General features: G+C 31.8%; 1 protein-coding gene and 3 long non-coding RNA genes across 9 annotated transcripts in view; 1 reads left to right on the top strand and 3 right to left on the bottom strand.

Annotated features, from left to right (window-relative positions):
- Positions 1–9,504: 9,504 nt before the first annotated feature.
- On the bottom strand, positions 9,505–13,214 carry LOC134686539 (uncharacterized). Its single transcript, XR_010101621.1, has 3 exons — positions 13,083–13,214; positions 11,948–12,030; positions 9,505–9,563 (listed from the first exon to the last, which is right to left on the bottom strand). It is a non-coding gene; the product is annotated as an uncharacterized LOC134686539 (long non-coding RNA).
- A 3,796-nt stretch (positions 13,215–17,010) lies between these two features.
- On the bottom strand, positions 17,011–41,883 carry LOC134686538 (baculoviral IAP repeat-containing protein 7-A-like). Its single transcript, XM_063546205.1, has 9 exons — positions 40,985–41,883; positions 40,243–40,409; positions 39,585–39,711; positions 37,784–37,947; positions 29,186–29,243; positions 28,582–28,680; positions 22,793–22,876; positions 19,287–19,325; positions 17,011–18,164 (listed from the first exon to the last, which is right to left on the bottom strand). The coding sequence occupies exons 1-9, from the start codon at positions 41,877–41,879 to the stop codon at positions 17,968–17,970; spliced, it is 1,830 nt and encodes a 609-aa protein (XP_063402275.1). The 5' UTR covers positions 41,880–41,883; the 3' UTR covers positions 17,011–17,967.
- A 1,744-nt stretch (positions 41,884–43,627) lies between these two features.
- On the top strand, positions 43,628–55,589 carry LOC134688414 (uncharacterized). 4 transcript variants are annotated; one of them, XR_010101809.1, is made up of 7 exons: positions 43,628–43,792; positions 47,139–47,333; positions 48,515–48,589; positions 50,015–50,105; positions 52,842–52,876; positions 53,738–53,810; positions 55,570–55,589. It is a non-coding gene; the product is annotated as an uncharacterized LOC134688414 (long non-coding RNA). The 4 variants fall into 4 exon arrangements; XR_010101812.1 differs by lacking the exon at positions 43,628–43,792 and adding an exon at positions 43,805–44,082; XR_010101811.1 differs by lacking the exon at positions 43,628–43,792 and adding an exon at positions 44,071–44,139.
- A 12,894-nt stretch (positions 55,590–68,483) lies between these two features.
- Positions 68,484–72,089, bottom strand: part of LOC134688413 (uncharacterized) — an 11,700-nt gene continuing 8,094 nt past the window's right edge. Inside the window, exon 5 of one of the 3 annotated variants that reach the window (XR_010101807.1) lies at positions 68,484–68,519. This is a non-coding gene — a long non-coding RNA (uncharacterized LOC134688413). Of the gene's footprint in view, positions 68,520–68,540; positions 69,686–72,089 lie in introns of those variants that run through there. The other 2 variants (XR_010101806.1, XR_010101808.1) reach the window with 2 other exon arrangements.

Here is a 72,089-nt window from a genome sequence, read left to right as displayed (position 1 = left end):
TAGTTTGAGAATATACAATAAAATGAAATTCTTTTACGGGTAAAACACATCTGTTATATTTCTTTTGTTGTTTGAATGAGGTTTCGTGCATTATAAATTATAAAAAAAATCGCAGATAGACAATACCGTATTTTTGAATATAAGGTCCTGAAATGTTATGTATAGAAATGTGACATTTTTGTTTAGGATATCGACTTTATTAGCAAGAATAGATAGCAATACTGGTAGGGTGAGCTGGTATTAGAGCCGACGAAGTCAGTTTCGAAAAATAAAATGACATTATTCTCTTTATCGGCAATTTGTCTTAACTGAATGTTTTTTAGTTTATAATATGGAACAAAATAATTAGTTTAAATCGTTCTGATAGCTGTTCGGTTGTATCAATGAAATCGCGTGCATTTCATTGATAAAGTTGCGCGGATGGACACACAAAAAACACTATCGCTGTATCTTAGTTAAAAAAGGGGGGGACGAAAATAAAATAGAAGATACCAAAGGAACAGCCAAACTCATAAATCTAAAACAAACTGACAACGCCATGGCTAAAAATGAAAAAGACAAACAGAAAAACAATAGTACACATGACACAACATAGAAAACTAAAGAATAAACAACACGAACTCCACCAAAAACTAGGGGTGATCTCAGGTGCTCCGGAAGGATACGCAGATCCTGCTCCACATGCGGCACCCGTAATATACTACTTTATTGAAGAATATTGCAAAGTATAACGCAAGTCCTCTTCGTTATTTTAAGGCAAATGCATATACCAGGCACTGGACATGACAGCTATTGTCCATTTTGATTGAAATTATTTGGCTTTTGATGAATGACTTTGCATTTTGAATTTTCGTCTGGAGTTCAGTATTTTGTGATTATTTTTTTTTTTAGAAAATAAGTTCAAAGAAAAAATGTACAAATTACCGATAAATGAAAATATAAGTCTTTACGATGAAAGGGTGTATTTATAAAATGACTCTTTAATATTTAAAAGTGGTACAACCACTAATATATTACCATAATTTGATAACTATTAGCCTTTTTTTGTTTTTTTAAAGTATGATACCAAGCAATCCGGTAAATGACTTAATTATAATGTAACACGAACTCAATTATGCGAAATGGGGAACAAATTCCTTGATAATTTTTCTGAATACAATTTTCTGGTTTACCTTTATTCTGCAGAGCTTTTATTGCGTTAAAAAATTCGCTATTTAAAAAATGTCAGAAAAAGAATGGAACCTATTTTTCTGCAATATAATGTATATGATTAACAACAGAATATTTTTGCTCCAACACCAACCTGATAAAAACATAAGTTCAGATATACGTCAAAATATTTACATATATAATCATCCGTAAACATCATTTAAAAACACGGTTCAATCCACGTTTAGAACAAATAAAAAGTAATATTTTACAAACAAGATATAGTTATTTTATCCTAACTGATCTAAAAATCAGTTATATTGTAATCAAATCATGACTGCTTACTAAAGATTAGGAATGTATTTGTACATCTTGCAAGTATTAGTTTTATTAGACAACTAGCACTGTTCTGCGAAAAAAATTATATGTCCTGTACTAACTACAATTTAAAATATAGACTGAAGATAGCAAAGAGGTATAGTTTAACTGACATCGCCTAAAATAACAACCAACGAAAATTCACAAATCACCTCGCAAAAAAACTTAATTCTAACTAACACAAACAACACAATAATCGGGTTGAACTAAGTTGGCTCTTAAGGGTAATAAGTATTGACGTTGAAGCGTGTATAAAACCTGAACAAGTTTTAAATGGGATTGCTCTCCATTCATTTGACAACACTCCCCGAACGTTATCATTTATTAAGATATAATTACACGTATGTAATGACCCGACTGAAAATTGAAATAACCCAACTGAAAATTGATTAAGTGTTTATTTCACTTACTGTTACTATTCATTGTAGTTATAGTTACGATACTGTTGCAAAGTCATTAACAATAGCATATTTCATTTTTAATACTGATCCAATTAAATGGTATTTGCATCAGAAATAAACATATTAAATAGTCCTTAATTTCTGTGTCATGTTAGACTCATGTCGAGAGTTGTCTCATTGCCAATCATTCCACATCTTCTTTTTTTTTAAATATGTATTCTAAAACCAGTTGTTGGTATTATACGGGTTATGTTCTTCTCGTATATTTTATGATGGTTTGATACTAAACCCTTAATGGAGGAATTGTGCTTGATTTTCATATGATAAAGACATGATCTTTATATCAGTTTAATTGAGATCTGGAGCTGGCTTGTCAGTTATTGCTAGTAATACTTTGTTATTTATGTTTCATTAACATTTTCCTTAGTTTCTTTTGTTAGCTATTAGGACATCGGACTTAAACTTCTTTTAAACTGAGTTTTACTGTACGTAATATTGTTTTCTTTTTTATTCTATATTGTCTAAAGGTATAAGGGTGGTTTAAGATTCCACAAACAAGCCACATGTTTAGCCTGTTCTAAATCTGGCCTTTGTATATCTTGTATATTTTTTAATTTACGTTCATTTATATGTTTTGGAGTTAAGTATGGCGTACACTAGCATTGAGATAGTACATATTTTTATTAAGGGGCCAGGTGATGACAACATCCGGGTGCAATATTTTCTCGCTGTATTGAAGAACCATTGGTGGATATCGGATGTTCTCTGCTCATTGGTCGGGTTATAGTCTCTTTGACATATTCCCTTTTTCCATTTTCAATTCTATTTTTTTATTAAATATTGGTCGTTTATAATAAGTTTGACAATATAAATGTTTGCTATGTAAATATCGTCAGTAATGCATATCTTTTAAACAATTACTTACGTGATTTGATATATTGATTTCTTGTTAGATAGTATTTTCTTCTGATCCATGTTTTGCCTTGAGCTACTTTTATCCACACACGTTTTAATTCTGCGTACCATGTGTCTATTTTAATGAATTAACAAACGATATGTTTAACATAGCAAGCAATCTTGGCTAAACAAAAGAAGTAAAGTTCCTTATTCTTAGAAACACTTTTTGAAATAAAGAGGAGTTTAATCTAAAAATTAAAGGAAACTTATCCCACCAACAATAATTCAAATGAATAACAAATAGTTTGTTTTTAAACTCAAAACATCAGAAACGTTGAAACGATTGCTACTCGATTAATTCAAAAACACAGCTATTAAATTGTTTTTAACATATTTAATATGTTTGTGACCTTTTGTCGTTTCTTGTTTGTTTGGGTTCTTTTGCTCTCTGCTCCGATTGTTGTCTCTTTGACACATTACTTATTTCCACTCTTTGTATCGGTCAAAAACCATTTACCCCGTGCACTCTTATGCAATAACGACAATATATCGCACATAGTAACTTACTTTCAAGTTAACCAAAATGTGTCTGGATGATCAGATTAAAATACGAAAAAGCTGATAAATTGTATTTTTTTTTAATTTAAGTGAAGGTGTTTTTAAACATAAATCGAGAATCCAGCCTTTCAAATATTTCAAAGTATTTTAGAATAGATGCCAAATAAAAAATTATAATGACCATTTTGAACAGAATGATAAAACAAATTTCACAGTCACTACAAGTGTCTTAAACTTCCCACAACAATTGTACACTAAGCGCTAACGAAGCAATTTTCTATATAATTAATGATTCTAAGCTAGGGTGAAAATTCATATCCAAAAATATTCGACTTCGATTTTCAATCTCGTTCGAGACATTGCTAATATAAGTATTATATCATACAAACTTTATTAAATTTTGACAAGAATTATTAACCATGTTATCATGAGTTTTCAGTTTTCCAATTTATCAATGTTTTAAGTGGCACAATTTAAAAAAACAATCGATCGTACCTGATTTTTGAACTCGTGTAAGTGGCACAAATATCTTGCAAGAACTGTTTATGTTAGAGGGCTAACCAGGCAAAACAATATATTTTTCGCCACTTTTATTAATTTTTTTGCCAAGTGATATAAATATATTTTTCGTTTAAAATTTACCTTTTTTTAGAGTCTACATTTTAATGAATAAACACTAAGCATCTACTTTAAAACAATAGAATTTTTAACCTTAAAAGGGGAAAATATTCATTGTATTTTAAACAACTTTTCTAAATGAGGGGCCACTATACTTTTATTAATAAAGAAGATATAAGTCCTGGAATATAAAACAATAACGGATATGTTTTGATCATATAATACCAGTATAGTTCGTAGGAAAAGTTTCTTTAAAAGAAAAATACTGATGTGCCCTTTTGTACTAATAAATGTTTTAACAACAAATGAAAGGTTTTGTCACATGAAATTTATCCCTCATTTCATGTGTAGTCATTGCGTTGAAGGGTTACTCTCATTCGAAGGAGTGTTCCCAACCTTTTTGATAGATTTCTGCATAACGACAGTTTTCCTTTCTTGACCATCGTAAATGAAAAAGTTGATTCGTAAAACTATGCTTGAAACACGTGTTTCAATCAAACGACTTTAAAAAAGTCTCCCTAATCAATTACCTATATTAAAGTCGAAGGATAATTAAAGTTTTAAATCGGAGATTTTTCTTGCTTTTGAACCTCTTTCGTCACAACAAACCATATACATTTTGTAAAACAATTCAATCAACACCTTTATAAATAGTCCTTTTGTAGTCGATAGCTATAAAATGCAATCAGCTAATTATTGTTTTTTGCCCAAATCTTTATGAGGTCAAGGTGAATTCCGAGTATTGTCTAATTGGGTAAAGTCTGAGAAACTCGAAACAAACTAAATCGACAAGATGGAGGAAAATAAATCGTTATATTTATTTTTTTCGCCAGATTCTTTCGCAAATGACGAATTTTTATCGCCCCAATTATTATTTTTTAGCAAATTGCGAAATTGTCGTCCTCCAGCGGAAACCCTAGGGCTAATAATACAGACAGACAGACGGACGGGCAGACACTCTGTTTTTCTGAGAATTTCATAAAATAAATTGTTTAGTCGTTAAGAATACAACGCAACATAATCTGTTTGAAAGTCTGATGTATATCATTATATCCCACTGAACTATCCTTTCGGATACTACATCACAGATACTTTTAAACTGTATATCCGTAAAGCTTGTACAATCTGTACAGCTGTAAAATGTACATTTGATATGCATCTTTATAACTGTACATCAAAATTACTTGTACTAATGTAGCTGTGTAAACAATATAAGATAAAACTAGGTAAGCAAAACAAATCATTTTCAAGTTTACCGAATTTATCCATCATCTCTTGAACTATCCGGTTAGCGTTTAGGCCTATTGAAAAGTTCTGTAGGTTCCTTCTTTGAGTAGCAAATCCTGGAAATTGAACACATGATGTATTATAAAATCAGAAGCCTGGATAGAAAAAATATCAAAACTGGTAGAAACCTAGTGTGCAATTTATAAATACTGTATGTCTCAGTTTTAATCCAGTCATGCATTTGGTAGTTATTATCTTTATTCCGTATCTATGTATGTTGGCGTTTGCTTTTATTGCATTTCCTCTCAAGCAGTATACTAATGTCGTCTTTATTTATTCAAAACTATGACTGCACGATTGTAATAAACGCACAAGCAAGAACAAGTCTAGCGGTTAATAAAAATGTTATTCTTTTATAACAAAGGTTATATATTTTTTGAAAACACGTCTTAAAAAATTTCTGATTAAATATACAAAATCAATGTTTAAAGCCTTGATTGTAAAAAGACGTTTTAAATGCTGATATGTATCTTATAGACACATATTTCTGTAAATTAGGACTTTTTATGTTTCTTCTGATGTTTTATTGTATATGCTTGATTGATATCTCATTTTTGTGTTCCCTATATATGCATTATAATACTAACACAACACAATATGTAATTAAAGAAATACTCCAAACGCTTTACAACAAAATATTTTCATACATTTAACCAAACTAAAAATTATCTTAAAGTTAAAAGACAAAAACGGGAAACGATTTTGTTTATCAGATAATTGACGTACACTATTATTGATAATTCTATGTTCCTTAAATAAAATATTGATGGGATAACCGGATCGATTACATATGAAATTGTGTAGCATTATTTTAGCAGTAAAATCAATTTCATTAATTTGGGTTTTCTTACAAGTAAAAATTATAAAGGGAACGAACTTTTAAGTTCATCAATTCAGGACAAATTAAATAATTGATGTTGGAAGCATATTTAATTGCCGTGATTTTTTGTTGTAAAAAATGTAAATTCCAACTGCTTTTAGATGTTCTTATTATAGTTTCCTTCTTTATATTGATCAGCATTGTCCCCAAAAGCAATTAAAAGTTATAGATCATGAAATAAGAATTATAGACAGGGCATTTTTTTAAAAGTAAACTGTTAAATTATGTTTTATCAATTTCGCTTACAGTTTTAGAGAAGAGAGAAACTTCTTCAGATGTAAATTGGATCAATGTTACACTACTATTGTTAGCACAATTATAGTTGAAGTAGTATTTAACATTCATGATAAAGTATCACTTTGGATATATATATATATATATATATATATATATATACAACTCGTCTAAACATCATTGACTAACAGGTCGAACAACTGATGTTCTTTAACCCTGCTGACTGCCATTGACGATTGCCAAATAAAATTGATCACAAGATGTAACAAACTGGATCTGAATATAAATTTAATACGTCACAGAAAAAAAAAAATTGTTAACTTGTGGCTAGGATGTATTGCCACAAACATTCGGTGTCAATATTTCTTTAGTACACCAGATCTAGATTTCGACAATATATGTCTTTTCAGTGATGTTAGGGATCGAAAGGGTATTTGGAAGGCCATATAATTTACTCTCAATTTAAGTATGACTCTTGAATTTTAAGAGACAATATATAGGATGAACGGATCATATAAACCGGAGGGAAAACATGATACGTGCCCAAACAAAAATATAAACGAGTCTAAATTGAAAACTACGTTCAAACCTATGATTGCGTTGGATAAAAATCGCAATTTTTATACGTGTGCATGTCAAACAAATTCCGTTGTAGAAGGGTCTAAAAACAGCACAAACAACATTTTCCAAAAGACCAAAAAAGTGAAAAAGTATATTTAAACAAAACGCATTTGACTAACAGGTCGAACAACTGATGTTCTTTAATCCTGCTGACTGCCATTGACGATTGCCAAATAAAATTGATCACAAGATGTAACAAACTGGATCTGAATATAAATTTAATACGTCACAGAAAAAAAAAATTGTTAACTTGTGGCTACGATGTATTGCCACAAACATTCGGTGTCAATATTTCTTTAGTACACCAGATCTAGATTTCGACAATATATGTCTCTTCAGTGATGTTAGGGATCGAAAGGGTATTTGGAAGGCCATATAATTTACTCTCAATTTAAGTATGACTCTTGAATTTTAAGAGACAATATATAGGATGAACGGATCATATAAACCGGAGGGAAAACATGATACGTGCCCAAACAAAAATATAAACGAGTCTAAATTGAAAACTACGTTCAAACCTATGATTGCGTTGGATAAAAATCGCAATTTTTATACGTGTGCATGTCAAACAAATTTCGTTGTAGAAGGGTCTAAAAACAGCACAAACAACATTTTCCAAAAGACCAAAAAAGTGAAAAAGTATATTTAAACAAAACGCATTTGACTAACAGGTCGAACAACTGATGTTCTTTAACCCTGCTGACTGCCATTGACGATTGCCAAATAAAATTGATCACAAGATGTAACAAACTGGATCTGAATATAAATTTAATACGTCACAGAAAAAAAAAATTGTTAACTTGTGGCTACGATGTATTGCCACAAACATTCGGTGTCAATATTTCTTTAGTACACCAGATCTAGATTTCGACAATATATGTCTCTTCAGTGATGTTAGGGATCGAAAGGGTATTTGGAAGGCCATATAATTTACTCTCAATTTAAGTATGACTCTTGAATTTTAAGAGACAATATATAGGATGAACGGATCATATAAACCGGAGGGAAAACATGATACGTGCCCAAACAAAAATATAAACGAGTCTAAATTGAAAACTACGTTCAAACCTATGATTGCGTTGGATAAAAATCGCAATTTTTATACGTGTGCATGTCAAACAAATTTCGTTGTAGAAGGGTCTAAAAACAGCACAAACAACATTTTCCAAAAGACCAAAAAAGTGAAAAAGTATATTTAAACAAAACGCATTTGACTAACAGGTCGAACAACTGATGTTCTTTAACCCTGCTGACTGCCATTGACGATTGCCAAATAAAATTGATCACAAGATGTAACAAACTGGATCTGAATATAAATTTAATACGTCACAGAAAAAAAAAATTGTTAACTTGTGGCTACGATGTATTGCCACAAACATTCGGTGTCAATATTTCTTTAGTACACCAGATCTAGATTTCGACAATATATGTCTCTTCAGTGATGTTAGGGATCGAAAGGGTATTTGGAAGGCCATATAATTTACTCTCAATTTAAGTATGACTCTTGAATTTTAAGAGACAATATATAGGATGAACGGATCATATAAACCGGAGGGAAAACATGATACGTGCCCAAACAAAAATATAAACGAGTCTAAATTGAAAACTACGTTCAAACCTATGATTGCGTTGGATAAAAATCGCAATTTTTATACGTGTGCATGTCAAACAAATTTCGTTGTAGAAGGGTCTAAAAACAGCACAAACAACATTTTCCAAAAGACCAAAAAAGTGAAAAAGTATATTTAAACAAAACGCATTTGACTAACAGGTCGAACAACTGATGTTCTTTAACCCTGCTGACTGCCATTGACGATTGCCAAATAAAATTGATCACAAGATGTAACAAACTGGATCTGAATATAAATTTAATACGTCACAGAAAAAAAAAATTGTTAACTTGTGGCTACGATGTATTGCCACAAACATTCGGTGTCAATATTTCTTTAGTACACCAGATCTAGATTTCGACAATATATGTCTCTTCAGTGATGTTAGGGATCGAAAGGGTATTTGGAAGGCCATATAATTTACTCTCAATTTAAGTATGACTCTTGAATTTTAAGAGACAATATATAGGATGAACGGATCATATAAACCGGAGGGAAAACATGATACGTGCCCAAACAAAAATATAAACGAGTCTAAATTGAAAACTACGTTCAAACCTATGATTGCGTTGGATAAAAATCGCAATTTTTATACGTGTGCATGTCAAACAAATTTCGTTGTAGAAGGGTCTAAAAACAGCACAAACAACATTTTCCAAAAGACCAAAAAAGTGAAAAAGTATATTTAAACAAAACGCATATATATATTCAACAAACATGATAAAGTTCGTAGACAGTGTCAATAGTTTGGAAAATACATCCCGACAATATTATGCAGCGTTAGACAGTTAGACAGTTACGTATGCAATCACTGATCGTCTAAGATACACAGCCGTTGTACTAGAGTATAAAACATTAATAATGATACATACCAACCAACTCTTGTAAGGAACTACTTGCTGTGTTAAAGGACAACTTTGTCTTGCTTTTCTTAAAAATCAATATAAAAAAGACTGTATTTTTCAAAGGAGTTCATAAAGGTTCATGCACATAAAAATAACATTTAGTACTGATAATGTACATGTAGCCATTCTGCGATGTTTTGATGTTGTCGTAAAAATTTAAAGCGCGCATTTTATCATTTGCTACCATGCAGTTTTTACGGAAAATGTAGTAATTGATCTTGAAGTATTTAATATTTAGATTACTGCATAGATCAAAGCATGCATTACGTTTTACAAAAGCTATGTTCGTATGTTACGGTTTATTCACCTTGTGTTGTTGGAACATTGCCAAACATTTATGTGATGCAAACTGACATGCGTGTATACAATGTTTTATTATGTGTTTTTTTTCATGCGAGGTCCATTTAAATCTTTCTTGATCATTGATGAAGGCCATAGGGCTAGGATATTTTACCTTTGACATTACTTCTAACTATACATATGACTTAAATCATGATCAGGACGGTCATATTATTAATAACTTATTTATCATTGTGATTTTATGAAGTACATGTACTGTGGATTAATTTATTTCCGTGGGTATCAATTTTCGTAGATTACGGAAAACGTACCTTTTCGTGGATATGTAATTTCGTTGTTTTGTCATAGTCTGAATACAACCTCATTGAACATTTTTATTTCGTTAAGCATTTAAATTTGTGGATCACCTGTACCCACGAAAACCACGAAAATTGGTATACAACGAATAATGAATCCACATTATAGTTCGAGTATAGTTAATGTCTTAATCGTATTTTTAATTCTCAATTAAAATCAGTCAACCATCTTTATATGGATTAATTGAAATTGTATAACGTTATGTCACATTGATGAAAATTTGTAAAAATAAAATTTCGAGTTAATTTGACGTAAGACGTTTAAACAATATCATAGTTAAGAGACAATTATAACGAAAAAATAAAATCTATTAAGATTCAAATAAACCCTTAAGGATGACTAGGTATGAAGATGTGAATATCCCTGGATTTTTTTATTTTGCTGTGCTGGATGTATACATTCGCAGCCACATTCAGTCGGAATAGGGACATCACGTCCTATGTCTAGGGTTTACAACACGACATGCTCACTTTACGTATAAACCGTTACAACAACTTTCTGAGGGTCAGCGAAATATAGTTTAAAAGAAACAGTTCACGTCTAGCCAATAATCGTATTTCCGTAAGCTCTCAAGATTTGCTTTCCTCTTCTATGGCGGCTTATTTACCTAGCAGAACCTACTATTTTCATTAACTGTTTAAAGGATACCTGGATATGCATGAAAGAATTGCTATTGGAAGTTAAGCAATAAACAATAAACTATTTCGTTTAAATAGAAGTTATACTGATCATTAGAAACCAAGAATAACTTCTATTCAATTAAAAACATGTCAATGTTATAGGGGTAGGATAAGGGTAGGATTATATGGCTTTGAGTATCTGTCAAACATTATTTTTGTGATTGCACTTCATGTATTTGTTTATAAGTTATCAGCTACTTATAGCTACTTATAGCACCACACACTAGAGTGGATAACTAATTTTTTTACATAAATGAGGCCATTAGTTTTCTTGAATTGTTTAACATTGTCTTATCGGCGCCTTTTATAGCGGACTATGCGGTATGGGCTTTGCTCATTGTTGAAGGCCGTACGGTGACCTATAGTTGTTAGTGTTTGTGTCATTTTGGTCTTTTGTGGATAGTTGTCTCATTGGCAATCATACTACATTTTCTTTTTTATATTGTCTCTTTTTAACCTATGGATCCTTTTTATTTAACGTTCATTTTCGGTCATGTTTTTCTGATTCCAAATAGATAAATATCGTACCCAAACAATATCTTGAATTGATATTTGTCTAATTATGATCTAAATTAGAGTTTTTACCCCAATTTCATGGTCCACTGAACATAGAAAATGATAGTGCAAGTTTCAGGTTAAAGTTTTTGTTCAAGGGAGTTTTTGATGAAGTTGAAGTCTAATCAACTTGAAATTTAGTACACATTTTCCTATGATATTATTTTTCTAATCTAAATGCCAAATTATAGTTTTTACCCCAATTTCACGGTTCATTAAACATAGAAAATGATAGTGCGAGTGGGGCATCCATATCCTACTGACACTTTCTTGTTAATTTCTTTTTTAGATTTTGACTTGTATATCTGTGCCTGCTAAACTTATTGTAAGTGTATTCTGGTGTTTACAAATATCTTCCGCAAATATTCAGTTAAAAATGCATTAAACATATAAAAGAGGGACGAAAGATACCAAAGGGACAGTCAAACTCATAAAGATATACTGTATCAACGAGTGCACTTTTGCTGTGATATAAGCGTTACCGTTCTACATGCTTAAACTTTTAAAATAAACTTACACGTTTTCCTTTTGTTGAAACTTTGGTTTCATCGACGAGTTTATCTCTTTTCCGAGGTTTATTCTCTCGTGCCATATTTTAGTCTGTATTGAAAAGAAAAGCATTGAGGAAAAACAGTATTTTTTTCTTTCATAGGCGAAAATACAAACATTTTCTAAATGTACCACTTATTATATTAAAAACCTGGTCAAACCTGTTATACGTTATATAGGTTATTTATATTACTTTTAAGAAATAAAATTCGAATAATGACCATCTTCGAACGAAGCTTGTGTATTGTTTACATGTCCACCGTCATTGTACTTCAAAATGAGAGAGCTTTTACAAGCAAATATTTCCAGTTTTATTTAAAGGTGAGATTATTAATAATTTGTGTGTTACAAGTCTAAACAATCCTAGTACTCATTCGTTGCATACCTTTGTTTTTATAAAACATCGTATTATGATTCAGTGTGGTTTATACATCATGTACATGCCTGTGTTGTAAAGTTTGTTTTACTTTGATATTTGCTCGGTATTCGTCGAATAATTAGTTAAATTATTCAATTGTATCGTTATTGCTGGTATGTTTTGTCATCGAGGAGAGTCCTAGCCTTAAACTGTTAAAAAGTCAATATATTTTTTTTAAATTTTTAAATCAAATCTGAATTATTGAGTTAAAGATATTGATGCAAAGTGGTTGTAAGAACATAACAATATCATAGAGCCTACTATTTTACTTGATCATCAATAAGTGAACTTTGTTTTCCGCAATGATATGATATAATAAAGAACGAAACTGAAAGAAGCTTTACACAACCATGCTTTTACCATGTTTTATGATCTTTCAAAATGGTATTATTTTCAAAATATTATGTCCTTATTGAAGATTGTGGCTATACTATTAGTGGAAGTACTAAACATTATAAATAATGTCTTTTTTACATAAAACATCCATCGAAATAACTCAGTGCAATAATATTGGGACGAACTGTCATAATTTATATTTGTTTGCACATTCATATGTAGGATAGGCTTTATATCTTTGATTTGAAATTTTAAAGTGCTTGATGTTATCACCTTGCAATATAGGTCACGTTTGATAAAATTGTAATGATGTTAGTGTTAGAAATTAATAATATGCTAATTTACTTACTTCTTTCTTTATCTTAGATAATTCAACTTTCAGTTTCGTAAACATATGATAAAGTCATATGAAACTGAAAGTAAAATCACAAATATTTGACATTTACTTTTCCAGTTTTTATAGTTTTCAAAATGGCGTTTGTTGATAGATATTCAATGTGGTTTATTTTTAGAAACATGATTAGTTTAAATACTCAACGTAATACTGAGAAGGAAGTTTCGTCATTGTATTGTCATACAAATGTAATTTATGTTTTTTGCAACTTGATTTGGAATTCAGTGTTTGATATGACATTATATAACTTTATAAGATATAAGTTGTTGTTTCAATAGAATAAACATGATCAAGAATGACAATAATTGACAAAGTTTATGTTGTTATGTTCCTGTAACAAGTAACATTTCGTACTTGTTACAGGAAGTAATGTACATGATATATTGTCTATCTGTTTTTCAAATATATGAGATGCTTAAATATTTAAAGATATATGTACCAAAAATAAGGAGTACGATTACGTACGTTAATCGAATTTCTAATGTGCGATATTACAAAATTATTCTCTATTGTACATAAATAACATGTCGAGTCACAATCATATAAAATCTGATCATGTCCTGTACGTCTTTTTGCGTAATTTACCGTCTTTTAAAGGCAGCTGCATTGTATAACGTCTGTCTTTAGTATATTGATCATCATAGCAGTATGTCTCATAATTTAACTGATTATCATGATTATGTCCTACTGCCGATTGTCACATTTTCACCGTTTAAGCTGCATTCATATAGAATAGCAACAGATGCTTTTGCTCGCGACAAACTAAGTCGAACTCCGAAAGTGCTTTTTTTACCATAATTGTTGTCTTCTGAATGGATTGAAGAGATTTTAAAATTGATTAACTGTTGTTTCTTACTTTTCCGATCATTTTAATCGTTATCTTCAATATTCTAGATTTATGAGAATTGACATTATAATTTGTAAAATTATGTTATGTTCAATTTCATATACATTATGTCTGTTCAATATATTTGTTTGAACTTTGTATAATTTCATTTACAAGACTGGAAAGTTTAATGAAGTATGAAGCGACTTTTAACAGAAACAGTCTGTAATAAAGGATTCAGAAGATTCTGATAGAATCCGTGTTATACCTCCCTAATAAGGTGATAACATTTTCGACATGGGTTTGTAGACTTTTTGTCGAGGACAAAAGTCCGGTGTGGTTCCATAAATGAAACAAAGGTTGAGCATGATGATATAAAACCAACAGCTTTGACGCAAGATGAAGAAAACATTGAAGACCATGCTTTAAAAAAAATGACCGACGATAAATTTCTACCCACCATCACAGATAAAAATGTGTACCGGAAAATAACATCCAAGAAGTACATACCTCTTTGGCGTATCAAAATTTATACCTGGTACCTTTTGTTCGTTTTTGCTATTATTCGTGTGTTTCTCTGTTATATATGTTCTCCCATTTTTTTGTATTGGAGTCATTTCATATAGGTTGCATTTCTGTGAATATTGATAATGAAATTTCTCATAGGAACTCCTTTTACGGCTAAATCTGTACCACTTTTACTATGAAGTTTTGAAAAAAATCTTATCCTAGAATTGAAAGTTCATATGCACCACAATTTTTTTCAAAGTTCAAAACATAGGGCTGTGCGGTATATTTCCAACGTTTATATGCCCTGAACTTCTCGGAGTTTAAAATTACACTAATTTTCTTCACTACCCCTACCTCGAATGAAAGGTTACCACAGATTTCAATGTTAACAAAATGCACGTGTTTATTTACTGGTAACATTCACAAGTTCTGTCTCTACAATATGGAACACAGAGAGCATAACTGGAAACCAGTATGTGAACAAAGTTAATTTTCTATGAATATTCAATTTCTCCCCATTCGAGGTTATTTCTTTAAAATCTGTGAAATAAAGCAAATTTGGTTAAATTCTGAATGTTCCCCTCCTTCTTCACCCTATATAGGTTGCATTTCTGTAAATATTTGCAATGCAATATCCCATAGGAACTCCTTTTACGGCTAAAACTGTACCACTTTTACTATGAAGTTTTGAAAAAAATCTTTTTCTTCACTATACCTACCTCGAATGAAAGGTTACCACAGATTTCAATGTAAACAATATGCACGTGTTTATTTACTGGTAACATTCACAAGTTCTGTCTCTGCAATATGGAACACAGAGAGCATACTGGTAACATTCCCAAGTTCTGTCTCAGCGATATGGAACACAGAGAGCATAACTGGGAACCAGTATGTGAACAAAGTTAATTTTCTATGAATATTCAATTTCTCCCCAAAAGAGGCGAGTTTTTTTTCGAAACAGCTGTATTTACAAAGTGCAACCTATAAGGTTGTCATTTAATATTATTTTTAACCTTGCCATAAAAGCGGGAGGTTTGACATGCCACAAGACCAGGTTCAACTCACCATTGTTTTCTTAAAATGTCCCGTACCAAGTCAGAAAAATGGCCATTGCTATATTTTAGTTTGTTTTTGTTTGTGTTACACTTTGCGTGTCTGTTGTGTCATAGTTCCCATCCTATATTTGATGGGGTTCCCTTAGTTTTGGTTTTAACCCGGATTTGTTATAATTTATTCTCAATCGATTTATGAATCTCGAACAGCGGTATACTACTGTTACATTTATTTGAGGTGTCTCTGTTGATCATTCACTCTGGCAAGAGCATTTACTAGTATCTACGGGGAACTTGTGAAATCTCAGGTAACATATAGATTGCACGTGGTAGTCAATTGTGGTGCAATCCGCTTATACAGATGTTCTAGTTCTTTATGTCAAATAAAAGCACAACAAATCTTTGATTTTAAATTGGAACGGTAACCACCAGCACCAATGATTCAACACATTTCGTGTCTACGCATGAACTATTTCGAACGTCATTCAATGCTTGTTTCTCGTGCAAGCAATTTTAGGAGGTGACTCCGCATCGGTAATGTTTAGTATAGTTTAAAAAAAGTTTTAAAAGTCCTGAAAAAAATTGTTTAGATGTGTCCGATTTAGTTTATTTGGCAAAAAAAGGCAAACGCAGTATACCGCTGTTAAAACCTCACTTATAAATTGAGAGATAATTAATCCGGCCTACAATCTAAAACAGAGCGAACCACGTCAAATATATAAGAGAAACACAACGGGATAACAAAATCACTGAAGAGCACCAAAAACATCCGCAATTATATATATTATAACAACTGCCTTATTCCTGATTTGGTAAAGGTCATTTTTGGAAACAAAGTTGGTTGAACACTGTTTGGTGGCTTGCTTAACCTCTCGCTTATATGGCAATGTAAAAAGGTTTCACTAATTAAAAACTCTGCATGGCAGGAATACTGTACAAAACAACACATAAAAAAACCACTCAACACGGAGAAATGCATAAATAAATGATATGATAGTACATTTAATTTCAACACGTAAACCACAGAATACATGTACATGCAACACATTTATTCAAAAACCAGTTGTTGGCATAACACTGGTAATGTTCTTCTCATATATGTTATGATGGTATGATACTAAACCCCTTATGGGAAGGATTGTGCCTGATATTCATACGATGAAATCATAATCTTTCAATCAGTTTAATTGAGATCTGGAGCTGGCATGTCAGTTAACTGCTAGTAGTCTGTTGTTATTTATGTATTATTGTCATTTTGGTTTTTTTTCTTTATTAAAAGAAAATATGCACGATTATGGTAACAAACATTTAAGCCAAATCAGCATCGTTTGGATATAGACAAAATTAAAACCATTCAATTAATTCCCAAATTTTTAAAGATGTTTTTTGACCTCAACTGAAATAAAGTTACCATTTCCGTTTTTAACAACAGACATATTGTTAAAGTTCAATATTTAGTTTTTCGAATAGTATATTATATAGGTGTGTACTCAGTTCTATCAAAACTTTAGATTTTTCAACCCTGCATATCACCATTCCCCATGCGAATTTTAAAAATCGGCTAAAAGATATGATCCATAATGTCTTTCAACATAAAAATTGTAGGATACGCTCTAAATTAATTACTTTGGGTACGATAAGGCATATTTCGTTAATAGTGACAAACAAAAAGGTAAAACATGCTACACAGCAGAACCTTGCTGACCTTTTTCATATGAATCAGAATTCCTTCAGACACTTGTCAAAAACAAGAGGATCAAAGAACACATTGTTTTATTTCACTTTCAGATATATATTGATGATGTTTTTTCCATAAAGGATCCGAACTTTTCTGATTGGGTTCCATTAATATATCCCCCTAGATTTTAATTAAAGAAACAACAGACACTGCTTCCTCCGCCTCATTTTTAGACTTATATCTCGAATTTGACTTACACAGTCATCTCAGTACCGGAATATATGACAAACGAGACGATTTTAATTTTGAAATTATAAATTTCCCCCACCTTTGTAGCAATATAGTTACTTGATTATTTTTCTTAACAACTTACTTTAAATTGAGATTTTGAGATTTTTTATTCTATTTAGTAATCTGCTATGATTTATTTCTTAGCAATTTTAATGACATATTAAACATTGAAAAATACAATAATGAACTTTGGGTTTATCTTCCGTTTATAAGGTCAAAACATCAAAGAAATGCTTGAAAATATATGTTCGATGTGTGTATTGTCCATGCTTCTTTCGATATTTACAGGCTTCCGAATGTTTCAAAGCTGCGTCAGAATGTTTGCAATTGATGTCGAGTATAAAGTGCTTCGAATTAGTTTCGAGTTGAACAAAGCTGTTCCCGATTTCAGAGGAATTGCTGTAGACTGCTTCCTATAATTTTCCACTTGATATAGATTAGGATTGTTCTGTCAAAAAATAGTTTTCCTTTAAGTTTGAACTGCTATGACAAAAACGTCTTTAACCTTTTCTTAATTTTTGTATCGCAATATGGACAGAAGTCCATTGCATATGCACATTTTTCACATGTCAGCCGATGTCCACAGTTCACAAAAAGCATGCATGTATCGTTTACTCTGCAGCGTATACATTTCATTTTTTCTTTCAACTTCCTATTCATCTCAAGGATCTTCTTAGGATCTGTTAAAAAAAAGTAGCCGGTACATTTGTTATTGTTAATAATAAAACTGTTAAACTTAAACGACAAGTCAATTATAACCAAAACGCAGAAACAGTTTAAGTTACACCACCACAATTCAAACTTGATCTGTATTTGTAGTAAGAGGCATTGTGTAAAAGTTTTATAACATTTGACTGAAACGAACTTAAGTTGGAGAATTGAAAAAGAAATTCAGCAATTATTTCATTTGTAAAGAAGTACAACTCTAGAACGGTGAAAGAAACGCCACCAACATTCAAACTTTATCTGAATTTTGTGGTAAATACGCATTTTGTATAAGTTTTTATAACATTTGTTGAGACCAAATAAGTCAGAGAACGGAAATGAAAAAAACAGAAGTGCGCAGCTTTATACAACACAGAGATCGAATCATGGACAGCTCTGAATTTGGATTGTGATTTATTCCCAAATTTAGCAATTTACGCAATATTTGACACAGAATGCAGGTGGTCTAAGAAATGAAAACAATTGGACCATTACCCTTCGTAGTGCAATGTCCAATACCTAACTACATGGTTATACTGAAAAATAATGTATTTAGAGTATCAAACAATGTTTTCACGATGTTAAATAAAAATTATCAACACATTATTTTTAAATCTAAAACATTATAAAATATATATCGTTGAGCTTTGGCAGCTACCAATGCTATCAAAAAAACTTTGACGCGCAGATACATGTGTGAAACATCAAGACAGTTACTTGACGGGCAGATACGTACGTGTTTAAAAAAAAACCAAGACTACAATCTGTAAAACTAAAAGAGACCATGAGCTCTACTTTTTGATTAAGTGCAAAGGTTTAAGTGTAGAGCGTAAATTTTACCAAAGACCATTACATGTTTAAAACATATACTGTCGTGATATTTAGATTCATGTATAACCTGGAAAACGAGCCGAAACGTTAATATATAATATTTATCATTATTATAGTTAGAATTATTTTCATTCTTTTTATTTATTTTACTTTCTCATTTATTTTTTAATAGAGGTCGAATTTATCTTTTGAAAAAAGAAAATGACAGAGTGATTTTTTTCTAATTATTTCTATCGGTACATTATATATCAAAACGTGAAAAATACCATTTTCCTCCGGCTTCTCTGTGATGATGATATTGCTAACTGCAAAAAAAAAAGGAGTAAAATTGATAACCTTGCAATTTGATTAAATGATAATATTTTCATCTCTTTTTTTTATATAAAGTACAATAACGTAACAATTACAAAGAACATGACAAAATACGACAACATTTTGAAACTGAGGTACTGACTACGTGATACAGTGTGTATCATATACGACTGTTGACGCTGTAAGTTTATTACATGACGTAATAATATATGAGACAATTTGTATTTGGTTGTGGTTGATTGTTTTATTCCTTGTTCCTTTTAGTTTTCTATGAATGATAAAAAAAAAGAGATGTGGCATGATTTCCAATGATTCAACTTTCAACCAAAGATACACTAAAGTGGATGTAGGCAATTGTACGGTCTTCAGTTGGGCTGACTATGTTTCCGCAAATTTAAAGTATACGTTTCCGCAATTTGTATTTATTATTTTCGGACATTTAACTAGTAAATTATAAATATTTGAATACATATGAGATAAATTATTTATTTTATCTTTTAAATAAGGTAAATGTTCTGATCTTATATCTACAATTTACTAGATGTAACTAGTTGACTCGGGTAAATATAAGTTAAGGGAACTCGCGAGTCTAAATCAACTTTTTTTTTATTTAGAATTTTGCTATTTTTTTTTTTATATTATTAAACTTTATCTTAAACCTGATAGAAATATAAAATGAAGATATGGGGTCGTCGTTCATTAAAGCTCACAATCAGCCTCCGAAAGAAGCATCCATTTTTGTTAATGTCCTTTTTCTCCTGTTGAACTTATAGGAGAAATATTGGTAATATCGAAATAAAAAAAAGTACAAAATTACAGAAATCGCTTGAATTTTACAATTATTTAAGTTTATGTACAGCTTGTTTGAAAACAATAATAAAACATGTAGGTCACCGATGAGTTAAACAAGATATTTCAATGTCAACGTCCAAAAATGATATGTTTGCACCAAAGGGAGATAATTTAGAGCCTTTTCAATGATATAAACATTTTTAAAGTCATCTGTGGCCAATCAAATCGATTTGTCTGGGTGATTTTTGTACCATATTATAAAGTTATAACTAAAAGTGTAATAAATAAAATTTGTAATAAAAAAATAAATGTTTAATTTTTTGCTGATTTTTTTTATACCCGCGAGCCTCCTTAAACTTCATTGAGAAATCTATGATGTGTTATTGAAACTGCAGACAACATTTTACATAAAGATTCCCGTTCGGAAATATGAAAAGGAGAAGATCGACTTCCTTCTTGAACAAAATACAAAACTTTTAAACAGTGAATGTGCTTCTGTGGACTTTGTACGAAGTGTTGGCTACAAATATTCTGCCAGAACTGACTTATGAACTCATATCAAGACTTATCGGACCACCGATTAATTATAACGGTGTGATTGGTTAAGCGCCGTCACGCGGTGACCCCTTATGAGACCGGATGGGGTTAGTAAGTTTCATATGGGGTTCATGGCGCGTTAATTGCGATGTCATCTTTTAATGTTGTTGTGTTTCATTGTTTATTTTTCAACAAAACGCCGCAGAAAAAGTCCAGCGTCCGATAAATTCGTTATACGGTTAACTACTGACCCCCTACGGATCCATAGAGGGTGAATAAAATGCATAGGGGACTCGGCCTCCGGCCTCACTCCCTATGGATTTTACTAACCCTCTATGGATCCGTATGGGGTCAGTAGCGAACCATAAAACTTATAATATCAGATTAGTGCTGACTTTTGAACATACGTTTCTATACATTTTAATGATGCATTTTACTAACATGTTATGATGACCTTCAACTTAATACATATTAATTTTTTAATTAAAGCTTTGCTTTCGATCAATAATTATTTCTTAATAATTTGCGGAAAAGTAATATTTTTCCCGGAAAAGTAAGATATTTATTTGCGGAAACGTAAACTTTTTTTTCCGGAAACGTCATCTGCTTTCCCGGAAAAGTAACGCCAATTTGCGGAAACTTAAAACGCCGCTTCAGTTTTGAGAAAAACCAATCCCGTATAGTCGGCTTGGTATTTGCACTCAATCATTACGTCATTTGTTTGTTTAACATCTTTCCTAGAGGTAAACAGTTCATCCACGACAGTGACCTGTCCTGCACTTTTGTGTTGACAAGATAGACAAATTATTTAAATATGCATTTTCTTGTATTTCAACTTCCAGCAATATATTGCCTGAATCTTTGAGGAGATAATTTTCATAATTTTCAGTTTCTGATACTTTTCAACTTCGTATTTGTTTTGACCATCACATTGTTTTGATTCGACAAACAATGATGAATCTCGTAGACGAATCACGCATTTGGTGTACCAAATTATAAGCCTGGTATCTCTAATGAGTGTTTACAAAAGTTTCCTCATTCTAATCTTAAACGCGGTCCAATTTTGTCCCATTTAAAGGTTTAGCAAATGTACAATGTAAATACGAATAAAGCGATAAATCATGATAAATCATTCTTTGTATAAACAAATATGATTTACACAACACATATTCTTAAACGGACATTATCAAGATGCCTATTTTGTTATTAACAATGTATTAGTTCATACGGAAGACTTCTTTCTTACAGAAAGATGGCATTCCTATTTGTGACGTACCAAGTGTTCCTCTCTTTAATATTCTTATTTCTTTATGTATATGAGGTGGAATTTTTAGAGAGAAGGTTCATAAGAAGAATTAAAAGAAACTAGAATTATTTTTTTAAATTAGGTTAACTTTCCGATATAAAGATGTAGTCCGCACACTTAAAAATTCAATTTTTATGGCAGTGTTGAATGAACCTACCCTATATTGATTTACATATCGAATCTAAAAATGAAAAAATAAAATGTAAATGGGGAATATGTCAAAGAGATAACAACCCGATCAAAGAGAACTATAGAGCCGAAGGCCATAAATTGGTCTTCAAACCAACGAGAAAATCATGGACCCGGAGGCGTGCTTCAGCTGTTAGTTAAAAACTAAACTTTACAAATAAAGAAGAGGTAATCGTATGAATTTACCATGAATATGTAGCAACATTTTTAGCATACAAGTTAAACATATATTTCCTAGTAAATACGGTATTCTAGATCTTGCAATTTTACACGTAATTTGTTGAAGAAGTGATGCTGCTATTTTTAAAAAAAAAAGGCAACAGTAGTATACCGCTAATCAAAAGTCCTTAATCGATTGTGAGAAAACAAAACTGGATTACCAATTAAAACCAAGGGAAACACATCAAGTTAAAGTGATAGCATATCACACTATTGATATTAGCTAAAGAGCACAGAGTCAAACTGATCAATTCAATTTGGTATTTGGGGAAACCTTATATTAAACCAGGTATTCTCATTTTTCTTTATGTCAAATTATTCCATAACAAACTCAGTACTTGAGAAATAAATAGCGACGAATCTAAGAAATACAAAAAAAAACTCTAGATATTTTTAAGGATTTGTGATAAACCTTACCTGCAAATGGACTTTGTTTAGTCTCTTCGTTTGGCCTTTGAAAGATTAAATCTATAAGATCTTCCACACAGAAATTATTGTCTCCTGAATGTATATATTAAAACAGATATAATTGGGTAAAGAGAAACATAATATTAGCAATTTTGCGCCTGTCCCAAGTCAGGAGCATCTGGCCTTTGTTAATCTTGTATGATTTTTAATTTTAGTTTCTTGTGGATAATTCGGAGTTTAGTATAACGTCCATTATTATTGTTCTAGTATACATAATTTTTAAAATCCATTGGGTGGCCTTCGGCTGTTGTCTGCTCTATGGTCGAGTTGTTGTCGCTTTGACACATTTCCCATTTCCTTTCTCAATTTTATTAGCATGTATTAAATTGATAGATAAGGCAAGACAACTTTTTGATTTCCTTTTATATTTGTATCAAATAATGTTCACCTATAATATTTCGGGTTAAACAAGAGTAAACACGTAAAAATGTAGCAAAGCATATCTGCATAGAGATATACAATATTCCGGTCTTGTTAAACACTAATTGGAAATTTAGATAATCTATTATACTTTAAATATAAACCAGTATAAATTTTGATGTTCAAAAAGAGTAATTCGGCAAGATGATCCAAATAAAGGTAACATACAAAAAATTAATGAATCATATAAAGTCTAAAAGTATAAAACACTGGTTAAACGAAACAATACACTTTCATTACCATATATAACCCGGGCTTTCAAATAAATATAGGAAAATGTGGTGTGAGTGCCAATGCAAAAACTCTCCATCCAAATAACAATTTAAAAAAAGTAAACCATTATATTCAAATGCATTTATTAATAACAACGGTGAACACTGTCAAATCATGTATAGTCTTCCATTAAGTATATCAATATTTTCAATCGTGTAAATCAAACGTGTCAAGTATTCACATGGTAATGAAAATGTCACTCTTTGACAATCCTACGGCCAAAGCGCTTTTCTTAATTTGCCTTTCAAAACGCTCAAATCTTAAAACTTGATATTAGAAGATGTGGTATGAGTGCCAATTGTTAATTCCCCATCCAAGCCACACGCCTTTTAAAACGGAGTCTTGTCTCACACCTAACAGCAAGTTATTAAGGTCCCCAAAATGACTTGTGTAAAAACAATCAGACAAACCAAAGGTCTTATCTATAAACTAGAGGCTCTAAAGAGCCTGTGTCGCTCACCTTGGTCTATATGAATATTAAAGAAAGGACGCAGATCAATTCATGACAAAATTGTGTTTTGGTGATGTTGATATACTTGTACATCTTACTTTACTGATCATTCTTGCTGCTTACAACTATTTCTATCTAAAATGAACTTGAAGTATTTTCAGTGGAAAATGATGGTAAAAATTTACAAATTTTATGAAAATTGTTAAAAATTTACTATAAAGAACAATAACTCCTTAGGCGGTCAATTGACCATTTTGGTCATGTGACTAATTTTTAGGTCTTACTTTGCTGTATATTATTTTAAAAAGTTAACAATTTATCTCTATCTATAATAATATTTAAGATAATAACAAAAAACGTCAAAATTTCCTTAAAGTAACCAATTTAGGGGCAGCAACCTAACAACAGGTTGTCAGATTTATCTGAATATTTAAGGGAAAATAGATCTCGACCTAATAAACAGTTTAACCCTGACAGATTTGCTTTAACTGCTTTGGTTTTTGAGTTATAAGCCAAAAACTGCATTTTACCCCTATGTTCTATTTTTAGTCATGGCGGCCATCTTCGTTGGTTGCCCGGGTCAAGCCACACATTTTTCAAACTAGATACCCAAAAGATGATTGTGGGCAAGTTTGGATTAATTTGGCCCAGTAGTTTCAGAGGAGATTTACGAAAAATGGTTGAAAATTGACTATAAAGGGCAATATCTCCTAAAGGGGTCAACTGACCATTTGGTCATGTTGACTTATTTGTAAATCTGACTTTGCTGAACATTATTGCTGTTTACAGTTTACCTTTATCTATAATAATATTCAAGATAATAACCAAAAACAGCAAAATTTCCCTAAAATTACCAATTCAGGGCAGCAACCCAACAACAGGTTGTCGGAATTAAATCTGAAAATTTCAGGGCAGATTGATCTTGACCTGATCAATAATTTTATCCCATGTCAGATTTGCTCTTAATGCTTTGGTTTTTGAGTTATAAGCCAAAAACTGCATTTTCCCCTATGTTCTATTTTTAGCAATGGCGGTCATCTTGGTTGGATGGTCGGGTCACGCCACACATTTTTTAAACTAGATACCCCAATGATGATTGTGGCCAAGTTTGATTTAATTTGGCCCAGCAGTTTCAGAGGAGAAGATTTTTGTTTAAGTTAACGACGACGGACGACGGACGGACGCCAGGTGATGAGAAAAGCTCACTTGGCCCTTTGGGCTAGGTGAGCTAAAAAAAGATTTAGAGGCTCTCAAGAACCTGTGTCGCTCACCTTGATCTATGTGCATATTAAACAATGGACACAGATAAATTCATAACAAAATTGTGTTTTGATGATGGTGATGTGTTTGTACATCTTACTTTACTGAAAATTCTTGTTGCTACAATTATCTCTATCTATAATGAACTTGGCCCAATAATTACAGTGTAAAATATTTTTTTCAAAATCTACAAAAATTTATGAAAAATGTTAAAAATTGACTATAAAGGACAATAACTCCTTAGGGGGTCAATTGACCATTTCGGTCATGTTGACTTATTTGTAAATCTTACTTTGCTGAACATTATTGCTGTTTACAGTTTATCTTTATCTATAATAGTATTCAAGATAATAACCAAAAACAGCAAAATTTCCTTAAAATTACCGATTCACGGGCAGCAACCCAACAACGGGTTGTCAGATTCATCTGAAAATTTCAGGGCAGATAGATATGGATCTGAAAAGCAATTTTACCCCACGTCAAATTTGCTCTAAATGCTTTGGTTTTTGAGTTATAAGCCAAAAACTGCAGTTTCCCCCTATGTTCTATTTTTAGCCATGGTGGCCATCTTGGTTGGTTGGCTGGGTCACGCCACACATTTTTCAAACTAGATACCCCAAAGATGATTGTTGCCAAGTTTGGATTAATTTGGCCCACTAGTTTCAGAGGAGAAGATTTTTGTAAAGATAATTAAGATTAACGAAAAATGGTTAAAAATTGACTATAAAGGGCAATTACTCCTTAAGGGGTCAACTGACCATGGGTCATGTTATCTTATTTGTTAATCTTACTTTGCTGAACATTAATGCTGTTTACAGTTTATCTCTATCTATAATAATAGTCAAGATAATAACCAAAAACAGCAAAATTTCCTTAAAGTTACCAATCCAGGGGCAGCAACCCAACAACGGGTTGTCCGATTCATCTGAAAATTTCAGGGCAGATAAATCTTGACCTAATAAACAATTATACCCTCATGTCAGATTTGCTCTAAATGCTTTGGTTTTTGAGTTATAAGCCAAAAACTGCATTTTACCCCTATGTTCTATTTTTAGCCGTGGCGGCCATCTTGGTTGGTTGACCGGGTCACGCCACACATTTCTTAAACAAGATACCCCAATGATGATTGTGGCCAAGTTTGGTTAAATTTGGTCCAGTAGTTTCAGAGGAGAAGATTTTTGTAAAAGCTAACGACGACGGACAACGACGACGGACGACGGACGCCAAGTGATGGGAAAAGCTCACTTGGCCCTTTAGGTCAGGTGAGCTAAAAAATGAGAAACACTTATGAAACACATTTACAAGCAACAACCACTGATCAAAAGGCTCCTGACTAAATATATGTGCAAAAATGCAGGGAATTCAAACGTTTAAGTAGGAACCAACTATCAACCTCACCAAAAACAATAGTGTAATATTTCAACATGTATAGAAAGACACACTAAAAAAATATCAATTGAAATGCCTTCTCTCAATCAAAAGACAAAAACCAAGTGAACAATAAATTGAACGAAAAATTTTGATATTTTACACAATGTTAACACACAATTAGGCATACAAGGGATGAGATGTTTTAAAAACAATATAAAAAAGTTAACCTGCCTGTGTGACCTTGATATTTCTTGGCGGATTGCGTTATGAGTATTTGCTTTGGAGATAAATTTTACTTAAAAGTCTTTCTTATGTTGTACTGTTTTACCACTATCCCAGGTTAGGGGAGGCTTTGGATCCCGCTAACATGTTTAACCAAGCCACATTATTTATGTATGTGCCTCTCCCAAGACAGGAGCCTGTAATTAAGTTGTTGTCGTTTTTTTTTGTGCTACATATTTGTTTTTCGTTCAATTTTTTTTTTATATAAATAAGGCCGTTAGTGTTCTCGTTTGAATTGTCTTTCATTGTCTTATCGGGGCTGACTATGCGGTATGGGCTTTGCTCATTGTTGAAGGCCGTACGGTGACCTTTAGTTGTTAATGTCTGTGTCATTTTGGTCTCTTGTGGACAGTTGTCTCATTGGAAATCACACCACATCTTCTTTTTTTATAATTGTCACAAATACGACGACTTTACTTTTTTATAGCGTTTATATTTCCCTGTTTTCAAGATAATCATGATCATATTTGCAATGACGTCACTTATTACATTGAAAGTAATATCTTTATAGTTTTGGAGCGGGTCTTACTGATTATAAACGGTTCATAAAGGGAGGGGGCATGATGGCTTAGCCTTTGAAGGGTTACAAAAGGCAATTATTGAAAATACATATACTTCTATGTAGTATTTATAATGAAAATTCAAATAAATAGAATTTAAACATAAGCAATGAATTGGCATGTTCATCGATCCTTATGTGGAGTGATGAAATACTTTCTATCGCGCTACACTGTACGGAGTATATACGGTTTATGATGGTGAAAGTTCCTCCATCGTTCAATTTACATCCATGGAGATACCTGAAGCCTATTCAATCTTTTGACTAAATATATCACAGTATTACTATTTAGGATACTTCGGCCTTCATAAATTTAGAAAGATATGGTATTACACAACCTGCTGTTTACAGAATGTTAAATCTTATAGTCCTTAATGTCCTAAATTTTTCAACATTATTGTTTATCTGTTGTCTTATAGCAATGTGTTCTGTGTGATTTTTTTATCTAAATTAATTGTTATTCTATAGATTGAAGAACGGCTATATTATTTGTATCTATTCTACATTTCGAATTTTTGAGCTGTACTCTACAGTACAACCAATGCTACTAGTTTTATTCGGTATGATATCAACAGGTTAAAAACTTTCAGCCTTCCATCCGATTTTACAAGCATTTATTTAATTCAAAAAAAACTTGTTCTTTATTGTTATGCAGTTATATTCTTGTAATAACAAGCACATTTATGGATTCAGTTCATGTTCTGCACGTAATCTATCTTAATTTACATTTTTACTTGTCTTTTGTTCTCTCAATTGATGGTAAAACTGAACGGAGTACAGATAAAAACAGAAGATGAAAAAAATAAACAAACAATTGCATCGTCCAACCTTGCACTGGGCGGTTTGTTTAAAGTTTAAAATCTGTCATTCTTTGATCCGAGCGTCACTGATTATGAACACGAACCGCGCGTCATATCTCCTTATTATCATAACAGATTAAATAAGAATATCTCTTGTATGATTTTTTTTTTAATTTTGGTTCACTTTCTTGTCTATAACTCAGTTATTGAAACAAAATTTAAGAATTCAAAACAAAATAAGCAATAGAGTTAAAAGTCCTGTTAGAACATACAATTATAAAATTATTATAAAATGCATTAATCTCACATAAATAGAAATTACCTTTTGATTTAATGTATCGATCAATCGCATATTTGATGTCATCAACCTTGAAATCCATACTTAGAAGTTCTTTTACAACTGCATTGTCTTTTAAATTATCTAAATGTTAATTAAAGATATAGCATACACATTCACTTTAGATGGTGTTTAAATTATGAGTGGAAACTGTTAACCTTCCAGTACACATAAACCACAGATCGTAACAGTGTTTAATGGTGCTCAATTTTAAAATTTATGCTTTATGTTTTCAGAACAGTTTCTGGAAGTGTGTTTTGGTTCTCGTCTGTTCTTTATTGACAATGTTACCTGCCACTCGATGATTCTTCCAGGCCTAAATTGATATCTTCTTTATTTTCGTAAAACATACATTGAAACAAAAAGAAACGAATGAATATCTGTAGAAATTGTATAAAGATCAACTATACAACAGAAACCTACAATACACCGAATTTTAGGTAGTTATTTAAATTATTTTTTTTCAGATTTATTATCATAAAATCAGCATTCTGTACCAATTTACCCTAAATTAAATTATTTACATCCATATTTAATTTGTATAAATATATTATCGGTCTTTAAAGATAAAGAACATTAGATTTTGTACCTGACAATCCGTGGCTGTGTTCTCCCGGTGTAGAATTGTTTTCAGCACTGCGTCTCTCCTGTCAAAAGAAAGCAGTAGAATTCTTTTTAAAAATTAAAAGAAGGATTGTATGATTCAAATACTGGTTTTGTGTCACCAGCTTCAGACGTTTCTTATCATTGTATTATGTCATAACTGGTCATAATGATTTAAGGCCCACTTCGATTGTCTGCTTTATTTACTCAAAAATTAAAATGCTACACTGTAAGCGTGTAAGCTGATAGTTTTGATGACGTATATAAAAAGGCAACGCACGTCTGACCTCACTATTATAATGAATTGTAATAATACAATTTTTGAATCTGTTTCGGGTATTGACGTTTATTTATTTTCCTGTCTCTATATAAACTCATCAGAGATACCAGGACTAAATTTAGCATATACGCTAGACGTGCGTTTCGTCTACAAAAGACTCACCAGTAATAATAATAATAATAATAATAATAATAATAATAATAATAATAATAATAATAATAATAATAATAATTAAACTGTCAATTGTTCTTGAACAATTGAGAGGTCTTTCCTTTTGTAATGTAAAATACATGTTCCAACAGACGTAGAATGTATTGAAAAGGTCAAGGTCAATCTTAAAAAGCTCGAAAACACACTAAAAATCCTTTATATAAGGTTAAGAAACACTAAATTCGCTATCTGGGACATGACCTTGACCTGTGACCTTTTGACCTTTGTCAAGGTCATTAGTCCCCAATGCCATTACTGAAGACCCAAGGGTCTAGGACCTTTGGTTATATAGTAAAAGCTGATTTTGTCTTTTCAGAAACCTAAAACAGGGGTTATGCCCCTTATAAAAAGGTCAAATCATTTTGGTCAAAATGTAACAAAGTTCCGCTGTAATGACCCAAACATTTCCACTATTTAAAACTTCTGTAAGTATAATGGTTTCTGAGATTATTCCATAACAAGGTGTTAGGTCAAAGGTCAAGGTCAACATACAAATTTGACCTTGAGGTATTTTTCAAAGATACATGAATTGATGATGATTGGTGAAGATCCTAGGTGTCTACGACTTACGGTTTCTGAGTTTTGGTGGCCAACCGACACCGGTTAATTTTCATAGGGGCATAACCCTACCAATGAGTCGTTGAATCTTTTCGATCCAAATGTAACGAAGAACTGGGGTCTGGTCCTGAACAAATTTCACCCTTCGTTTTTTTTCTACCTATTACGGTTACGATGTTGGAACGATAACAAGGTTTTTGAGATTCGGAGGGATTACTCCGAACCGACAAAATATTTCGACTCACAGGGTGAGTTCCAGATAGGTATTCATGACACCGATACAAAGTGTGAACATGAAAGCGACATAGTTTATGGTTAAGGAGGGAAATTTTTTCAAAGTTTGGCGGAACAAAAAGAATAATAATCAGAAGAAATACAGTAAGGTCTTTCCTTATAGATAAAGGAAAGACCTTAATAATAATAATAATAATAATAGCTTTACTTAGAGAGAGAGTAACTTATTTGGATTATAACAATTTTCAATAGCTCTCTTAATACAATAATAATTTCATTAAAAATAAACAATGCATCAATAATACTGATAAATAAATGTTATATACAATTCAAAATAAAATAAACAATTATGATATGGCATTACAGTAAAACTATGATGGCAATGTTAAAAGTACATAGATTTGTGTTTATGTTTAAATTCGGATACTGTATTTGATTTTTTTATTGAATTGGGAAGAGCATTCCACACTTTTGGTCCAGTATACGAGAAACTAGACTTATACAACTCTGTATTTGGTTTTATAATAATAGAATTATCTCAGGATGATAATCTCTTATTATATTTTTGGTTTGCAGAAGCTGATACAAAAAGACTGGACATGTATTTTGGAGCTAAGCCATGTTTTGCCTTATACATTAGTAATGATTTGTGATAAAGTATTTTTTGTGTGATTTGCACAATGTTACATTCGTGAAATAATTCTCTTGAAGATTTGGTGTAATCATGTACGTCTAAAATTATGCTTGCTGCCCTTTTTGCAGTTTTAGTAAACTATCTAATAGAAAGTAATTACAGTTTCCCCATTTTGAACAACAATAATCTACGTGAGGTAAAACGTAAGCGTTATTATAGTACATTTGTCTAGCTTTGTGATTTAAATATTTCTTTATCCTTTTTAGTAAAGCTAAAAAAGAGTTACCTTTTTTGTTATATAATCGATATGAGAAGACCAAGATAGAGATGCATCAATAAAAACACCTAGAACCTTTTCACATGTACTTTCTATAATTTGTTGTCCATTTAAAGCCAAATTGGTATTTTCATTTGATGTAACGGAATGCTTTTGTTTAGATCCAATGCATATAGCTTTCGTTTTAGATACATTTACAGCCATTTTATTGCCATCTCACCAGCGAAAAATATCTTGTAAAACCGTATTAAGTTTTACTGATGCAACTTTTGTTTTGTCCAATGACTGATATTGTGCTATCAACAGCAAATAAATCGGCCTTATGATTAGAATTAGACAAAGGGAGATCATTAATAAAAATTAACAACAACACCGGTCCTAATACGGATCCTTGAGTTACACCCGTTTTTTGTTTTTGTACGTCTGATAATGTATTTAAAATAGATACTTTCTGATATCTGTCAGCCAAATATGATGTAAACCAACATAGTGAAGTATAAGCAAATTTGTATTTGTTTAATTTTTAATTAAGCAGTTCATGATTGAGAAGATCAAAGGCTTTTGCTAGATCTAGAAATACTGTTCCATCAAGATCGCCATCATCAATGGCTTTAAGCCACTTATCTATTAAAGCTGTTAACGCAGTTTGACAAGAATTATGGTTTGCACGAAAGCCTGATTGCATTCTATACAATAACTTGTATTTATTAAGATATTTTTCTAAGTGTGTGTTCACATGTTTTTCAAGGATTTTAGAAATGAGTGGTAAAATTACAATTGGTCTATAATTAAAAACATCCTGTTTTGAGCCTTTGTTCTTATAAACTGATATGACTTTTGCCAGTTTAAATGAGGATGGAACAATACATTTTTTGATACTCAAATCAAAAATATGACAAAGTGGTAGTGAAATAGCATGAGAAAACATCTTTAAAAATGTTGCACTTATGGTATCAAGGCGTGTTGCTTTTGATTCATCTAGTGCTTTTAGTTGTAAACACACAAAATCATAACTCATAAGTGGTATAGAAAAATACATGTAATCTGGTACATGACCCGATATAAAATCATCAAGTTTGTTAAAACAACTACTAGAATTGTTGATGTTTTGATCTATATTAAGATTATCTGTGATATTTGTGAAATATTAAGCATTAAAAACATCAGCAACGCTTTTTGGTTCTAAAATTTCCTTTTTGTTACAATCACTTATGATTTTTATACTGGTATGAGTGTCGGTACCGCTGACAGTATGTAGGTGCTTCCATAATTTACTGATGTTGCCAGTGACGCTCGAATCCCAAAAAGTTAAAAAGACCAAATAAATTACAAAGTTGAAGAGCATTGAGAACCAAAATTCCTAAAAGTTTTGCCAAATACAGCTAAGGTAATTTATGCCTGAGGTATTTCAAAAAAAATATTTTTTCTTATCGATTTGATGTCTGTCAAAACCAAAAGTCTTATATATATATATATATATATATATAACTTTATTTCCTCTACCATATAGATTTGGTGTTATTGAAAAATATAAATCAGAAAATTTATAAAACAAAGAAATTAGGTTACTGCTTAAAGTTAATAAAAAAAACATGAGCACTATCAATAATAGCGATAACAGACAAATCTCCTCTTTCGATTGTAGAAACCTCTGCAGATTTTTTCCACATGACGAACACAAGTCTTACAGAAAAAAGTTAACATTTTCTAATTTATATGACGTATTGCATGAGACAACTGAGTGGGATTAATGTTAATTATGTCCTGTCATAGATCATCTTTTTTGTCTTGTGTAAAATCACAGGGTAAGTGTTCAACTATATTTAAGAAAAACTTGCCACATTTTTCATAAAGTAAATGTTCGTACCATAGAATATAAGTCAATAGCATACTTAGCTGGAACACGTTCGTTTGAAGTCATTTTATTGCAATTAAGGATAGGCAATTTAAACATCAAAACAAAAGATGAAGTAGCATAATTATGTGCTAGTTTACTGTAACAGTTTAACGTTGGAACAGCCTTCTTATCTGTCTAACATATTTCACAGAACTCCCTTTAAGTAATTTCGACAGTTGATGAATCTAAATAAAAACAATTGCATTTATATTTTAATACTTTACTAAAATGGAATTTTTATCAGTTTTTTTTTTATAAATATATCACTTTATAGTCGCGGAGCTTGTTCAAGCTACAGGTTAGCGAACTTAATTGTCAAATTTCTATTAAACATACATGGAAAAAGCGCTTTGGTGTGAATGGATAAAACACATAAACATAGAATTTTAAATAAATATAAGCCGAAACCTCTTACATGTTTATTGCTTTTAGAAAATAAATAGGAAAAATTTTGGTCACCGTACTCGTTTTCTAGCTACACAAGGAATAAATGTTGATCTCTCTTGAAAGCACACATCTTTATAATATCTGATAGAAGTAATTGCATCACTAAGACTTATCAGACATTATACGACATATTTTACATCATACGATTTATTGATTACATTTTAGGACAATATAAAAAAAGATGCTCACTAGAGTCCCCCATTACCTTGTATAGTCCAGTCAATCTAGCATAAATTTGACCCTAACCCGAAAGTAATTGCTACAGAAGATTTTAAAAGTTTTAATCTTTAGCAATATACCCAAAATATACTAGTATACAGTAAAAAGTCCCATAAAATTTTACTTGAGGAAGACTAAAAAAATCATCATTTAAAATTCCTTTGGAGATTTACATTGAAAAGAGAGATAACTCTTGCAAACAAGAGGCTCTCAAGAGCCTGAATCGCTCACCTTAATTCTTTTGGTTAAATCTCTCATCAATGATTATTTTGGCTTTTCAATTTATTTAAATGTTCTTTGGATCGTCCTATTTTCTTCAAAAGCCAAAAAAAATAATCATTTTCTCCTCTGTTCTACTTTAGCCATAGGAGCTATGTTTCTTGACATACAAGGAAATAAAATATAAAATTTATACTAGATACTCTGAAACTCATTTAGCCTTAGTTTGGCTGAAATTTATACAGCAGTTTCAAAGGAGAAGATTTTTTAAAGTAAGTCAACATGATGAACAAATTGTGAAAAAAAGTCTTTAAAGGGCAATAACTCCTTAAGGGGTCAATTGACAATTTTGGTCAATTGACTTATTTGTAGATCTTACTTTGCTGAACATTATTGCTGTTTACAGTTTATCTCTATCTATAATAATATTCAAGATAATAAACAAAAACAGCAAAATTTCCTTAAAATTATCAATTCAGGGGCAGCAACCCAACAACAGGTTGTCTGATTCATCTGAAAATTTCAGGGCAAATAGATCTTGACCTGATAAACAATATTACCATGTCAGATTTGCTCTAAATGCTTTGGTTTTTGAGTTAAAAGCCAAAAACTGCATTTGACCCTTATGTTATATTTTTAGCAATGGCGACCATGTTTGTTGATAGATCAAAACTTCGGATACACTTTACAAATAAGGTACCCTAAGGAACATTCAATTAAAGTTTGGAAGTATTTGGCCCAGTAGTTTCAGAGGAGAAGATTTTTGTAAAAGATAACTAAGATTTACGAAAAATGGTTAAAAATTGACTATAATGGGCAATAACTCCTAAAGGGGTCAACTGACCATTTCCGTCATGTTGACTTATTTGTAGATCTTACTTCGCTGAACATTATTGCTGTTTACAGTTTATCTGTTTACAGTTTATCTATATCTATAATAATATTCAAGATAATAACCAAAAACAGCAAAACTTCCTTAAAATTACCAATTCAGGGGCAGAAACCCAACAACGGGTTGTCTGATTCATCTGAAAATTTCAGGGCAGATAGATCTTGACCTGATAAACAATATTACCCCATGTCAGATTTGCTCTAAATGCTTTGGTATTTGAGTTATAAGCCAAAAACTGCATTTGACCCCTATGTTCTATTTTAAGTAACGGCGTCCATGTTTTTTGATTGATCAAAAATCGAAGCACACACTTTGTGCAGGATAATCTAAGGAACAATCATGCTTATTTTCATCCAAATCCATTCAGTAGTTTCAGAGGAGAAGATTTTTTAAAGTAAGCAAATATGATAAACAAATTGTGAAAAATTGTCATTAAAGGACAATAACCCCTTAAGGGGTCAGTTGACAATTTTGGTCATATTAACTTATTTGTAGATCTTACTTTGCTGATCATTTTTGCTGTTTTTAGTTTATCTTTATCTTTAATAATATTCAAGATAATGACCCAAAACTGCAAAATTTCCTTGAAAGTACCAATTAAGTGGCAGCAACCCAACAATGGGTTGTTTGATTCATCTGAAAATTTCAGGGCTGATAGATATTGACCTAATGAACATTTTTATCCCTCTCAGATTTGCTCTAAATGCTTTGGTTTTTGAGATATAAGCCAAAAACTGCATTTGACCCCTATGTTCTATTTTAAGAAACGGCGGCCATGTTTTTTGACGGATCAAAAATCGAAGAACACACTTTGTGCAGGATACTCTAAGGAACAATCATGCTAAGTTTCATCCAAATCCATTCAGTTGTTTCAGAGGAGAAGATGTTTTAAAAACTTGTTAACGACGACAGACGACGACGACGACGTCGACGACGACGACGACGGACGCCATGTGAGGAGGAAAGCTCACATGGCCTTTTAGGCCAGGTGAGCTAAAAACAGCAAAATTTCCTTAAAATTACCAATTCATGGGCAGCAACCCAACAACGGGTTGTCTGATTCATCTGAAAATTTCAGGGCAGATAGATTATGACCTGATAAACAATATTACCCCATGTCAGATTTGCTCTAAATGCATTGGTTTTTGAGTTATAAGCCAAAAACTGCATTTGACCCCTATGTTCTATTTTTAGCAATGGCGACCATGTTTGTTGATAGATCAAAACTTCGATCTTCGAGCAATTTATAAACTAGATACCCTAAGGAACATTCAATTAAAGTTTGGAAGTATTTGGCCCAGTAGTTTCAGAGGAGAAGATTCTTGAAATAGATTACGACGACAGACGACGACGGACGACGACAGACGACGACGGACGACGACAGACGAGGACGGACGACGACAGACGACGACAGACGACGACAGACGACGGACGCCAAATGATGGCATAAGCTCACTTGGCCCTTCGGGCCAGGTGAGCTTAAAAGGCAGAACTATCATTAAAAATTGATAAAAAATTATAACTTTACCGCTTCTATTCATCAGAATGGATTGATTCTTGATATTTTAGCCGTCTTTAGAGTATTACAAACAACTCTTCTTTTTTATATCTAAAGGTGTTTTCACATATTTTATCAAGCTATAGATAAATTTCTTTAGATAAGTAAGTTGTTGAAAAAAACATGATATACAGATATAAACAATACCAAATTTTCGCATTATTTTTTTCAAAACGGTTACAAAGCTTCAAATTTGCAATTTCTTTAAATTAATGAAAAATGCGCGAAAAAAATAAAACTACCAACAACACTTCGGTTTTGTACATTTCATGAGCAGAAGATTATATGATTTAGTCAAATACAAACTTATAACACAATCAAAGTATCATATTTTACACAAATTTCAAGAAATACAAACTTATAACCCAATCAAAGTATCATACTGTACATAAATTTCAAGAAATACAACCAAAAACTGACCAAAGAAAAATGCAAGAGTTACCTCCCCTTCCAATGTTAATTTCCATAGGAAATTAAAAATGCTGATTTTGAGTTTTCCTCAAGTAAGATTTATGGGACTTTTCTCTGTGTATATAAAAGGCATTATGCTATAGATTAGAATTGAAACATTTTCTGTTGCAATTAGTTTGAGGTTATATCTTAGTTTGACTGGACTAGTAATACTATTGATTTTCATATGTCTTTAAAATTACTATTAATTAATACATAATCTTGCAGCATGCTTTGTCAGTTGAAAACACATTTGCACTATCAATAGACCTCTTTCGAGATCATTCGTCACAGGAAAAAAAAACGTAAACTATGCGCGGCTTTATGACGTCATTTACCAGATAGAGGGGTCGCCTGTATTCCTACGCTATTTTAAAACATTCATGAAGCGTCTTAGTGATCGTCATTGGGCATGATAAACTAGAAATAATGTGTGTTTTGTAAGTACTTAATCCAATTCCCTAATGAAATTAGTGCTGATTGTCAATTATAATTAGAATTAAATTTGCCAAATAAGTTGTGTAAAACAGCATAATGATTATAGTTTCCAACCAATTGCTCAAAAATGGAACTTTTACAGTTACAGTATTAGAGACTTGGGTTCATTAATTAGAATTAGATATGATAATCAATATACTATTAATATGCCAAAAATGATTCTAAATTACGAGTTCTTACAAAGGTCAAACATATGAAAAAACTGACTTGCCTCTGTTTTTCTTTTTATTTCTTCTATAAATTCTCTACCTTTCATTTTGATTAAAAATTTACAAAACGGGAACCATCGCGCATGTTCTTCCCATGGGACGTCGCCTTGCTCCCAGTGTCGCAGTCCTCCATCACAGTAATGACAGCGAACAACATCTTCTTCGCCTTCATTGGCACAAAGTTCATGTAAAAAAGAACAAAAACAACCTCTCACATTTGAATCTCTATTTGTACCGGTACTTGTTTCTTATATATAATGTCTCCATGTCAAACGAACACCGCAATGGATTGTGTAATGTATGGGTATATCGTGTGGCTCTAAGTCTTGTCTGAAGTCAATGCTAAATATTCGGTAATTTTCGCGGATGACAAGATTATTAAACATGAATTTGAATTGAACTTGGACATGTATAAAACATTTTTGTTTCATACATTGTAGATGTAGGGCAAAACGTACTTTTGAGTCTGACTGACCTTTATAAAGAAGCTAATGGTAATATCTCAAGAGATGTGAAGCTCTAAATTCAAATATGAAAGTCAAAATTATTCAAATGCTCAACTGGGTGCAGCTTGATTCGACCGCAGAGGTCGTACCCTGAAAAGCTAAATATTTGAAACAGCATAGGTTTATGTCACATTATTAATACAGCTAAAGAACTTAAAAAACTGTTACCTATTATGTTCCAATATCCAAATATAAATACACGATTAGATGCTACATATCCAGGAAGATCAATAATTCAATTTATTTATTTTTTCGTGAAAACATAAGCTAGGGTTTGCTTCATAATGTTTTTTTTTATAATATAGCATTTCGCAAATTAATGAAATCTATAAATCTCCTTTAGTGTCTGTGAATTGTGCAGAACATCTCTAGTTTTTGATGGTGATTAAATATTTGACATATCCTAGAATTCTGACACCGAATAAACATGGTCAATGATAATACAAATTTCAAATTGGATATATATATCTTTTATTAACCAATATAAAAAATCTAAGTACATGGTTGGATTGGATATACCAAAGAACCCCTCAATGCAACGTTAGATTCAGACTTTGAAATTGATAAAAAAAAAAAGAAGCAATTTATACAAAGTTTAAAAAAAAAAGTGCTGCTGTTGGCTCCTTTTTTCTAAACTTCAAATGGAATTACGTGATACATTTTGGTTGAGTTCCAAAGGCTTATATTTGACTTATTGTCCAGATACCAAAATATCATTATTTTTTGCACTTTTTACCCCTTATTCATAAATCACTGGGAGAAACTGTTTTTCAAATTGTAAAGGGGCACAACTCTACAACGGTAAAAGTGACCTCACCATAATTTTGATCTAGGTTTTGTAGAATTAAGCATTGTGTATAAGTTTTAAAAACATTTGGTTGAAGAAAACTTAAGTAAGAGAACGGAAACCAACTTTGGGACATATGGACCGACAAGGGTAAAGTATCGGTACAGCGGGGGCATAAAATTTAAAACGATCACATAAATCATTACACAGCATAAAAACTATAAAAATCCTTACATCCAATAGAATATAGCCCAATATTTTGATATTTGCAGTTATATGTGCCAATCTGATTCAAATGTCCATTCTACGTTTGATTGAATTTTGACTTTAAAAGGTATGAATCACAAAAACCGTAGTTGTCTGTGTTGTACCCAGCCCAACGGGAAATTTTGAGAAAACCATGGTGTAACCGGGTTATACTAGATAATACTGGCCAATTGGGTATTTCAAATTTTTCACGAGGATACACTAGTCTAACAGACTGTTAATGCGGGCTGTAGGGAGAATTACCTGTATAAAAGAAACCAGCATCAGCTAGTATTTCAGGGGTTTGTTCAATATCTCTCCTCCAATCTCCATCAAACGTTGCTATACGAGACATCTTGTCATCAAAGGCAGCATGCTTGGCATTATAAATCTGAAATGATTCAAACTAAAGTTTTTTTATTTCTTCTTTTCATAAATGAATTCCGATGTTTTTGGAACACTTGATAAAATTTCAATGAAAATGATGTTGCATTTAATTAGTATAAATGTTGGTTACAACTGTACCGTAAGTTTTTTTGACATATTATATGGCAAATACATGTACGTTTTCACCAAATACATGTAAATTTATTGTCACTGTTAACTGTTAATTATATTTATTTATTATGTATAACTATGATTTTTTTATTGGCAGTTTACTGCATTCGTGTTTACATTTATCTAATATTCCCTTATAGTCATACTTTAATATCTTGCACCAAGTCAAGGCAGAAGGAAACGCCGTCTTGCGAAAAATGTACATAGGATTACACATGATAAAAAAATAAAGATATTTTAAAACATGTTGATGTTTTCCTGTAACTTATAATCAGTATTTTTGTCAGATTGAGATATCTTGTACGTAAGACCTAAGTTATTTTTGTTTACAACTACTAGTATACAAAAGGTGTATCGAACTCACCTTACGCCAATCTTGTTGAATATTTTCGATGTACTCATCTCCCTTTTTGTTCTTTAGAAAGTGACATTTCGGGTTGTGACGAGCATGCTCAGTCCATGCATTATCCTTTGAATCCCATTCTGCTAATCCCAAGTCACAACAAAAGCATCGAACAATATCATTGTCTCCTAAAATAAGGATACACATTAATTAAAAGTTTAATTTATCACAGTGTGTATAGAGTGTCAGAGGCTAGCTTTTAAAAAAAAAATATTTTAGCGTCACTGATGTTTCTTTTGTAGACGAAACGCGCATCTTGCGTAAATACAAAATGATATCATGGTATCTATGATGAGTTTTTTTTGTATTATCTAGTCATCTAGTTGCTTTGGATTGGTTTAAACGATTGAATTTGAATTATTTCCGCCCCAAATTAGTATCCTTCCCGCTCGTATATTATTATTATTTACGCATTGTGTTATAAATCAATTCGTTTTGTGGCTGCCGAAGACTATTTCTAAACAAATAAGGGATACATTGTTAACAAGTTGCTGCAGATGAAAAAAGCACTTACCAGCGGTTTGCTAAAGGTTGAAATAAAGCCTTCCCTGCGACTGTTCACAACCAACATCATAGTTCGAATTATTGAAATATCGCCATGTTTTTTTTTTTCTTTTTGCAATTATTTAAAAAAAAAAAAAAAGGAAATACTTTTGAATTCATATTCTTTTTTATTTACTCGTTCAAAAAACATTAAGCTTACCAGTGTAAAAGTACCCAGCTTCGGCCAGACACTGAGGTGTTTGTTTGTGTGCAAATCTCCAGTGGTCAAATGACCTGAGTCTTGATGAATAAGATTGATACTGAGGATATTTATATTCTGGTTCTTCCAATCTGGAGAAGTTAGCATCAATGGTAAGTTGACTATTCATAGCATCAGTTGTTTGCTGAATCGAATCAAATGGTCTGTTGAATATGGGTTCAATGAGCGGTATCTGGGTATTTGACTTGTCTATATTCTGTTCACTTTTCGTTGAAACTGTCAAATTTTCTACGGGTTTCGTTACTAGAATCTGTGGTCTGAATCCATTTATAATTATCTGACCATCCAATGAAGGCTGATGAGAAGTATCAGATTGAGTGTTTGATGCATGGTTTATGTCAGATCCATCCATCTCAATCTTTTCTTTAAACGCTCGCTTAACAAGAGGACAATTTGGGTTTATACGAGCGTGTGCCTGCTTTGGTGTTTCTTTGTTAAACCAATCTTTAACCGATGTTTTAATTTTACATTCAGTACATTGCAAATCAAGTTCATGATAAAGGTAAACAAACCCAGCATCCTGAAGCATTACAGGCCACCATTTTCCTTCTTTTGTAGGCCATGACAAAAACGTACTCCGCAACATATCTACGAATTGTACATGCCATTTTTGTGGTATTCTGGCAGTACGGCTACGTCTGTTATGCGTTCTCGAATGCAAATCAATTTCTTTTGATGGTGCATACTTTAATGGAGAACTGTAAATTTCGCCTGTCTGGCTTATCCGTATAAAAGCTAAAATGTAGTTTTTCTTCATGGTATTAATTTTCGAAGCATGAAGCAATGTTGAAGCCATGCGATGACAAGTATTGTTATGTTTCGTTCGTGTTTCCATCGTTGGCATATATACCAGTGTCATCTGTAAACAAAATGACGTAGCATTCACATGACTGTGTACTTGTATAAGCGTTTGTTTACTACATAACATTCACATGTGTACTTCTATTAGCAATTGTTTTACTGTAATTGGGAGTGTTCCTCATTGATTAAAATTGTTAATCGATTTTAGTTTTAATATAAACGAATCTTTTCGGGAGCAGTTATCACTACCTGATAGTTTCAGTTTGTAAAATCAGTTCGACTAAAAAAAATAATTCTTATGAAGTTTAAAAATTAAAAGACGGTTTGATATTCGATATTTGATCTGTGCTTTATTTCAAATACCGGTAATATATATCTAGAGAATAGTTTTTATACTGGTTGATCATTAAACATTTAAAGTAAGTATAATTGTAAAAATAAAGAACATACACAGTCTTTGGAAGAAGCGTATCGATAAAAACGTTTCTTATATCACATAGCGATATTGTCTTATATCAATTGTAAATATGCAGACATTCCATGCGAAAAATGATGTTTTCGGCAACGAAAAAATAAGAAAATACTAACCTTAAAACTTATTATTCAAATATAAACAACAATTGAGTCTAAAATACATTCAGAAGTTAGCTAGAAGCAAACGTTTATGGCCGTGTACAATTTAAAGTGCTGTGCTTTTCTTATATACATAAATATACAAATGCTATTATTTCTAATATCAATGCGATACTTTTAAAATATCATAGCGGTGTTTTTATAATATCAATATTAGATCTTATAAGTATTAATATTTGACTGCTGAACTCATATTTTGACAATTTTACCTATAATGTATGTTTTGTTCACCCATCGTTGTATTATGCATGCACCTAGTTGTTTGTCACTGGTTGTTAGAAAAACCTGGCATATATTCTGCTGTTTAATGAAGTTTATTCACAATAAAGGCGTGAAATTCATGACATAATTTTAAATTTACATGCCGAAAGCAAAACAAGAATGTCATACTTGAGTTAGAAAACGTTCGAACTCGAATTGCATCCGTTCAAATAACCCGATGAACTTCCAAAAATCTATCAATCGAAAATTATTCGATATTGGTATTAAAAGTTATTTTTAACCAACAATACATATTTCTAATGATAATAAACTAGAGGCTATAAAGAGCCTTTGTGATCACCTTGGTCTATGTGCAAATTCAACAAACAAATGACACTCTCCAACATTGTAAACAAGAATAGAATTCATGACAAAATCTGTTTTGTTGATCTGTATTGCTCAGTGATCATGTGTTTAGTTTCCTTCTATCTTTGCTCAAAACACAATAAAGGATAAAAGAATTCCTCTTTTAAGGCCAATAACTCCTATAAAGAGTCACAGTCTACTACTTAACTATGTCAGCAAAATTTGACTTGTTAGTAGATCTTGATTTGCTGATAATTTTTGTGATTTAAAGTGTATCTTTATCTATTATAATTTTCTATGATATATGACAAAACACCCCATCCTATACTTTTTATCTTTTAATATAAGAAATATATTAGGTTTTTTAGTCTTCTTATATAACTAACAAAGTAAGACCGTGAGACCGTGCGGTCTAACAAATTTCTGATAATATCGTTAACAAAAACTTAACAGTGCGATCAACCAATCGCTAACGTTAACATATAATACCATAGTGCTTTGAAGTCTAGCAAGTACGGTCTAACAAAATCTTTTAGTACTGATAACAATTTTTTTTTAAATAAACCAATCGCTGATCATTATTGATCCTCCTGACATCATTGCTATCTTCGCCATCTTTGTTACAGAAAATTATTTTCAAAGATCTTATTTATTTTTATAAGTCCATGAAACAAAACAGAAATATCCAGATGACATTCAGATGACATTCAGATTGGTCATAGTAATCAGCTGGAAATTATATTGAGGGTAATGAAATCATTTTTAGAAATGTTCAGTAAACGACACAAGTTTTCCCGATGTACTCCGGGTTTTACATCAGTGTTGTTTGCAACGCCGTATCCTTCAATTTCATTGAAGACATCAAGCGAACATAAACTTGAACGGTGTATGATGTGCTTGCAAAAGTAAAAAAACAACGTACATAAACGCCAACGTGTACATAGAGATTTTCATTGAAAAGGTGTACTCCGGAATTATTCCGCTTTTGACTCCATTTTATATTTTTATTTGAGCTCTCTACGTTTGAGGTAGCAAAGGTATACACATGAATACAAAAACGAAAAAAAGTTTCTTTTTTTCTCTCTTTTGAAATGGTAATATACGCTGTTAAAATATATAAACATGCAGATATGTAGTACCTATTGCAAGATTGCAATATTTTTAAAAATTGTTACATAAAAAAGTAAGCAAATTCAGTTCTAGAATTAATAGATTAAATTCGAGCTTGTCAACTAAAATCACCACGGACCTGCTAGAGCACTAGATTTTTCATTACAGAAGAAGTTTAAGAACTGAATCGTTTCTCTATAGAGGTCAGTATTTAGTGGCAATCTATTTCCGTCTTGGGTTATGTATCTGGTCCACAGGCACTTGGGTCTATCCATGGGAAGACCCACTGTCAAATATATTTACGTAAATATACCGTTTGATAGTGGGTCTTCGCATGGATAGAAACAAGTGCCGTGATCTGGTCTATAAAAAATATTTTGCCACAATTTTGTATTTTTTTTGTCTATTCATGAATTAGATAATGTGTCTGGTGTGATTTTTTTTACCACTGAATTAATCACCAATCAAACCATATGTATAAGAGGGGGGATAGGACCTTTATCAGGACTCCGGGATCAGGTGTTTTTAACCTCAGGATTTTGGGATTGACCCTTTCAGGATCGGGGAATTCCTTTTTCGAATTTCGGGACCTCAGGATTTCGTGTTTTTAAGCCCGGGATCTCGGGATGAGGTATATTTTAGCCCGGGATTTCAGGATCAGGACCCCTTCTACCCCCTCTCATATAAATGGATAGAATTTAAAAAAATATCTGGAACCTGAATCCAAAGACAGAATGAATAAATAAATATAAATATTACTTTTTTATGCATCCCATAAAAATACATATATATTGGCGGGACTAGACACTAACTAATTGTAGCTGATAATCAGTGATTTTATTGTCGTTCCATACATAGGTAATAAAGATACAATACGGTACCAAACATGTGTTAAAAAACATATTCACTATTACATGTATTATCTTAATTATTTCCGATAATATCAATAAAATGTCTTTCAAACTAGTGATGCCAGCGTATCAAACTTATAGTATGTCACTTTAAATTTGTTATTATCACATTCATTTTATCACAGAATGCAAACAGGGTAATTAAAAAACGGCGCTGATTGCAGTCCAAATTCAAAAACATTATAGAACTTTTTATAAATCACACTTATTTTGGACATTTTATATGACAAAATATATCTAATTAATTTTATGATAAAACTTTAGAACTATGTGGTCAATGTATAGCCTCAGCAGTTCCAACATTTTTTTCTATAAGAATACGCCACCAAAATCCATTAATCTCCAAGTCTTGGAAGTCTCGTGGACCGTGGAGTCCAAGATTTTGTCAACATTATACTGAAGAGTCTATCAGATTCATTTCCTATTAAAATACATTGTTCCCAGACCACTGCAGCTGCCTGCGGTAAAAGTGGTCTCTAACTTTTACTGATGTCACATAAACATGCAATTTTTTCACCCAATTTCAAGTTTTTGAAGTTTTTTTACCATAAATTATTCTTCCATATGTATTAAATGTACTTTAAACATGTTAAATGTAAAGAAAAGTTACAAAAAGCATTCCACATGATTATGAGTATAAAATGTAAGATTAAAGATTATTTAGAGTCGATTTAGGCGGTAGCACATATTTTAATACATATAAAAATTCATACAGAAGCTATGAGAAATTGAAATTTGTTATTTTTTGTTTTGTTCATTTCTATGCTAGGATGTTATGATACAAGAAGTCTAATTGCACAAATACTCTTGCATTCAACTTTTTTTGCAGACAGCATGGTCTAATGCCGTTTTTTTTCACTTTTCAAGGAAAACTTGCATTCAGTTTTAGTCTAAATTGGCATATATATTTGAACCACTAACTATTCTAAAGTAAAGAAGACTGCTTTTTTATAGATTTAGTGAAATATTTATGATGGACTACAGATTTTATGTACAAAGCTCTTCACATTTCACATACAATGTACATGAAACAGGCCGTTTAACCAGGGCCATGAATAAAACATATTTTGCACATTTTTCTGTGATAATCTACTTTTCTCTAGATTCGGAGTTCACCTAATGGGTAATAGAATTTGAATTGAGCACAGAAACACAAATATCAAAACATAAAAAGCCTTCAAATAAAAAGTCAGCATGCCTGTAACCCATAAACATGGAAACTGCTTTAAACTGCTTATTTAGCCGTAAAATGACAGAATTTCTATCAAACACAGATTTAAATCCTTTACTTTTATTGAGACCAGTAAACCATTCAGGGAAGTTGCCAAAGTACAGAATCTACATTTACTGATTTCATCTCTTAGGCCAGAGAAGAGTTATTTCGTAGTGCATTTTCTTTTAGACAATACATTGTACATTCAAATTAAAAAAAATCGCACTTGTTCAATCTCAAAAAGATTTTACAGTGTAGTGTACTACTATTGGGACAAATAAAGCAAAATTAAAGAAACTTATACCAGCTCTCTAACTCAAAATATTGACAATTCTGTGTTAAGGGTGTCTAAAATTCAGTTTGACAGCTTCAGACATACTAATTTTTTCCCTTTTCCACTGGACCAAATCACTACTTAACATAAAAATTCAGCACCCAAATTTTTTATCATGTAATTTCATCCCCTTACTTAATATTTCATGCATAAAATGTCAAGAAATAAATTAGAAAAGGGTATGAAAAAAATTGGCAAGTAATACACTGTTCACACTAGGGAATATATATATGTGGACAACGAACATCAAAGAACAATAACTGTGTCCTCGCACCAATTGCTAAACCTCTTTTCTAGTCTCTAACTTTAATTTGTCTCAACAAATGTTATAAAACTTATACACTGCTTATTACAACAAAACACAGATTAAGTTCAAATTTGACTTTTTTCACTGTTTCTGGTCTTGAGTTACAATTATTTATGCTCCATTATTATAAAATGGAAAAATATCCAAATCTATGGTGGATCTAAAAAACTTTTTTTTAAGGATTATATTTATTTATATATATGATTTACAAACTTCAGAAAAGGTTGAAAAGCATTTTAATTTGAGGATATTCCAACCTGAAGCAAGTTGTACCAATGTTAATGATGGAAGACCCTGTTAGAATACTGTGCATACCTGGGGCTAAAACTTAATCAAAGATGACCTATGCTGAAGTGGTGAGACTTGCTATGCAGGTAACAGGAGACCAAACTGAGACCACCTTTGATATAAAGGTATGAAAATGATGTCTATTATTATAAGAATGAATGGAATATATTCCAGTTGAATGTGACTTTTTTTTATATCCCCTAGTCCCTACAAACAAAGTTTTGGGAGATACATAGAAATCCCTATATCATCCATCTGTAATTTTTGCAAGTGCAACCCCTTAGATCTGCTGAAATTGATGACATTACACAGTAAAACATAGGGCTCCTTATCAGCGAGGTGTATAGGCGAGTTAGGATAGTCGAGTTATGAAGGGCAAGATATGAAAGACCAATTGCAAGTAACAAAAATAACATTTTTCTCTAATTTCTTAAGAATTATATATACAGTCATATATATATAATATATATACAGTGAGTGAATCTTAAAATGGTTGTGGTGTCTGATTTTGTAATCAAAATTTTTACATTTACTTTACATTTAATAAACAAAGCATAGATGTACCCAAACTTAGTTATACATTGCATCAGGAAGGGTCCCGGTATTTTGATTGCAGAATTTGAAAAAGTTATGTGATAATTATTTATAAGAGGCCATATACATGTATGTTGGAAAGTCATGCACACATAAAATTCTTTCATGAGAGTGACATTGTTCATTTTTCTAAAATAAAACGGGATACACTGTAGAGTATACTGTTCTGAACAAATCAAGCATAAGAAAATTAATCATGTAGACAAATAAAATAAACTTGCAAATTGCCAGAACAAATATTGCCTCTACAGCTGCCCCAAAAAGACCACTCTTAATGAAATTTGCAGCAGAAGAGGTCTTTTACATATAAGTGCTATAGTTTTAGTTACTATCTCTCTTTAAGTTTAAAATGACACTCACAGTGTTGTCTATGAATTTAATGATCATGATGATAATTAAATTACAAGCCATCCTCAGTATTTCAAAAGGCTATCTGTTTCTATGGAAAATAAACATACTTTGTGTAGAGATTACATTTTTATTACATGACACTCAGACTCAGATGAACAACATAAAGATGATCGAATCAACAATACTGTATACAATTCTATAAGCAATCATCCTTCAAAAATGTTAAAGAGATACACCCAAAAAATATAAAAATAGTTTTCCCCACATATCACATGAATGAATAATTATATCTTAAAAATAAAATATATCATATTTTTGTTATTGGTTAATAAAATTCATTTTATTTGAATTTTGTTTACAGTGTATAGAAATGAAGAAATCAATGGGAGCCCCTGCCAAAAGGAGGAGTGTTGTTACAGAATATAAGTTCCCAATGGTAAAACTATTCTGGAATATTATTTCCACAAGAAGAACTATTATTGTATAGCAATATAATATTTCCCACAGAAAGTAACCAAAAGTTAGCGTGCAATAAATTCCATTATTGCACTAGTGCAATAAATCTTCAAAATTCATGACGTCATCAAAGACAAAAACTCAGTTCAAACCAATATTTACTTTCAAATATTATATTGCTATACAATAAAAAGGTTATTGCATGAATATTGGGGAATATTGTCCCTCGTAGATCATATATTGCACTCACAAGCTTGTGCAATATCAAATTCTACTCGGGACAATATTCCCCAATATTCATGCAATAACCCTATATTACAGTAGGTGTTCCTAACGGAATAAATAGTATCAAATATTTGTTCCAACAGGTACAGGTATTATGACATTGTTTATAATAAAGTTTCAACTGGAACTTCTGTTAGGTGGAACAAATTCACATTGACAGAGTGCCTTCAGATGAGATTGGTAGAAAAAAGAAAGAAAAAACAGTTTTCATATTATTTTGAATAGTATGACTACAAATGATATTATACCATAAATTCGTTTTACACCAGCTTCATGCATGGCAAATGTTTGAACGTCTATACATTTTCGAAAATAAAGTGCTTATATAATCTTTGATGAAAAAAGAAATGCTGTATTTTGATTCCTAAATATTGAATGTTAAATAACTAATCCGCGAAAATTCAAACTTTATTCTTAATTCTTAACTTATAAATATCAGGGTTGGTCATTGATGCATTACTCTTTATGTGTTTATCTTTTCTTTCGCTCCATTATGAATTATTTTATTTGTAATAAAATTTACAAAGGGCTTCTCCAGAAAAAAATACAAAAAGGTTTGAGTTGGCATCTATAGTCTATACTATTAAACGAGAAGACCTCATTCTATGTGTAGCTTCTCTTCCTTCCACAATAAATTAATCCTCATGCCTCTGTGTTCTATAGGTATTATGCATAGTGGCATTTGTCATCTATTCTTTTTCATTCAGTTTGGGTTATTTAGGAGAAAAACGAAAAATAAAGGCGTACGGATATGGTTTCAGTCGTCAGACAAACTTGTTAGTCATCTAAGACTTTAATTTAATAAGAGTACTTGGGGATAGGACAGTAATTTTCTCGCCGATGGAGACTCTCTATATAATAAAGCAGTGATCGCCGTGGAGAAGAAACTCCTGTTCATAAATTACTTTTGGACACAACATATATATTTTACATCACATGATAATACATTGATATAATTTTGAAGAAGACTCACTTACACATGAGCCGTAAAAAAATAACTACCAACAAAATTACTTAATAATTGTACAACTACTGTAATTCCTTATCTTTTAGTTTAAAACTGTTGAATGTTTTAGTACCTTCATCTCATATTTGATACATTGCATTATTTATTTTTTAGAAACAGGGTATAGATGAGTGATCTAGTGTTTGAGTTCACTGAGGATGTGGCTGTCATCCTAACAAACAAAGGTTTACATAGTATTTATCAGGTATTGTTGTATATGGCTGATATATATGAATATATATATATTGAACTGCATAAATATCAGATCTCTGCATTTCCATCCATTAATAGTGTTGCTTCCAAAATCACATAAAGAATATATTTAGACTCCATTACAATGTATCTTGAATGCATTTATTTAACTATATATGCAGTGTAATGCAAGACATATTTCTTAATGTGAGAAACAGACAACAGCTAGCTACAAACATGAAAAAATAGATTTAATTTTCTAAGGCTTATCACATTTATTGAATGATCAACTTACAATAAAGAATGGAAAGGGGTAATGTGTCAACGAGACAACAACCCAACCAAAGAGAAGAAAACAGCCCAAGGCCACCAATAGGTCTTCAATGTGCATTTTTTATTCTTATGAGCAAAAAATAAATAAGAATTTATATGCTATATGCCTTCATTTTTAGCTCACCTGGCCCGAAGGGCCAAGTGAGCTTTTCCCATCACTTTGCGTCCGGCGTCCGTCGTCCGTCGTCTGTCGTCCGTCGTCCGTCGTCGTTAACTTTTACAAAAATCTTCTCCTCTGAAACTACATGGCCAAATCAAACCAAACTTGGCCACAATCATCTTTGGGGTATCTAGTTTAAAAAATGTGTGGCGTGACCCGGTCAACCAACCAAGATGGCCGCCACGGCTAAAAATAGAACATAGGGGTAAAATGCAGTTTTTGGCTTATAACTCAAAAACCAAAGCATTTAGAGCAAATCTGACATGGGGTAAAAATGTTTATCAGGTCAAGATCTATCTGCCCTGAAATTTTCAGATCAATCGGTCAATCGGTTGTTGGGTTGCTGCCCCTGAATTGGTAATTTTGAAGAAATTTTGCTGTTTTTGGTTATTATCTTGAATATTATTATAGTTAGAGATAAACTGTAAACAGCAATAATGTTCAGCAAAGTAAGATCTACAAATAAGTCAACATGACCAAAATGGTCAGTTGACCCGTTTAGGAGTTATTGCCCTTTATAGTCAATTTTTAACCATTTTTCGTTAATTAAAGTAATCTTTTACAAAAATCTTCTCCTCTGAAACTACTTGGCCAAATTAATCCAAACTTGGCCACAATCATCTTTGGGGTATCTAGTTTAAAAAATGTGTGGCGTGACCTGGTCAACCAACCAAGATGGCCGCCACGGCTAAAAATAGAACAAAGGGGTAAAATGCAGTTTTTGGCTTATAACTCAAAAACCAAAGCATTTTGAGGAAATCTGACATGGGATAAAAATGTTTATCAGGTCAAGATCTATCTGCCCTATAATTTTCAGATGAATCGGTCAATCGGTTGTTGGGTTGCTGCCCCTGAATTGGTAATTTTGAGGAAATTTTGCTGTTTTTGGTTATTATCTTGAATATTATTATAGATAGAGATAAACTGTAAACAGCAATAATGTTCAGCAAAGTAAGATCTACAAATAAGTCAACATGACCAAAATGGTCAGTTGACCCGTTTAGGAGTTATTGCCCTTTATAGTCAATTTTTAACCATTTTTCGTAAATTTAAGTAATCTTTTACAAAAATCTTCTCCTCTGAAACTACTTGGCCAAATTAATCCAAACTTGGCCACAATCATCTTTGGGGTATCTAGTTTAAAAAATGTGTGGCGTGACCTGGTCAACCAACCAAGATGGCCGCCACCGCTAAAAATAGAACATAGGGGTAAAATGCAGTTTTTGGCTTATAACTCAAAAACCAAAGCATTTTGAGGAAATCTGACATGGGATAAAAATGTTTATCAGGTCAAGAACTATCTGCCCTGAAATTTTCAGATGAATCGGTCAATCGGTTGTTGGGTTGCTGCCCCTGAATTGGTAATTTTGAGGAAATTTTGCTGTTTTTGGTTATTATCTTGAATATTATTATAGATAGAGATAAATTGTAAACAGCAATAATGTTCAGCAAAGTAAGATCTACAAATAAGTCAACATGACCAAAATGGTCAGTTGACCCCTTTAGGAGTTATTGCCCTTTATAGTCAATCTTTAACCATTTTTCATAAATCTAAGTAATCTTTTACAAAATCTCCACTGAAACTACTAGGCCACAATCATCTTTGGGGTATCTAGTTTGAAAAATGTGTCCGATGACCTGGCCATTCAACCAAGATGGCCGCCACGGCTAAAAATAGAACATAGGGGTAAAATGCAGTTTTTTGCTTATAACTATGAAACCAAAGCATCTAGAGCAAATCTGACAAGAAGTTAAATTGTTAATCAAGTCAATATCTATCTGCCCTGAATTTTTCAGATGAATTGGACAACTGGTTGTTGGGTTGCTGTCCTCCAATTGGTAATTTTTAAAGAAATTTTGCCGTTTTTGGTTATCTTGAATACTATTATAGATAGCGATAAACTGTAAACAGCAATAATGTTCAGCAAAGTAAGATCTACAAATAAGTCAACATGACCTAAATGGTCAATTGACCCCTTAAGGAGTTATTGCCCTTTATAGTCAATTTTTAACAATTTTCATTAATTTGGTAAATTTATGTAAATTTTTACCAAATATAGTTCTCTGTTACTAATGGGCAAAGTTCATGATAGATATAATTGTAAGAAGCAAAATCGTTCAGTAAAGTAAGAACTTCAAACACATCACCATCACCAAAATACAATTTTGTCATGAATCCATTTGTGTCCTTTGTTTAATATGCACATAGACCAAGGTGAGCGACACAGGCTCTTTAGAGCCTCTAGTTTTTTGTAGGCAACATTCAGACAGTCAGATATTCTACATTTCGGGTTAGTTATATATATACACATTCAGAATTCATCACACCATTTGAAAATATGGTAAATTACTTAAAGGATGTTTTCATCTCCTTTTCAAAATATCAAGCTTTTCATCAAACTGGTAAATATTGATATGTGATTAATAAAGAACAAAAGAGCAAAAAACAATTAATTACTGTCTTGTTTGTGCTTTTTTTGTTTGTTTGAGATATATCATGAGATATAGGCTATTGAAAATTTGTGGGGAAAATTATCTCTTGAATTTCGATATCTTAATCATTGACAAGTCTTACTTTCCAAACACTATAATAATTACAAAATGCTAGGAAGCTAAAATTACAAGAATTCAAAATTTGTACAAATGACTTCTTTCCAGAATGTTAAAGATTCTGAAAAGAAAAATGAATGTTGCATTTTTGTCTTCAATTGGATAGAACTATAGAGGAATTACAAAATCTGACAAAATTTAAAAACTTGACTAGTGAACATCTTTGATTAATATGGATTTAATTCTGCTGAATGGTGTTATTTAAATTTGAACTTAAGAAAAATTGATATACACTAGAATACAGGGGTTCAAATTTAGGTTGGTTCTAAGTCCATGACCTTCCATTTACGGATTAAAACTATCCCACAGGTAGTTTGTTGCACCCAATGTACTTGCCTATATTTGCAGTTTAAGAAAATTACAAAAACATTTTGATCAAAAGAATGAAAATTTGGATCTTTATTTGCCTAACGTGAATTTGAACTGTGGAACAAAAATACATACAGTTTTCAACAAGCATTTAATTCATTTGTTTTCAATACATCATATAAAAAAATTATGTAGAGTGGGTGGTTAATTCAATACGATTTTCTTTTTATTAGATACGGAATAAAGAAATTGCTGTTGAGGAAGAGAGAAGTTTCTGTGACGAGATTGATACACATAGAGCATTTGGTAGTGTATAATAACAAGTTAACATTTTTTTTAATTGGAAACAATAAATAACATGGCTTCTAAAACGGTCATATATTCCTTACACATGAAATTTGTCCAGACATTGTATGTCTGGGATAAGCATGATACCTTCATCTACTTTTCAGCTTTCTTAAGAGACGGTCATATTAATACAATTCACCAAAACATTTGGAAGTTCCTACATGTCAGCTGTTAACATCTAATTTCTTTTTTCAAAAAGATTAAAGTTATTAGAAATATGTTAGTAAATGTTTTATAAATATGATTTGATAAAAAAAATTAAAAGGTCATTAAAACAACGTTTGATCTTGTCAGTATGTGTGCAGGTGGGAAATTTAATAATCTATCAATGCTCATCAAAAATGCTATTAAAATTATCATTGATACGTTTATCTAACTTTCATTTCTAGTATTTTGATGATGAAATAATGTGGAAAGAGCTACTTTTACTCAATCGTGCTTTATAAATGCACATGGATTTTACGTATCCATATCTGGTCCATGTTTTATCATTGTCAAGTCAACATCTGGTACATGTATTACCAAAATATGTTTTTCAAAATGAAAATATAGTTTTTGATAATGTTATTTTGCACAAATAAAGAGTCTAAGGCAGAATTCAGTACACTGATGTTGCTCACTTCAAATGATGAACTGTCAGTTTAGCACTTTACGCCAGAACATTGAATTTATTTCAAAGTAAAGTTTGATATCTGTTTTTTTTTTAATTGTCAATCATTGGTTATATGATGGCCAACTGATTACCAGGGTTGTCTTTTGTTACATAGTCTTAAGAGATCTGTATACATGGTATAAGACACAAAATGTCCGGCTGGCTCAAATATTTTTTGGAAGCCCTGGTAAATAACAATATTTTTTTAAAACAAAATGTCATCATTTTCAATCTGACAACAGACTTATATTTTAAATTCAGTTTGAGGAATTATTCACATTTGCACAAACAAAATTTGTTGATAGTTTAAGACCCCTTTTTGGCCCAAACTATAGCAGTTTTACAAAATTGTTGAAATGTAAACTTTCAGTTATTTATTGGACAGTAGAATGCATCTGCAACATAAATACTGGCTGTTCTTGACAATACAATGCACATACATCAGGTACTAGCACCACTGAAATCTTAACAATTCTAGCATTTTAGTCAAATTTTAGACGGTTTTCATGTAAAGCGAAAGTGGCCGCATTCGTGTTCATCCTTTATATAAAAATGTAAGTTGTATTTTATGATAATACAAAACATATATAAAGGTTGAGGATGAACACGGATGCGGCCACTTTCATTTTTGAGAAAAAACATCTGAAAAGGTGACATTTTTCATCATATTTGGTAGATTTTTCATATTTGAGCTTGAATTGGAACGTTTTTAATGACTAAATCAGTTGAAATCTTTCACAAAAACTATTAATTCAAATGAAATAGTTTTTAAAAAGTGGTAAAAATCTTTCGTCAGATGAACCTGAAATTTGAGGCCAAAATCGGCCCTTACCGGACCTATAAAAAAAATCTCAAACATGGTGATTGAAGTGCATGTTATATTATATAAATTATTGCAGTTCATCATCCACTCTTTATGTACTTTTAACTTGTTAAAGCAAACTTAAGTTTTAAAAAAAAAAAGATCTGAGAAAGTCAATCAAGTTAAAGATTGCAACTTAAAACTCTTTATCTCTTTTCTTTATCTATTGATATAAATATATATCTATGTGTATATTGTTTCAGAGTGTAATGAAGTTGTGAGTTAGTATTTTAACCAAAAGAACATCTACCCTAACAACAGTGAAGATTAAAGGGATCAGTTGCTGTATGGTGATATTGAAAGAAATCCAGGACCTACAATGGTATCAATCACCCCAAAAAAATATTTTTTAAAACTGAAATTTATCTAGGATTATTTGATCTGAAAAAAAACTTTCAATATGAGACATGCATATAACAACTTCATTAAAATCCATTTTATTAAGGCATATTGGAAAATGTTTCAATTCATCTTGTGACTGTCATACAAGTGAGAAGTTAAGCTAGCTATAAAACCAGGTTCAATCCACCATTTTCTACATTAGAAAATGCCTGTACCAAGTCAGGAATATGACAGTTGTTATCCATTCGTTTGATGTGTTTGGACTTTTGATTTTGCCTTTTGATTTTTGATTTTCCTTTTTGAATTTTTCTTAGAGTTCAGTATTTTTGTATTTTTACTTTTTTTTTTTACATATTTTCATGGAGATTTAATGTTTTATTGACCAATGGAAAATCTGCTTAGTACTCTGGTGAAGTAAGGCAGACTGGATATGCTGCTCCAAACAGTTTCCCTGGGATTAATAAAACATTTGATCAATTCAAAATGGACATGAACAAAAAATATACCTTAACTGCCTTCTCACAGTATTTTTTAGTTTGGTTTCCATTAAATTTCAAAACGAGAAGAGACTTTACTGGTATAGTTTTAACTTTCCAGATACAAAATCAAAAATAAATAATTCTGATATAATTGTTACATTGTACTGTATACTAAATTTATTGAAGATTATTGTTTTAAACCTCTTGCCTTGATATAATCGTGTCCGTATCCAACTTATTGAGTTTTTGAGGTGAATATAGATCTCACCCTGTCAGTCTGTCTGTCCATTAGAACTAAACACAAATTGTCCTATCAAATCAATGTAATTATCTGCCCTTTATTATAAAAGGGTATTTTTTTAATTAAATTTAAATATGCTTGATTACACTTAAATGTTTTGATAGTTGGATCTACCTTGCAAGCCAAAGATTTTCCAGTCGTTTAATAAATTATATTTGGTAAAATATTTTTAAACCAAAAAAAGGGTATTTTTTGCGACATGTCCAAACCAGAAGATTAGAAAAAGACACCATACCAACTTGAGTTTGATATATCACTGGGAAAGCCAGTCATCTTGTGGAAATGTAATATAAATAGTTCAAACTTTTTTTTTCTTTCAAAATGTTTATTTCAAAAATTAAACCAGATTTTGTGAATTTTACATGAAAGTAATTTTATTTTAGGTTTATGAAGACTTCTTAGAGCTTGCCATATAAGTGTCAACAATTTTAAAGAACAGAGAAGACTATTATTGCACTTAGTTTTGAGTTTTTGTTTTATATTTTATCACTATGATAGACTAATGTTAAATTCAGGAATTGTATTTTTCTGATATATCTGTTTTGTAATTACGTTTTACTCATTTTTAAATACGTTTGAGACGTTTTTTTTATACCTTTTCCTACTTGAGTAGCATTGACAACTATTTTAAGTTTTTAGTAAGGTAACTTTCTTTGGGTTTTGTATTTTATAATATTAAGATGTCATACTTGAATACCTTGTAGTTATGAACTGTGTATTTTACTTCTTGATTCTTTGATATGTGTAGTATTATTCTCCCCCCCCCTCCAATTATATTTAGTTTTGTAAAATATATTTTCCATAAGGCCTGTCAACAATGGATGCCTCTCTAGATAAAGATTAAATAATCTTGGCACACATTAAATATGAATTTCAAAAGAAAAAAATATGTATGAAGACTCCATACAAAACTACTTTGGAAAGTATCACTCCAGTGATTCTTCTGGTAAAATTCAGGTATGCTCTAAATCTCAGTTTTCATTGGGAACTTTCTTCATTGCATAGAGGATGCTTTATCATCTGTTTTATTATACCTAACAATGCAAGTGTTAAATGTTGGGAATACAGAAAGACAGACATAATGATTATGATAAGTTAACAAATAATTTTACTTCAAATATAATGAATATTTAAACTGGAATTGACTATTCACATGTTATGCTCATAAATTGTTGACATTATGTGTTGAAAAACAGAAATAAGTCAAAAGAATTACAAGACAGAAAGTCCAAAAGTCACAATTTATCAATTGATAATAAATTTGTTTGCTCTATAATAGAATAGAATGTTTCTAAAAATGTCGATTGAATTAGACTTTCTATAAAAAAAAATCTCTCCAAACCACATTGTGACCTCTTTTTATATATGATTTAATTGGTTACATGTTTGTCTATTTTGTTATATACTTTAATGTTATGCATGAAAAATATATTAACTGTATGCAAATAGGAAAAATTGAAAGTTTTATGATAATAAAAAAAAAAAAAAAATTAAACTTGTTTTGATTGATTTGATTTTATCCAATATGTATATTAAAAGAAAAGCTAGTATTTTATTGTTCAAATATTACAAATGGATTAGCCACAAGTTTTTCAACTTAGAAACGTCTTCTTCAAAAAGGAAACCTGTTCCAATAATTGATATGGCTTTTAAATATAATTTGCATCTTAAAGAAAATAATGGAGGAAAAGAAAGAAAACGAGAGAGACAATTGCTTCAACAGGATTATACTGTCATAATCAAAGTCACATTTCCTGTTTACACAAAGAATTGACTCAATTGAGTGTAATAAAATGCCTGAATTAGACTTAGCATATGTGAAATGATTTTATTATTAAATGATAACTTTACTATTCCCACCAAGTAAAACTAGATCAGGATACAATCTGTGTGAATTATATGGGTTTCTTAGAAATGATCTACATGTATACATGTATGAATTGTCTGTGATTCTTAGATATCGTCAGTATGTTATGTCTTTTTCAAAGATCTTGTCTGAATGTATTTTCCAATATTCAAACATACAGTGTGTATGCTGTTTCTGTGGTTATTAGATACATTCCAAGCAATATGTAATGGTTTTAAATTATGATAAATGACCATAAATTTTTCATGTTACAGGATAATTTTTCTGAAATATAAATTTTATATCTCAAAAGTTAGAAGACTTGGATGCTGCAGATACCATATTTTAAGATTTTTTTCTCTGTTAAATGTCCATGTCCATGTCCATGTCCTCAACCTCATTTTAATGGTTCAGCATCTGCTTATATGTTTGTCATTTAAATTTAGTATATACTATGAATAATAGGATGGATAACTATATTTGGTATATTGATTCCTTGCTATGTATACATTTCAGTTATACAGGTTTTTTTCTGACCTTTACCTCATTTTATGTTGAAAGTTGTGTGATTAGTTCCATTTCTAAAATACTGGAAGTAGTAGGTCAACTATATGTTGTATATGTAATGATTGAAAGGGGTACATACATGTATCAGTCTGGCAGGTTTCATCTAACCTTGGTCTAATTTTCATGATTCATGAATGTCGGTCAGAATTTATCTGAAATGTGAATTGTCTGTGATACTTGCAGTGAAACCTTAATCTATAAAACTCATAAAATCAATGGTTAGTTAAAGATGGACAATGTAAGACAAATGTACATAGACCATTAGTAAAATATAGATAATGAAATATTTAAGGCATGTACATAAGACAATTAGTTAACTTTAGATGTTAAAATATATAAGGCAAATGAGATTTCTAGAAACAGTCTGTAGGTACTGTCTGCAGTTCTTATATATAGTCTGTAAGTATTGTCTGTGGTTCTTTGATGTAATCTGTAAGTATTTTCTGTGGTTCTTAGGTACAGTCTGTACGTATAGTCTATGGTTCTTATATACAGTCTGTACATATTATCTGTGGTTCTTAAATAGTCTGTTTTTATTGTCTGTGGTTCTTAGATGTAGTCTGTAAGTACTGTGTATTGTTCTTAGATACAGTCTGTAAGTAAAGACTTTGGTTCTGATATATAGTCTGTAAGCATTGTCTGTGGTTCTTAGGTATAGTCTGTAAGCATTGTCTGTGGTTCTAAGGTACCCTCTGTATGTATTGTATGTGGTTCTTAGATGTAGTCTGTATGTATTGTATGTGGTTCTTAGATGTAGTCTGTAAGTATAGTCTATGGTTCTTAGCTACAGTCTGTAAGCATTGTCTGTGGTTCTTAGGTACAGTCTGTAAGTATAGTCTGTGGTTCTAAGATACAGTCTGTAAGTATAGTTCATGGTTCTTAGATATAGTCTAAGCATTGTCTGTGGTTCTTGGATGTAGTCTATAAGTATTGTCTGTGGTTCTTATGTACAGTCTGTAAGTCTATGGTTCTGAGATACAGTCTGTAAGTATAGTCTGGTTCTTAGATTTAGTCTGTAAGTACTGTGCATGGTTCTGAGATATAGTCTGTAAGCATTGTCTGTGGTTCTAACGTACCCTCTGTATGTATTGTATGTGGTTCTAAGTTGTAGTCTATAAGTATTGTATGTGGTTCTTAGGTACAGTCTGTAAGTATAGTCTGGTTCTTAGATATAGTCTGTAAGTACTGTGCATGGTTCTGAGATATAGTCTGTAAGCATTGTCTGTGGTTCTAAGGTACCCTCTGTATGTATTGTATGTGGTTCTTAGATGTAGTCTGTAAGTATTGTATGTGGTCCTTAGATACAGTCTGTAAGCATTGTCTGTGGTTCTAAGGTACAGTCTGTATGTATTGTCTGTGGTTTCTTAGATACAGTCTGTAAGTATAGTCTATGGTTCTTAGATACAGTCTGTAAGCATTGTCTGTGGTTCTTAGGTACAGTCTGTAAGTATAAACTGTGATTCGAAGATACAGTCTGTAAGTATAGTCCATGGTTCTTAGATATAGTCTAAGCATTGTCTGTGGTTCTTGGATGTAGTCTGTAAGTATTGTCTGTGGTTCTTATGTACAGTCTGTAAGTCTATGGTTCTGAGATACAGTCTGTAAGTATAGTCTGGTTCTTAGATATAGTCTGTAAGTACTGTGCATGGTTCTGAGATATAGTCTGTAAGCATTGTCTGTGGTTCTAAGGTACCCTCTGTATGTATTGTATGTGGTTTTTTGATGTAGTCTGTAAGTATTGTATGTGGTTCTTAGGTACAGTCTGTAAGTATAGTCTGGTTCTTAGATATAGTCTGTAAGTACTGTGCATGGTTCTGAGATATAGTCTGTAAGCATTGTCTTTGGTTCTAAGGTACCCTCTGTATGTATTGTATGTGGTTCTTAGATATAGTCTGTAAGTATTGTATGTGGTCCTTAGATACAGTCTGTAAGCATTGTCTGTGGTTCTTAGGTACAGTCTGTATGTATTGTCTGTGGTACTTAGATACAGTCTGTAAGTATAGTCTATGGTTCTTATATACAGTCTGTAAGCATTGTCTGTGGTTCTTAGGTACAGTCTGTAAGCATTGTATGTGGTTCTTGGATGTAGTCTGTAAGTATAGTCTATGGTTCTTATATACAGTCTGTAAGCATTGTCTGTGGTTCTTAGGTACAGTCTGTAAGTATAGTCTGTGGTTCTAAGATACAGTCTGTAAGTATAGTTCATGGTTCTTAGATATAGTCTAAGCATTGTATGTGGTTCTTGGATGTAGTCTGTAAGTATTGTCTGTGGTTCTTATGTACAGTCTGTAAGTCTATGGTTCTTAGGTACAGTCTGTAAGTATAGTATGGTTCTTAGATATAGTCTGTAAGTACTGTGCATGGTTCTGAGATATAGTCTGTAAGCATTGTCTGTGGTTCAAAGGTACCCTCTGTATGTATTGTATGTGGTTCTTAGATGTAGTCTGTAAGTATTGTATGTGGTCCTTAGATACAGTCTGTAAGCATTGTCTGTGGTTCTTAGGTACAGTCTGTATGTATTGTCTGTGGTTCTTAGATACAGTCTGTAAGTATAGTCTATGGTTCTTGGGTACAGTCTGAATGTATTGTCTGTGGTTCTTATATGTAGTCTGTAAGTATTGTCTGTGGTTCTTAGATACAGTCTGTAAGTATAGTCTATGGTTATTAGGTACAGTCTGTATGTATTGTCTGTGGTTCTTAGATATAGTCTGTAAGTATTGTCTGTGGTTCTTAGATACAGTCTGTAAGTTTACTCTGTGGTTCTCATATACATTCTGTAAGTATTGCCTGTGGTTCATAGATGTATACATAATGGTTCTTAAACACAGTTTATATGCATGATTGGAATATTTGCCACTGGATTTAAATCGTTTATTGAACGGACAGAGACTAGCGGTTGAATAACCTAACTATTGTATTAATCGATAATATGATCTCGTCCTGAACATGAATGAAATATTTGTCACTGGACGTAAAACAAACATGAGACAGGGTTATAAGATGGATATGTAGACCCTACAACGATAAAAAAAAAACCAATGAGACACAGTTATACAAAATACATAAACACTATAACAACGTTCACACATGATAGGTATGGACCCTATATAACGTTCATACACTGATGAGACAGAGTTATTCGATGGGTATGAACCCTATATAAAGTTCATACACTAATGATACAAAGTTTTTCGATGGGTATGGACCCTATATAACGTTCATACACTAATGAGACAGAGTTATTCGATGGGTATGAACCCTATATAACGTTCATACACTAATAAGACAGAGTTTTTCGATGGGTATGACCGCTATATAACGTTCATACACTGATGAGACAGAGTTATTCGATGGGTATCGACCCTATATAACGTGCATACACTAATGAGACAGAGTTTTTCGATGGGTATGATCCCTATTTAACGTTCATACACTAATGAAACAAAGTTATGCGTTGGGTATGAACCCTATATAACGTGCACACACTATAGAGAAAGAGTTTTTCGATTGGTATGAACCCTATATAAAGTTCATACACTAATGATACAAAATTTTGCGATGGGTATGACCCCTATATAATGTTCAATCACTGATGAGACAGAGTTATTTGATGGGTATGAACCCTATATAACGGTCATACACTGATGAGACAGATTTTGTCGATGGGTATGAACCCTATAAAACGTTCATTCACTAATGATACAAAGTTTTTCGATGGGTATGGACCCTATTTAACGTTCATACACTGGTGAGACAGAGTTTTTCGATGGGTATGAACCATATATAATGTTCAATCACTGATGAGACAGATTTTGTCGATGGGTATGAACCCTATTAAACGTTCATACACTAATGATACAAAGTTTTTCGATGGGTATGGACCCTATATAACGTTCATACACTGGTGAGACAGAGTTTTGCGATGGGTATGACCCCTATATAATGTTCAATCACTGATGAGACAGAGTTATTTGATGGGTATGACCCTATATAACGGTCATACATTGATGAGACAGATTTTATCGATGGGTATGAACCCTATAAAACGTTCATACACTAATGATACAAAGTTTTTCGATAGGTATGGACCCTATATAACGTTTATACACTAATAAGACAGAGTTTTTCGATGGGTATTGACCCGATATAACGTTCATACACTGATGAGACAGAGTTATTCGATGGGTATTGACCGTATATAACGTGCACACACTAATGAGACAGATGTTGTCGATGGGTATGAACCCTATATAACGTTCATATACTAATGATACAAAGTTTTTCGATGGGTATGGACCCTATATAACATTCAAACACTGGTGAGACAGAGTTTTTTCGATGGATATGAACCATATATAATGTTCATACACTGATATGACAGATTTTGTCGATGGATATGGACCCTATAAAACGTTCATACACTAATGATACAAAGTTTTTCGATGGGTATGGACCCTGCATAACGTTTGTACACTAATTAGACAGATTTTGTCGATAGGTATGGACCCTATATAACGTTCATACACTGATGAGACAGAGTTATTCGATGGGTATTGACCCTATATAACGTGCACACACTAATGAAACAGAGTTTTTCGATGGGTATGAACCCTATATAACGTTCATACACTAATGAAACAGAGTTATTCGATGGGTATGAACCCTATATAACGTGCACACACTATAGAGAAAGAGTTTTTCGATGGGTATGAACCCTATATAAAGTTCATACACTAATGATACAAAGTTTTGCGATGGGTATGACCCCTATATAATGTTCAATCACTGATGAGACAGAGTTTTTCGATGGGTATGAACCATATATAATGTTCATACACTGATATGACAGATTTTGTCGATGGAAATGGACCCGGCTATAAAACGTTCATACACTAATGATAGAAAGTTTTTCCATGGGTATGGACCCTATATAACGTTTATACACTAATAAGACAGAGTTTTTCGATGGGTATTGACCCGATATAACGTTCATACACTAATAAGACAGTTTTTCGATGGGTATGAACCCTATACTAGTATAACGTTCATACACTGATGAGACAGAGGTATTCGATGGGTATGAACCCTATATAACGTGCACACACTGATGAGACAGAGTTTTTCGATGGGTATGAACCCTATAAAACGTTCATACACTAATGATACAAAGTGTTTCGATGGGTATGGACCCTATATCATGTTCATACACTGACGAGACAGAGTTATTCGATGGGTATGAACCCTATATAACGTGCACACACTAATGAGACAGAGTTTTTCGATGGGAATGAACCCTATATAACGTTCATACACTATTGATACAGAGTTTTTCGATGGGTATGAACCCTATATAACGTTCATACACTATTGATACAGAGTTTTTCGATGGGAATGAACCCTATATAACGTTCATACACTATTGATACAGAGTTTTTCGATGGGTATGGACCCTATATAACGTTCATACACTGATGAGACAGAGTTATTCGATGGGTATGAACCCTATATAAAGTTCATACACTAATGATACAAAGTTTTTCGATGGGTATGGACCCTATATAACGTTCATACACTAATGAGACAGAGTTATTCGATGGGTATTAACCCTATATAACGTTCATACACTAATGAGACAGAGTTATTCGATTGGTATGAACCTATATAACGTTCATACATTGATGAGACAGAGTTATTCGATGGGTATGACCCCTATATAACGTTGATACACTAAAGAGACAGAGTTTTTCGATGGGTATGAACCCTATATAACGTTCATGCATTAATGAGACAGAGTTATTCGATGGGTATGGACCCTATATAACGTTTATACACTAATGAGACAGAATTTATTCGATGAGTATGGACCCTATATAACGTTCATTCACTTTTCGATGGTTATGGACCCTATAAAACGTTCATTCACCAATAAGACAAAGTTATCCGATGGGTATATACCCTATACAATGTTCATACACCAATGAAACATAATGAGCCGGTTGATATATACCTTAAACAACTGTCATACATCAATGAGACAGAGTAATTCGATGGATATTTACCCTATTTATGTTTATTCACCAATGAGACAAAGCTAGTCCATGGGTTTAAATCCTATACAACGGTAAAACACCAATGAGACAGTTATTCGATGGGTCTAAAACTTCTACATTGTTCGTACACCAATGAGACAACGTTAGTCGATTTGTATATAGCATACACCAATGAAACATAATTATTTGGTGGATATATACCTTATATAACATGCATACAACAATTAAACAGAGTTATTCAATGGGTTGTCTTATTGTAAAAACGATTGTTCATTGCTGAAGGTCAGATTACCCATTATTGCTTAAATCCATGATCACTATTGGAGAGTTGTCTTATTGTAACGATTGTTTATTGTTGAAGGTCAGATTACCCTTAATTTCTTAAATCCATGATCACTGTTGGAGAGTTGTCTTATTGTAACGATTGTTTATTGTTGAAGGTCAGATTACCCTTAATTTCTTAAATCCATGATCACTATTGGAGAGTTGTCTTATTGTAACGATTGTTTATTGTTGAAGGTCAGATTACCCATAATTGCTTAAATCCATGATCACTGTTGGAGAGTTGTCTTATTGTAAAGATTGTCATTGTTGAAGGTCAGATTACCCATAATTGCGTAAATCAATGATAACTGTTTCAGAGTTGTCTTATGGTAACGATTTGTTTATTGTTAAAGGTCAAATTACCCTTAACGATAAAATCCATGATCACTGTTGGAGAGTTGTCTTATGTAACGATTGTTCATTGTTGAAGGTCAGATTACCCTTAATTTCTTAAATTCATGATCTCTGTTGGAGAGTTTTCTTATTGTAACGATTGTTCATTGTTGAAGGTCAGATTACCAATAGTTGCTTAAATTCATGATCACTGTTGGACGGTTGTCTTATTGTAACAATTGTTTATTGTTGAAGGTCAGATTACCCATAATTGCTTAAATGCATGATTTGTTGGAGAGTTGTTTCTTTGTAACCATTGTTCATTTTTGAAGGTCAGATTATCAATACTTGCTTAAATCCACGATCTCTGTTTGATCAAGGTCATTTACAACAAACAATAGTTCCACACACCAGATCTGAAAGTTGATAACATCTGAGAAACTGAATTGCTGGCTAGTATGAAAATTAATCATTGACCGATAAAACCATAAAAAAAGAGGTCAATGTCAGGTAAACCATAATGTACAGCCTGCCTGTAATGGAATAATCATTCCATACATCAAATACTGTTGACTTGCTGCTTACAACGTCCCAGAAAAAAATATGTGGTCAAGTTCATGTAGCTATCAGACTGATTTGTAATCATTTAATACACCAACTTAATATGATACACAGACAAAAAGTGTGCAAACCTATAGTCCCCTTTGACTGTCTAACTAAGAGCCTAATAACTTGCATATAATTCTGGGTTCAAAGTAGTAATAATATTTTTTGGTACAAACTTTATTTCATTCAATGTCATTTCAAACAACATGAGTCACAAACATTACAAATAATAAATCATTCAGTTAATGTTCTTATTGCATCTATGATAAAAAGCAAAGAAAGTTTGTGAGGGCTTTTCCATTGAACTGAGAGTAGGTAGGGACTATCAAAATATCCCTACAATTAAAAACAATATTTTAGATAATTCTACATTATGATAAAAGATGCAAACTGAACTAGTGAAAATGCGAGCTACTGCTCACTGATGATATCCCCGTCACAAGTGGATAATATTAATAGTGTTAAAATATGCAAGTGTTTGGTAAACAGGAAGTTGTTGAGTGATGAATCTGAAAACGCATCACACGGTATAGCTGACTTATATAAATCCTGAAACCAAATTTCAGAAATCCTTGTATTGTAATTCTTGAGAAAAATTTTCAACTTGGCTATCATGTGTAAAATCATACAAGTGTTTGTTAAACAGGAAGTTGTCAAGTGATCAATATGAAAACGCATCACACGGTATAGCTGACTTATATAAACCCTGAAATTAAATTTCAGAAATCCTTGTATTGTAGTTCCTGAGAAAAATGTGACGAAAATTTTCAACTTGGCTATCATGTGTCAAATCATACAAGTGTTCGCTAAACAGGAAATTGTCAAGTGATCAATCTGAAAACGCATCACACGGTATAGCTGACTTATATAAACCCTGAAATTAAATTTCAGAAATCCTTGTATTGTAGTTCCTGAGAAAAATGTGACGAAAATTTTCAACTTGGCTATCATGTGTCAAATCATACAAGTGTTCGCTAAACAGGAAATTGTCAAGTGATCAATCTGAAAACGCATCACACGGTATAGCTGACTTAGATAAACACTGAAACCAAATTTCAGAAATCCTTGTATTGTAGTTCCTGAGAAAAATGTGACGAAAATTTTCAACTTGGCTATCATGTGTCAAATCATACAAGTGTTCGCTAAACAGGAAATTGTCAAGTGATCAATCTGAAAACGCATCACACGGTATAGCTGACTTATATAAACCCTGAAATTAAATTTCAGAAATCCTTGTATTGTAGTTCCTGAGAAAAATGCGACGAAAAATATTCATGGGACAGAAGGACGGACGGACTGACGGACTGACAGACAGAGGTAAAACAGTATACCCCCCTTTTTTTTAAACGGAAAGCAGGAGTATAATTAAGACCCATGACCCAAGTTCAATAATTTAACTTCCCTCCCTGATACATTTTAATGGAATAACCCTCACAGAGAATATACAGCTAAAAAAAAACCAAAAAAACATTTCATACGTGTGATATTGTTACGAAGACATACATTGAAATGTTTTACTGAAATATATGTAATTAATGTAAACACATGAATATTAAGTAAGTCAAGAGTATGGATAGTCATAGGAATGCACATAATAAGCGATACATTATTTTTTTTCTTTAATAAAAATGATATATAGTCAACATTATCATTAACACAATTTATGATGGAGTATGTGCTGTATAGATGTCTTATTTAGAATTTGAAATTTGTATGAAATGTTCTCAGACTTCAAAATAAATAATTATCACAAATGACAAAATCTTTTGAATCCCACAGAATAAAAAAAATTAGATTTGTTTTAGACTAATTAAAAAATTGGCAAACATGAATGTGTCCATTAAGTACAAGGATGCCCCACTCACACTATTATTTTATGTTCAGTGGACAGTGAAATGGGATCAAAAATCTAATTTGGCATTAAAGTTAGAAAGATAATATCATAGGGAATATGTGTTCTAAGTTGATTTCACCTCAACTTTATCAAAAAATAACTTGAGCAAAAACTTTAACCTGGAGAGGGACAGACGGACAAAGGGGCGGACGAATGGACACATAGACCAGAAAACATAATGCCCCTCTACTATTGTAGTTGGGGCATAAACAATATCTAATGTGGTTAGATATTTGTTATTAAAGCTTCCTCTTATGAATAAATTTTACAAGATATATTTGTTTGTATAGCAGAGATAACAATGACTGCCAAAATTTAATGGTCATATACAAAAGAAATATTAAGTGCATTTCAAATATTAAATTCTTGCATAAATGTATCTTTCCTCTATCAATTTTCTTCTTAAATGACCTGAAAATAAAATCATTGTTTCATGGCTATTATAACATTTTTAATAAATAAAATGCAAAACAACCTGTTAAGTGCTAAAATTGAGTTTTTCAATTTGAATTATCAATCTATTTTAAGGTCAGTGCTAAAATTGAGTTTTCAATTTGAATTATCAATCTAATTTAAGGTCAAGGAACAGTAAATGGACTATTATACCACTGTCCCAGATTAGGGGAGGGTTTGAATTCTGCTAACATGTTTAACCCCTTCACATTCTCTTTGTAGTTGCCTGTCCCAAGTCAGGTGCCTGTAATTCAGTGGCTGTCATTTGTTTATGTGTTACATACCGATATTTGTTTTTTGTTCCGTGACCTTATTTATATTTGTTTTGCAACATCAAAACTGAAATTTATGTATCAACGTCATATAGTTTTAAAAAAAAAATCTATGGAGAAGAATTAGAGATTTGATGAATTTTAAGACAGATTTTGGATGATTTTTGCCGATTTTAAGGGCTTTCTATACAAATGTTCACTCATATTGAAAGATTTCAATCAGTAAATATTTCAAATGATAAATGAGATAAATGCATAACTTTTTCGGTTTCCACTAGAGCCAGAGTTCTATACATGCAAAATTTGACTGAAATCTGTGACATAGCCCATTTAATGTAACTTGACTTTAATAAAGATTTTTTCACATCTCCCCTCTGACTATAGAATCCATCTGCAATAGAAAGTTAAATTTGCAAAAACTTATCTATGAAGAGTATACAAAAATAATGTTACCTACAGATAGTAAAATGTAAAATTGAAAATGGGGATTTTTTTAAAGAAACAACAACCTGACCAAAGAGCAGAAAGCAGCCAAAGGCCACCAATGGATCTTCAATACAACAAGAAAATCCCACAACCTGAAGCGTGCTCTTAATAGCTGTTTCTTAAACAAAAATATTTACTAGTTCAGTGATAATGGACGTCATACTTAACTTAACATTTGTTTTCGTTCCAATAATGAAATTTCATGTCTATCCAGAATAAACAGGTAGACATTTCAATGTGTGGTTTATCATTAACATCTACATCATTAGGTCTCTGGTGGAGAATTGTCTCATTGGCAAACTTAACACCACATCTTTTCTTTTTGATACGTTTGTCTGTACCATACACATAGAACAAGGGTAAAACCTGGATTGGAGTAATATAGATTCTATCACAGGGTTTTTTGTGTTTTAATATCAACTTGAAATAGATTTTTTTTTATATAAAAACATAAAGGGCTGCTCTAGAAAATACTATGTCCCGTCCCCCAAGAAAACATATAAAGGCTGTTCCAGAAAATATTATGCCCCCTCCAGGGAAGGTTAAGAAAAAAAATATGTGGGTGGTTGTATTATGCATTATACTTTCATATCAAAATAAAACTTTAGTATGTAAGATATCATTGTATTACAATTTCAGGATATATGTGATAATTAAAATGTTATGCTTCAACAAAACAAAGGTCAAATGTTAAAAATAGTGTTGTCTCGTACAAGACTTAGAATATATTTGTCAAAGTAGGAATTTAAAAATCTGTAAAATTTCAAAAATATTTTTTGATTGCTGTAGTTTTTAATTTATTTTGTGAAGAAAAATATTGTCAAGGTTAGAAACTTGCTTTTAAAAGGGATAACAGATATTATATGTGATGCACCAAAAACCCACCAGATGACAAGCTTGATTGTTTGTTGCTTTACGCCATATTAGCACAGAAAGGCTATATCGCGGTGACCAGATGACAAGATATTTTTTACTTTGTTTGATATTTAGTTTCATGGTGTCCTTATACTTATGAAATGAACAAAGAAACTAAAAAAATGTGTAAGGGTTCCGCGGAACCCAGTGTCTCGCCTACTTTTGCTGTAACTCCCAGGCTCAACAAAAATGAGGAAAAAAAATATTCCTCTTGATACTATCTTTTGATTGTAAGAAGCTATTGTCCAAGTTTGGTAAAAATTTCAGGATAGTTTATGAATCGAATAAATGTTTTAAAAACTGTAACTGCAGACTGTATGTAATGTTAACTGGAAGAAAAACTAAGTCCATTTATAAGTAAAATACAGATACACTGGTACAAACCCAGGATAGTTAAAGAAAGTTATTAAAATTTCAAAAACTTTAACCACAGAGTGAATGTAATGTTTCCCCGCAGAAAAACTAAGTCCATTTATAGGTAAAAAACAGAATAAATGGAATTTTATTTTTGCAAACCATTTATAAATAAAATACAGAAAAAATAGAATTTTAATTTTACTAAATTTCTTTATGGATACTATCTTATGATCATAAACAAGCTTCTGTCCAAGTTTGGTAGAAATCCAGTATAGTTTAAGAATGAAAATTTAATAACTTTCTTAAACCACAGAGTGAATTTTTGTGGACGCCGCCGCCGACGCTTGAAAGTAGGATCGCTTAGTCTTGCATTTTGGACTAAAGTCGAAGGCTCGACAAAAATGTGAGGTTGTCAGGTGTAGGACCTGTCTTGCATAAGTTAGTGATTCACATAAACACATACCTAATTCTGTCCCAAACAAAGAGAAACATTTAATACAGTTTCAAGTTTCATAAATTTTGACACCAGAAACTAGACCATTTTTCATATTTAAATTTTCATTACATCTATACAGGTGTCATATGTGGAGCAGGATCTGCCTACCCTTCTAGATCACCTCCTTTTTTTAATAGGGTCAGCTTTAGTGTTACATGTTTTATGCAATATTGGTTGTCTGTTGGTCTTTTAAATTTTTCTTTGGTACCTTTCGCTTCTCTTCTATTATAGCTTTTATTATAATATAAAGGGGGCTCGCAGGTCTGAATCAATTTTTTTTTTAAATATAGGATTTCGCTATTCTTTTCTATAAATAAACTTTATCCTAATCTTAAAAGAAAATTTAAATAAAAATATGGGGTTCCCGTTTATTTAAGCTCATAATCTGCATTTGAAAGAAGCATGTATTTCTGTTAAGGTACTTTTTTTCTGTTGAACTAATAGGAGAAAAAAAGGTAAAATCAAAAGAAAAAAAGAAAGAAATAACAGAAATCGCTTAAATTTTTCAATAGTTTAGTATAAGTACAGTTCATTTGAAAACAATAATAAAAAATAAAGGTCACCGATGAGTTAAAAGTTATTTCAGTTTTTTTTTTTTAAATGACATTTTTTCACCAAGGGGAGATAATTTGGAGCATTTTCAATGATATAAACATTTTAAAAGTCATCTGGGGCCAAAACAAATTGGTTTTTTTTGGTTGATTTTTGTACAATATCATAAAGTAACACTAAAAGTGTAATAAATAAAATTTGAAATGAAAAAAAAATGTTTCAATGGTTACTGATGTATTTGTACCCGCGAGCCTCTTTAAAAGGAAAATGCAATAAAAAAACCAAAACAAATGGTTAAAATCAATCTTGAAGTGAAATGTCTCCTAAATATTACTGCAATTTTCAAAATTTCTCTACCATTTTTAAGACAATAAACATAACCTGAATTTGCCCTTCTGTTCTATTTTTAACCATGCATGGCAACTATGATGGTTGACATGCCAGGTCCTT

The sequence above is a fragment of the Mytilus trossulus genome, chromosome 10 (assembly GCF_036588685.1).
Source record: "Mytilus trossulus isolate FHL-02 chromosome 10, PNRI_Mtr1.1.1.hap1, whole genome shotgun sequence".
Taxonomy (NCBI): domain Eukaryota; kingdom Metazoa; phylum Mollusca; class Bivalvia; order Mytilida; family Mytilidae; genus Mytilus; species Mytilus trossulus.
This window is presented reverse-complemented; position numbering and strand designations above follow the sequence as displayed.

Excerpts from the sequence above, each read along its gene's own strand:
- LOC134686538 (XM_063546205.1), bottom strand. The coding sequence starts at position 41,879 with ATGGAAACACGAACGAAACATAACAATACTTGTCATCGCATGGCTTCA. Across the intron at positions 37,948-39,584 it reads TGCTGGTTTCTTTTATACAG|GCGAAGAAGATGTTGTTCGC; the intron begins GTAATTCTCCCT and ends GTGCCAATGAAG. Across the intron at positions 22,877-28,581 it reads TCGATACATTAAATCAAAAG|GAGACAATAATTTCTGTGTG; the intron begins GTAATTTCTATT and ends ATATACATTCAG.